Below are 67,282 nucleotides of genomic sequence, written 5' to 3'. Positions count from 1 at the left end.
CAGTGAGAAATACAGCACACATTCCTCAGCAGTAAATATCTTGGTGACTATTTTTCTTTTCTGCTATTTTCAGTTCTTTTGTCTTCTGGCAATACTTAATAAAATATGGTTTCTTTAAATATAACTTCTGCAAATGTGACAACCAGTTGGGAGCTGTATGGCAAGAGGATAATTACCAAGCTACTCTTACTGCAGGGATGTTTTGCACTTTCATTCATTGGCAAAGCAAAAAATAACAGATTGTCAGTGATGTGGATGGAATGTAAAAAGAGAAAAATCATATTAACTATTCTAAAAAGGTAATTCAATTGCGAGTAAGGATTGAAAAATTTTAACTCTGATATAACAGATTTATACTTCTGATAACTGCATATATGTGTTTTTAAACATTTGGACTATCTTCACTGATATACTATCAAAATAGTTATATATGTGTTTTTTTAATTTCCTATTGTACTGACTGCTGAGATTTTAGGGTCTAGATCCAAAACTCATTGAATGAATGAATGAATGAATGAATGAATGAATGATGAACTTAGAAACCTCACTGAGCTGCAGATGTTCCTGCAGGCAGCCCCCAGTCCAGCCCGCAATATTTGGCCCCATAACATGCCCGACTGCCCCTGGCTTCTTAGGTTCTCCTACAGCCCTGAAGAGTTCAGGAGCTCTCTAGAGGGCTTCTCTCATCCCTGAAACTCATACTGTCAATGCAAATTCTAAATTTTGCAGGATTCTTCTGGCCCTCATTATTTTCAAGGTTTAAATATTTGTATAGATAAAGTGCATGGTGGGGCCATAGCAAAACTATTTTAAAGTGACAACTCCATCCCTCTAAATGCATGCATAACCAGCTGTGTACACATGGCTCTTGCACACACTACTCCGTAGATCCTTACTAATCATACAGTTGAAGCTTATCTGAAGGTCTTCTAAAGTGGACAAAAAAGCAATTCTTTTAAAATGTATATAAATCTGTAATTAGTGTGCATTATTAAAGATTCCAGTGTATGCTATAGTGTAATGCTGCTTGAAGTACAAGAACTTTTTAGGTAATTTCCCTTAACAAGCAACACTTCCTTAAACTATACTTTAAGTGCATAAAGTATCAGTAGAAGCATTCATTGCACAGGACTTGTTTTTCTGTATGAAGAGGAAATATATTCTTTTAACAGGTTTGCTCTTCTGTAGCCTACTTGTTTAAGAGGTGTCCCATGGCATTCATTTAGCTACAATGCTTCATCATAAAAACACATGAAAACTGAGCCTCTTATTTACAACAAGGCCCTGGAGAGAGAAAACAAAACACAAGGGAACTACCATTAAGACCACTTCTTATCACCATGGCACAAATAAACATAAAGAGTTGGCATCCCTTGGCAGACTTTGCAAATTAAGAGATGATTGATGAGAAGCTATGTTTGTTGTCTGCAATTTAATTTCCTCAATATTCACTGTATCTTCCAAGTCACTTGTGCGTCATGTGTTTGTAATGATTAATTAAGATGAGTAGTGGCAGTAAGTGACGAGACACAGAAATCTAATTAATGAAATGGAAAAAATACAGTTCTTTCAAAATTTCAAAAAGTTGACCTTTTCTTGGAAAAACACTGATATACACAGGATCCTTCTTCAAATACAGTGGCCTCCGTCACTATTTCATCTCTTGAATTGATTTAATCTACATAGTAAATACTATGGTAGTCTATGCCAAGCACTCTTTCATTGCTTTACAGTTGGATTATTCTGTAGTATATTTTGTAGTACAACCTGTTTAGGGAAAGACTAATTTGACATAACTGGTTTTGAAGTGATCTTCACTGCTGTGACTATTCCCAAAAGCTAACCTCAGCCTAGAAAGGACAATCTCTCCAGGCTCCCTCTAGTATAAATAGGGAGAGATCACTTGAGAGAGATCTCCCGCTTAGAAGAAATAGTGCAGGAGCTTATATTTTAAATCATTGTCTAGAATAACCTGTCTGTCACCACTGACTGGAGGCTGAGGCTAGGCAGACTAGCAGCGGCACGCTGACTTGCGTCACTACAATCATTTTAGCACTTGTGAACATGACTTCCTTTCGCCTGCCTCCAAAAGGGTAATTAAAAGAATATGAAACCTATCTTTATGTAAACTGGCAAACCTACACACACTTGTAGGCTTTGGAAGATAAGAACTCGGTGCTGACAGAAAGTTTCACTGTTCAAAATCATGTAAAATTTTCCTTGCCTAGGGCATCCATCACTATTAGAGAGGAAATCATGGGCAAGCCACCTGCCTGCTAAACAAATAAGAAAGCCAGCTTGTCCCAACTCAATGCTCTATAACTGAAAGTAGAAAAAATGAAATACTGGCTTTTAAGATCAAGATAAGAAGTGAAAATCAATCTCCTTAAAATTTGCACCTCAGTAGTTGTTACGTTGCTTTTAGCCTCTAGTTTATTTGGGTAGAGGAGACTTGGAATTAGACTTCAGTACTGGATGATCACAATTCTTCAGCATAAAATCATGTTTGGAGCTAACTCTCTAAACTCAGAAGCTTTTAATTGGAAGACTTGTGTTACAAGACACATTTGTATCACTGGTTTCAAATGGTGGGTGGCAAATAAAAGCAAATGCTCTCTGTTTCATGGCTGGCTGTGCAGTGTAGTGTTCAAGTGTCCAGCTCAAGCCCACAGCCAGATAACCTGGTAGTGAAAGCTGGCTTTCACTATTGTCATGGCTCATGCACCACACAACTCCTCTGCTATGCGGTCAAACTACCTGCAGGTTTATTGTGTGTCTTTTAACATTGCAGAATTATTTCCAGAAGGTAGGCTCAAGCCCAGAAGCAACATGGTGGGAAGACATGGTATTAGTAAGAAAAAGAGTACCTCTGGCCTGGTGTTCTGCTTCTGCAGTAGTCCCAATCTTCTATTAATTCTGTACAATTACTTTTACAGAATAAACTCTTTTTCAAAATTCAACAGTAGAATTAGTTCCGTGAACTCGTTCTGAAGTCCTCGCATTACTACATTATCTATGCATATCTGCACATCCACAGTGATGTGCTGAGATCCCACACATACACAAATGAAGAATGCTACTAAGTTAAAGACTGTTCCTTATGAAAATGAGCTTCACAGATCTCAGCATTTCACTATGTTTAGAAAAGAACTTACACAAAAATTACTAAACATGTAAGTTTAGGAAACAAAACTTGAAAAAAGGAATATTTTTAAGGATTTTTCAAATCTTCTTGTTACTGGTTTTAAGCAGTGTTTGGTATATCTTTCCTATTCCATTCATCTCTGTACATCTTTGTCTTTACAGAATTTTGCTGCATTTTAACAATACACTCTGAAATTTTTCCTGCTTTTTTAGCTTTTAGGAGGAATGATATCCAGACACAGGTATTCAGCATGAAGCTGCACCATTTATTTATTTATTTATTTGGGCATTTCCATTACAATTTTTTCCCTCTTCTGAAAAGTAGTTCTTCATAAACTGCTTGCTTTTAAAATTTTCACTGTTTTCAATCAGCTATTAAAATGATTGCACAGAGCACTCACTGCTAGTTCAAAAGCTCACTAAGCCCAGTGCTTTTTCATTTTTCAGTATGTTTTACATTTATGTTACAACACTGCACTGCTCCTACCATCACATTATCTTTTGAGTATCTTTTCCAGTGTATTAATTTTTTTTTATTATTTCTTGACCATTTAAACATTGTGTCAAATAAAAAACTTCCTGCTTCACTTGCAGTCCTCTCCCATTTTCATTAGTCCTGAGATATGATTTTAATATTTTCATGTATCAACTGTTTGTTGCAACTCATACTCTATTTCTCCACCTACTCACTTTGCTGAATCATTTACCTATGAGATTTTATCATAAGAAATTAAAAACTCCAAATAACATACTTTTTAACCCATTTCTTTTGAGAAGTTTTTCTTCATTAGTTTTGCTTGCTTATCTTTGTATTCTAAAATCTTATTTTGTTTATTTTTCCTGGTACTGAAAAAGGTGTTGATCTGTGTTGTCCTGCATGATTTGTCCTTCAGCTTCCTTCAGCTGTTACCCTCTAAACCTCTGGCATAGTGAACAGTTTAAATCAAAGATTGTGTATTTATGTTAGAAGTTCAACTACTCAATCCTAAAATACTTTGGAATTCCTTCATGTACAGTACCTCATTGCAGGTACTTTTCTTCCTTTAATAGATCTGCTTGATCCAATACATTCCAAATTGAAAATTTTAATCCTTGGCAGGCCTTAATTTTTCTTAAATGGAAACATTATTCTTTATATACTTTACCAAAAAAGACAGTTTATAATTTTCAATACTTTGATCCTCCTTAAAGTCATTATTATTCAATGATCACAAACTCACAGTTTTTGCTTTGTTGGTTTTAATGAAGGTATTTTTTAGTAAATATAGAATCCAGAGAGAATATACAAATGAATCTCTAATTTACTTCTATATTCAATTTTTAATTTTGATACAATTGTGTCACTAGTATTAGGGATTTTCTACTTCAAGGGAAGCATTATTTACTTTTAAGTGTTTTGTGTTAAGAAAGTGGAGGAAACAATTAACCTAAATATGAGTCTGGGTTTCCAAAAGAAAATTAGTTTGTGTTTTGCAATCCATAACATTCTGTATATTTTTAATTTTACAACTGCAATGAATTATCCATTCACCTAACAAAGCAAAATGTCATTCTAGCAGGTTGATATTATTTTATGTGTCCTTGGACATAAAATGGACCCACAGGTTTGTGTGGACACATCAGGGTTTTCTTTACTCCAAAGGAGTTGCAGCAGCTCAGCTTGTAGTTGTGTTTTACGGCAAAAGGAAGAACAACCAGTGTGAAAATAGTGAGTTATATTCAAAACCATTGCTCACAGCAGGGAAAAAAACAATTGCTGGTTTTCCAGTTCCTGGTGACTGGCCACATGTGCAGATCACAGATCATAGTACTACGGTGTAAACCCAAAATTACTCATTCAACATGGCTTCCTTAAGTTCTTGCTGGTTTCCAAAAACCAAGTCAAATGAAAGAAATTGCCACATACCAGAGTCCTGAAAACTACAGCACGACATTGAAACACTGCCTGTAATACATGGCACACTAAAATTTTCACCCAGTTGATATTGTCCATGCAATAGTCTAGATTTAGTTTGCAGCATCAAAAAGATTCAGGAGTTCAGAAGAATCACCAAGAAAATCTTAGTTTTTAAGGAGACATCATACAGAATAATTCTTTACGGTGTTTTTACTCCACATTTCGGTATTGAGGCCTTGGATACAAAGTGGCAGTTTTGCATTCTTTACTTTTCATCTCCATTGTTTACATCTAGAGCAAATTAGACAAATCACTCATCATTTTCACAGCAGGTGACAAGGGAGACTGAGAGAGGTTTATTAATATTTGTTTGTAGAGAGATGTTATTTGGATTAACTTTTATCTTCCAATTTAAATAGGATTAAAAGGATTAGCTTGAATAATGGAAGCATACAGCACATTATAAATAGTTATGCTTCTTTTAATTAATAGGTTTGGATATGAACATAAGGTACATCAAATTATTCCAGAATAGTCCATAATTACATAATTTTTAAATAACAGCAAAGAAACTCATGAGTCATTAATAAGAAGATGACTTTGGAAAAAGGCAAACTCATTCAGCAAGTTTAATGTTTTACAAGTCATATTTTCTATTTATATGTAGAGTTAATAACATCTATTATGAAGTCTTCAACTTAGAAGCCTGTGTTTGCTGAGAAAAGTACTTTAAAACAGATATTTAATTATATGGTGTGAGATTCCTCTTGGCAATATCAAGAGGGAAGAAGTAATTTTTGTTTTAATCAAATGTTCTGAAGGAAAGAAAAAACTTTAGTTAAATACTCCACAGGTTTCAAGCTGTAGAAAAATCATTTGCATTTCAGTTCGTTCTTCCTGACATACACCAGCATAAAAATGACTAAAAACTATGCTATATGTACCATATTATGCAACATGACTGCACAATTTTTATCTCCTTTATTGTTCAGTTTGGGTTTTTTTCATAATTGAAAGAGTAATGCATCCTGAAAGTGTCCTGGAGGAAGGAAAATGTTCATTTTAAACAATCTCTTACAGAGATTTGGTTGAACAAAGCAAGTGTAAGAAGAATATAGGAACCTGAGATAAGGATGTAAAATGGACATACCCATCTATATGTTACTTTTTATTAAAAAATTGACATAGCTCCCCATAAAGCATGTTGAGAACAGGAGAAATAATAGAAGATCCAGACAAACCATATTGCAGGGTGCTTGTCATTTCTAGCAGTGCTTTGCCAGAGTATCACTTTGAGATGGTAGACAACTATATTAATGAACTTGTGAAAGTAAAACCCACATAAAAAAGTGCATTTGCTTTAGCATAGGAGGACTTTCCTCCACTGACTCACCACACCATCTTTCTTTTAATTTATATCAGCTTTAATTATCCTAAGAGATGTTGGAATAAGAAGCCTACTGTGAATTAAGTGGAAGCAGCAGCAATATTAATTTTTTACACCATCCAAACCATCTGTTTCAATTCTGCTCGGGCAACACCAGGGGATCAAGAGAAGGATTAGTCCATTCTTCATGCCCTCCTGTCTTCTGAAATTTCAAAGTTGTCACTTAGTGTTAGCTGTGGAGGAAGCTCACGGTGTGGTGGACTGTGCAGTAGTAAATGCATTAGCATCATCAGAAGATTTCATGAAACAACCAGAACAGATGGAAAAAATTTTTAGTCACTACAATCTATGCTGGTTTTGAGCACTGAGGTAAAAATAGAAGGAACACAGTTTCCTTAACTAGCCCCCTTTAACATCCTTTCCCCCCCCTTTTTTGTCTGTATTTTTATTATGAAGAATAGCTCAGTTTAAAAAGGTGATGACTACAGCTGCCAATAAAGCAAGGAGCTGTAGGAATTGTTAGGAGCTGGCTTACCTTTTCTTCCTTCTTCCACCACTACTTCTTTCTCCCCTCATGTGCTGTGCAGCTCTTCATAAGGACCTTGACAGAAAAGCATAGAATGGTTTGAGTGGGAAAGGATCTTATGGGTCATCCAGTTTCAACCCCCTTGCCATGGGCAGGGACATCTTTCACTAGGGTAGTTGCTCAGAGCTCCATCCTGCCTGGCCCTTGAGCATTTCCAGGGATGCGGCTGCTCTCAATCTGTCCATTGCCAGCCTGGGTGGATACCAGGGGTTGTCCCAACGCAGGTGCAGCACCCTGCACATGGTCTCGTTAAACCTCATGAGATTCCCATGGGCACGCTTCTTGAGCTTTTCCAAATCAGGAGACCCATATGCTCACATATGGCAGCAACAGCTGCTGAGAGGAACTACAGGCTTCCCCAGCCTGGGCAGAGGGCATCTGCATCCAGCTCTCACTGGCCTCCTGTACAATGCTGACCTTGGCTCTGCCTGTGGTACTCACCTCCCATCCCAGAGTCCACCCTTGAGGCATTGCAGCAGTTCAGCCTCTCCAAAGAGGGGCTGCAGCTCATACAAACCAACCCGAATCTGTCCACAGACCAGCACCTGTGGCGATCAGAAGTTATTGATCTATATCAAATAACAACATCTTGGCTGCCCCAACACATTCCACATTTCACTACTCAGCAGCGCACCTTTTATTGTGTTTTTTAAAAAAATAAACCAAGTCTTAACATAAGAAAGAGGCAAAGCAATTAAACTACGTGCTCAACTTAATCCTTTTCCTTACTTCTGGGTAATTTTGGATTCGTTGCTTTCAGTTGGATCTTGAGAGAATTTTCTTGCAAAGAAGTTTATGTAGCCACCTCAGTTTCTTTTTTGTTGTTGTTCTGTGAGATTTTAAATGGTTTTAAATCAAGACTATCCACTTTAAATTCATAGGAGTGGATTGCTGAATGTAGTCAAATGCAATAGCTATTGAATGTCATGTGTGTATGCAATAGTGTGCAATTAATTTCACTAAGAGTTCATTAGCTGTTGAGTCTTCATTTGAAATACAGCACTCTGTAAAATGTTGTGGAAAAATCCAAGACTGTACGGAAATGCACAGGTGCTCACATGCACACATTCATGCATGCACACATGCAGAGTGTCCATTTTGTATTTCTAGTATTTCGTTGATTCTCAGATGACACTGCCATGCATTTTTGTGTTTAGTAATAAACACTTTTTGAAATTCATTGGATTCAGGTAGAAGAAGTTTATTTTAAAATTATAAGCAAATGGTTTTGGCATTCCCATTTCCTTTAAACATAGACTGAAAAATGGAGAGTGTATGGGGGGAAAATTCTCTGCTGGAAAAAATACCTCCTATGATTTTGCCGAGTTTTAACCCAGAGGGAATTTCTAGCCCTAAGTTATAAATTCCAGAAAATAGGGGCCTATAATAGAAACACTGACAGAACCTTAACTATAGCATTGCTAAAGGCAACACTGCAATAAAATGGAATGACCTGTGAGATAAAATGTTTAATCTTTTGAGTGAGATGTGGCCTAATAACTCAGAAGCAGAGATGGGGGAGGATTCAGGCTCTTCCTTGCAGCCTCTTATATGCCCTTTATGAAATTCACTGTCACTCTCAGCTGCTTTTCCCTTTCAGGCTGAATTTTTTTCACTCCATAACCAAATGGACTAGAAGGGTCATAAAGAACCAATTTATGGTCCCTAACTTTTCAGCAAAAACTATCTTTCAGAATTTAAATTAATGGCAACAGAAGCAGAAGGATCAGGAAAAACACCTTTGCACATTACACAAATAATAGAGAGAGAGAAATGGAAGGTACAGATGTTGGTTTGTGTTTCTCTACTATTTTCCAGTAGTGCCTTCCCAAGAGAGAAAATCTGCATTTGCAGCTTTCTTTATTTCAACATAAACAGTTCTGTGAAACTTTCTTCTCAAGATCCAACTCTTGTTTTGGTGCTATTTTTATATCACAGGGAGGGCAAATAAAACCCCTTCATATTAACAGATTTTTTAATTACATGATTGACTTTAATTTTATATTACATATTTGCCTGTGCTAGCAAGTGGAACTGGGCATAATGACTTAGGAGATCTTTTCAAATGCTATGTCTCATCAGATAAAGAAAGATGTAATCACTAGGCGTGTACTGATCTCTGTCTGGTCAAAAATCTCAAATTAGTTAGAATTTTGCTTATTCAAACAGTGCCCTAGGCCAGGATAATGGAATGCTGCCAACATTACAGTGGCAGATTTAGATTTAATTTTTTTTGCTGTTCTAGAAGTAGGTAAAAAAGACCTACTCTGTCTTGATTGCTTCTAATTCATAGAATGCTTCTACCTGAAGAAGCAAGGTCATATGAAAGTAAATTCTTTGAAAGTTTGTGGGCAATTTTTCAGCCATGTACATAAGGAATCATTATTATTATAATCATGATTCCATCCCATTAAGAACAGCTGGAATTATATATGTAATTCCTTGCATGCCACCCAGAAAATTTACCCATAGCCTCTAGTCACTTCTGTTCCCCAAACTTCCCTCAGGCTAAAATCACTGTGAAGAACATCTGGGCTCTGTTCTTTGGGGATTTCTATTTTATTCTGTCAATATTTTCCCTTGTTTTAACAAATGAAAATTGTAATTAGATATGCCCATATTAGGTATATAGGAACATCCACGGCAGATGATGCTCCCAGGAAAAACTGGTTTGTGAATCTCCTGTACTGGCCATTGTTATAGCTGTCATTTCTGATTCAGTAGCATTTTGCACCTGTCAGTCAGAGCTAAATGAGGCACTACATATTGAGGATGCATTTGGTGGCTCTCCCAATTCTTACATGTTGCTGGATTGCACTGGACCCCACAGGGGGGACTTACAAACTCCCAAAATATTTAACTGTCCAAATGCTCCCAAATATTTAAAGCAAAAAAAAAAAAAAACAACCAAACAAAACAACCAAACAAATACAACAACAACAAAAAAAATCACACAGCTGTATCTGTAAATGGGGAATAGAGTGAGGCTATAGAGGTTAAAAATTAAGATTACACTCATGATTTTGTATTACTACAAGAATAAATTTATTTTTAAAAATAACAAAGAGAATTGGAAAAATGGAGGATTCATAAGAAGTCAATAAGAGTTCCTAAATATTCATATACATGGAAGTATATTTTTAATATGTATTTGCAGGCATATATATATATATATATATATACACATATACATATGCATGTATATGTTATATATTTTCTTTATCTGAGCCCCTTTACTATAACTGACCTGCAATTAACTCTGGAGATTGCTTTACTACTCTTATACTAATTTCTTCTGCTACTTGGTTAGAAGGCTCTACTAGACAGAATGTCAGTGGAAGGAGCCCAGTCTTTACCCTTTGCTCACTCAGAAAAACAGAATTGGGCCTTATTATACATAAGAAAAGGTAAAATTTTAGCTGTCTGAAAGGGAAATTTTTCCTAAAAGGAACAGATACATTGCAGCTGAATGTATGCTAACATTTGCCATTCAGTCAAATTTAAGTAAGATAGTTTCCAGTGTTGGAATTATGATTTAAAAAGATGTAGAAGGACCTATTTTGGTCAGTACTCTGTGTTTTCTTGCTTTGTATACTTAAAAATAAAATAATGCCAAAAGCCAGTTCTAATTAATGTCAATGTTTTTATTTCTCAGTTATGTAGACCAGTGTGCTATTCATCTGTGAAGATCTGATTGGAAGTGATTTCTGATTTTACCTGATGCAAAGGAAAAAATACATAATTTATTTGCTTTCAGATTACAGCTTTCAGATCAGTTGTTGTTTTGCCTCTGGTTCTCAAATTTTGAAAAATATACATTTTGAAAATATGATTTTGAAGATTCAAAAATTATATTTAGAATTTTATCATAGTTGACCTTGGAAAAAAATTTAATAATACTAAAACTAAACAGTTTATATGGATAGACATCTAATGAAAATATTTATTGTTGTCTGGAATAAGATTGCTTGTTTTCAGCCAATCAATGTTGACTTATCGTACTTGAACCTCAAAGTTCAGCTCCAATCTGATATGCTATCCAAATTCTCTCAAAGTGTTGCACAAGTATAACATGCATACATATTGGTATTATGTGGAAAGAGATTATTAATATTGACTTCTACATCTAGACATTTTATTTGATATGCATGACTCTAAAATGAATTTGGATAAATACCGAACTATGGAAATAGATCATAACCATGGCAGTCACAGCAGAAAATCTTGTAACTATATTTCGTAAAATTCCTCTGTTGAGCAAAGAGCTTGTCCAAGTGCAGCTCCATATATTATCTACTTCAGAAAGCAGTTTTTTATTAAGATTACATGGACTTTTCTGAAGTGAACAGCGTTTGTGTGTTTGTATGCACACATTCGTGAGCAGCACGGGTTTTTGTATGAGCTTGGCATATTGCTTGTGGCAAGCTGCTGAAACATGAATAAAGACAGTAGGAAAAAGGCAATGCACATTCTGCTGGTAATCTAGGGAAGAGATTGCTGCATACTTACCTTGTGCCAAGTCTCATGGTTCACCCAGAAACTCCCAAGATAATTTCTCAGCTCCTAGATTTTCATGTTGAATTATCTGTCTTGTTTGCTAAATGAACCTGCTTCTTATTTTATTTAAACCACATGAGGTAGGTGTATTTGACTTCCTAGTAGGGAATGCAATATTTAAGTAATTTTAGTATGCACAGCTGTGAAAAGGTGAAGTATATTTTGTGAACATAATTCAGGGGTAATTTTAAATGGCATACCTTTTCCTCCAACTCCTTTCCACAGCCTGAAGCTGGAAACATAAAGTGTAGCTCATGTGCTCTTTACAATTTACTCCTGAGAAACACTGACCACAAAAGTCAGTAAACATTCATCATGAGCTTTAGGCTACTTTCCTTGGATTTGGCCTCAGGCTAAGCTGAGGGCTAAAAACATTTCATGAGAGGGCTACAGTTTTAAGAAAAATAAATATAGTGCTAGTACAGCATGGTTACTCAGCTTGGTCTCACACTGTAAAAATTCCTTCTCCCAATAAATACACAAGATTTTATGTTATCCATCCACCACTTTATAACTGATACTGTAGTTTTAAATCACCAATATGCTAATCAACAGAGCTGTTGTGACCTACTTACCACATATTTCTGCCAGAGCTTCCCATAACATGTCACATTGAATCCTCTCCTAGAAGTACAAACCAAATCTACTTCAACCCATTTAGTACAAAGATTCTGGGGAAGGGAAAAAAAAAAAAAAAAAAAAGGTGGGGAGGGGGGAGGTGTGGAAAGAGGAGCACAGCAAAGCAAAAAAAAGCTAGGTCAAGTTCTCTTGTTTATCCTGGGCCTCTGTGACATGAAGCCACGTTTGCCACCATCTACTGTCATAAGTAATGACGTGATTTCTCATAAAAAGGGCTACAAATCGAGAGGACAGAGCCCCCATCTAATGCCATTTCCTGTATTGCAGAGCAAACTTGGAAGATTCCTCACTAAATGGTTGGCTGTTTTAGTGTAGTTGCTGATCTCTTTCAGCTAAACAAAGCTTGTAACCAAAGGACTGATGTTTTAAAAACATCATCTTGCAATTTTTGTTTAGTAAAAAAAAAACCTATCTAAGGAAGGTCTCTTTTACTTGAATGAAAAAAAAATCAGAAAGAATTATGTGAAAATATATCCTTTTAGCTTTTCTAGAGATTTTAATAATGTGTCCATAAAGTATTTTATTTGTTCTGGGGGGAGTTTAGCCTTGCTTTTTTATTTTTAAGTCTAATATATTTTGCTTTCAGAATATATTATTAATATAGGAAAATTATATGTCATGGAACCCATTGATCAATAATTATTTTACTGTTAATATTCATTTAGAGAGTAACATCAGTACACTGACCTTACATCAGGAGGAAAATTAGCTAAAACAAATTATAAAACCAAGAGTTACCTCAGATCACCCAGCTGATGTTGCTGAGGACCCTCACATTGTTCTGTCTTAAATCACTAACTAGGATATTATAGATGTTTAGGATGGAATGTTATTATTCTAGATGAAGTGAAAGAAGAACTTGAAAGTTTCTATCTGTAAGGAAGATCTCCTAGACCACTTTTACAGGACATGTCCTTAAACCTGCTCCTCTAGACAAATTCTAGCCTAGAGAGCTATAGCCTCCTTTCCTGAGTTCTGAGTTTCCACTGCACTCATATAAGTGCAGAGTAGACTGTATTTAGACACAATTTCATAGACTTGGAAATGCTGTTATTGGATGAACACTGCAAAAGAATATCTGAAAATACTAATTACAGCTTAAAGCTCACTGTGCCTTGAAAAAGAGAACTAACTGATGCACAATTCCTCTCCAAGTAATTTCTTGTTCTGGACCTGATGGTCAGCCCCAAAGTTGTGGGGTCAAATACTATTTTCCACTGCAGATACATGCAGATTTCTAGTGAAAAGAGAGTTTTACTTAGGCAGCCGAAAGCAGAACTTGTCTCTCTGTCTCAAATTTAGTGGTTTAAACTACACTGCAATAATCACAGATGCTCTGCTCTTGGCACAATGAGAAAAGCTTGATACAGATTCACAAAATAGCTCCATTAAGTAAAGACGCCATCAGTCTTTATTACCACTATTATCATAAAGCAAATTTCACCTAACACAATATCGAATTAAACTTACAAAAAAGAATGAGGAGGAAGCTAGGAATTAATATAAAATGACTAAGAACAGAGGCCCAGGGAGCTTAAACCCTTATCAACACCGAAGCAAAGACAGGAATCAAAGACGTAGAACGCCATGGTAATTTGTTCCTGTGTTGACTAGAGCAGCAAAAGTAACAGTCTATCATGTCAGCATCTGCTAGTGAGTTTAAATGCCTGTAAGCATTGTTTCTAGCTGACATTTGTTCAAAGTAGCTTTTTTCAAGGAGATAGTTTAATACTTTAACTCTGCCATCCTAGCTCTATTTAATTTCACAGGTTATGTCCAACTTCATCAGACTTCTTTCCCCTCTGCTTTAAAGATAAAACAGTATGGTACACTACTTTCAAAAACTCTAGTTATTTTTACAGTTAAATAAAATTGCTGGTTTTTAGAAAGTCCAGTTTTTTCACTCCAATGGTCATTATCATGCCATAATGTCCCATGTGGCCTAAAAGTATGTTCTAGGATTCTCGGAACTATGGGATATGGCTTGTCTGTCTTGCCCTATTTTCTGATAAGAAAGTAGCATGCCTTATATATGTTTTGATGAGGAATGGGAGATACTTTGCAAGTGGAGGCAACACAAAATAATTTGTGAAACACTGCCTTAAAATTGTGTCATTTTCAGTTGCAATTAAAGAACCTCAGTTGATGAAAGTAAGTCATTGTAAGAATACGTCTTTCCTCAAGACTTAGAATACTAAATAACACTTGTAATTTTTTTTTTTTTTAAATCACTTCTTTAAAACAGAGAAAAGTAATTAACTTTTTTCCCTGGAAACAAAAAAAATCTCACTTACAAACCCCAGTACCTTGCCAAGGAGGAAACATCAGAAGAAAAAGAAGACATATTCTACTCAAGGCCTTCCCAATCCTACTTTTTCTTTTTCTTAATCTCTGAAAGCTGCTATAACAGTAGCATAACCAAAAGAAAGCAATCTTGAATATTTTAAATTCTGTTTTCTACTTGTAGCCCAAATGATGCGCTAACATCTTGGAAGTGTTAGCCCTCCATCACAGGAAACTTTCACTAAGAGGAAAAAATATAATTTGGCCTAAACATCTCAGAATACAGTCCACTGTTCTACATCAGCTCCCATTTCCAGTTACGTCCTGGCTGTTTGCTAACTAAGTCACAATTATTTAAACAGGTCTTATTGCTGAATTTCCATTCATGAAAAATAATGTGAAGCAAATTTTCAAGTGGTGGTAATTAATGCATGAACTTCCATAAGTGTAAATGGTGCAAAGTTTATTTATGCTAGCTGAGCCTGCAAGGACCTGAGGAATAGTACTTGCTTTGCAGAGTCCAGTCGCTGATTGGAAATTTTCTGACATGAAGTCTTTGGATAAATTCAAACAGGGGGACAGTGAAGAACATACCTGTGGCATCTTATCACACATTTTATATTTTGAATGGTGCACCTAGTCATACCAAAGCTCACACATGGGGTCTTGAGTCTGGGTATGTGATAGGGTACCATTACTCTCATGGGAAAACAGCTCTAATGATACCTAGATTGCTCAGAGTCTTACTAGACATATGGTATAAAATAATGCCTCTGAGCCTTGGGATATGATTTTACTCATTCCTACCTCCATTACTAAGAATGAACTCTGGCAATCTTCCTTTAAAGATGAACAAATATCACAGGGAATATGCTACATGCCAGACAAATAGCCTTAGCATAAAATCCTGCCAGATGAGTATGTTGCCTTTTATGGATCTGAAATGCATTTTAAATCCACAGCAGCATATTGCAATCTCACGAAGGTAAGCATGGATTGGGACCACATAAGTAGTATTACCACTATGTCCTGTGAACACTAAAGCTACCAAGACTGACTGAGACAGACAAGTAAAGGATTGCAGACTCTTAAAATACCATATTGAGAATCTTTATTGTACTGTCCAAAATTCAGATCTTCAGTAAAAAGAACTATGAGATTAAAGAAAAAGATATCAAGATATTTTCCTCAGGTAATAAATTATAAACACGAATGTCTATTTATATAACAAAAAAGCTATAGGGATGCAAACCTTGACCTTCACTTGCTTAACTGAATTTGGATATTCCAGTGGCTTATTTTGATTTGCTCTGTTTTTTGAAAATGAAAAAGGCAAATAGAAAGGCAAAAACAACCATTATCCAAACCTTTCGAAATTATACAGTTTTAGTCATGTCTCTTAGGATAAATTAATCACCTTAAGTGGCAGTTGTGAAAGTCTTGATAAGAGTTAGTATAGCATCCTGAAGTTTATAAAAATAAGACATTTTGTTTACATCTCGTAAAAAAACTCAGTCCTTATATCTGAACTTCATATTTTGCAATCAAAGAATTAACTTATTAAATTCTGATATAAATAAAGAAGCATCATCGAAGTACCATTTTACAAAGCATCAGCTGAGTCATACTTGGTATGGAGAGCAAGAGTGCATTTAAAATGTTGGATTATCATAGCCCTAGGACAACCCAGTTATGTGGAGTGCTTTCACTACAGGCAATCTAGCTCAAGACAGTGAAAACTTCTGTCCTAAATCTGTGGCAGCCCCTTTGGCAAAGTCAATCCAGAGCCGCATATCCTGGAAATCTGCCATCCTGGCTTTGCTAAACCACAACACCTGCAAAACACGACAGGCAAATTCTGTAAAATCTAGATGTGATGGGATACTTTGAGGCTACGATACATTATTAAACCAAACTCTTAACTGTTCTCTGGCTTTTAAATCAAACACCATGGCATGGTGTGTGTTTATGAAACCAAACTCTTTCTCTTCTGCCACAATAATTTCTCATCCACCACAATGCTCAGCACTCTCTCTGTCCCCTGGCCTAATGTGAATCCTGAACCTTGCCCAGATCCTGACTAGGAAACTGCAGTTTTCTTTGGACTAAAACCATGTCAGGGATCTTGTCTACATTTAAACAGTCAAAATGATTGCTAAATAATGCCCAAACATATGTCCCAGCCTTGTTTAATTAATATGTATGTGGAAGAGTGTAGCCACAGAGACATCAGCGTTTCCAAAGCTGTAAGTCTACAAGTGCTGCCTTGAGTCAGAGCTCCACAGGCTTCCATACTTCTTGATATGCAGTACCAGGAAACGTGCCAACGGGGAAGTCAAGAGCATCTGGGTAATCTGAGTGCTAGGTGTACCCCAAGAGCTCAGACTTTTGACTCACAACATCAGGGGATAAAAAGTGACTTATGGATTACAACCTTGCCTGTGCTACTCACTCCAAGGGAGTCTAAGAGCCCTAGCTTGACTGTTCTTACTTCCCACCACTTTTTGGCTCCCAGCAGTAGAAATACAAATTCAGTTCACCTGTTGTCAAACACATTATCTTCTACTCTTTTTTCTTTTTTTAAAAGAAAAAAGAGTAGAAGATAATGTGTTTGACAACAGGTCAGAAAAAAATAAAACCAAACCAAACAGCCCACAAACAAAACAATCAAGCAGCATTTCCTTGTATATTCTGTTGCTAGGTCACTTCTTAGGATGAAATATGTTTGTTTCTCCTGATTGAAATTGAATGTGTGAATTAATGATCATGAAAAACAAAACTTTTTCAAAAGACTGATGCAAGTCTGGGAAGCTAGCAAGAACACAGTTTTAAAGTAGGATGTTAATATTAGCCAGATGGCCACAACAAGAAATTTGGACCTGTGTCTGGATGTGAAAAATAGCTTTATTTAAAGCCAGATCTCTTACAAAGAAAGGATGCACCTCTGTACAGTGATGGATTCAAACTCCACATCCCCCTCAGTGGAATGGGGAGGAGAAGCAAAAGTGAAGCTTCTCGGTTGAGATAACAGTTAAATAATTTAAATGGAAAAAAATATAATAACAGTAAAGAGAGATAACATTCAATAAAAGCAACTTATTAAGCGATGCACAATGTAAATGCTCACCACCTGCTGACTGATGGCAAATGCTGATTGATTGATTTATTACTCATTTCCATGCACAAATGCTTTAAATAAAGAACTTCCATCGAGTATAAAAATTTTCCTAAGATTTTGAAGGAGATCTCAGATTTTGGGAAGAAGGTTGGACAGACTGCAGTTCCATGGTACATGTCAATCAAAGGGGCCAACACCTCTATTTCAGAAACCCTTCAACATTTTCACTGTCCAATTATAACAAGGAACTGAAGCTGTTGTCTGTGAGTGATTTGTGACAAATAACTGAAGTACTGCTGTGTTCCTTGGTTGTGACAATCGTTATTTTTAGGGCTAAAGGAAGGAAGAGAAGGCGTTGCAGTTATTTTAAGACAGATTTAGTTTAAAGAGTGAAACTGTAGTTGTATATGGATAATCCACTTTGCAGGTCTGAAAATAGCAAGGTCACATTAACCAGATATTTTTAATTAATGTACTTTAGTATAAAGAGCAGAAATTTATGGACAATCCCATTCTTTGAGGAAGGAAGGGGTCATTCAAAGAATGTGTGCATACATGTGCACACACTTTTTTTTATGGTGTTCCCAGAATGGTCCAGGATTACAGCACAGCCTTGAGAAATTTGAAAAACGTGTGTTTTGTTAGCCAAGATTAATAGACTGTTTTGAGATATTTACACCAAGGTATCGTGACACTTGATGTTGAATTTTCCTCCTTTAGGGATGCTAAAAACCAGGAGGAAGAGAGGTGTGTTTGGTTTAGTTTTTTTAATAAAGGAGCTCTTTCATGTATCAGCCCAGCTGATATAATCTGTTACCTGCTGTACTTCTGCCTTTCAAGGAAGAAGATTTTGCAGGAAGAAATGTCAGGTGTTCTAAGAATGATACCTTTTTTGATTCCTTTATTCAGGCAAAATAAATTAGAACCATTACCAGCTTTTGAAATAAACAAAGATGGGAAAACCAAGCGGTCTCTCTGAAAGCAAATAATTACTATTTTTCCTCACTATACATCATTTGCTCATCTTTGAAAGCAAATCATTCATGGGAACATTATACAGCTTGATGACAAAATTAATTGGAGGGGTGGGTCAAGAAACTCCTATGGAATTTCAACACACCTGACTACGAGAGTGTATTGCATGCATGTGTTTGTAGCTTAAGGCAGGGAAAAATCAGCTCCTTTGAGTAAGAGCTGAATTTAATAGGAATTCCTATTTTGCTTTGGGATAACATCTTTCATTGATTTAATCCCTTCCTGTATGTACTTGTATCATATGAGGTAGTTGTGGTTTTCACTTTACATTCAAGTCTATAGTATGATGAATAGCTATTGTCAGCTTTACTTCACTCTGACCAGTGGTTGCACCAGTGGAGGTAGGCTAGGGTCAAGGAGATGGCCTCAAATAATCTACAATTTTCCTAACCCTGTCCCTAGCCCCCCTTCCTTAGAGCCTTCCTTTATTTATCTTTTTATTTATTTTTTTTTTTTCTCTTTTAGTGCCCCATCTATCTTGCAGCTTACTGAGACTGGAACTCTGACTAGAAATGACAGATCACTTCATATGTCACACTTTATTGTTTGTTGCGCTTTTATCACATTTCCAGCATCTTCTTTCAAAATCAGCCCAACTGTGAGGTATATGTTTCTAATTTGTATTACAGAAAAATTCTGCCTCTTTTTTTTCACTTGGGTATTTCCCTTTGGTTCAATGGATTATTTACAGTGTAGTGGAATCTAGCACTTCAAGCATTGACTTCATATTATTTATTACACAGAAGTGTTATTACTGTATTAATAAACTTGTAAAGCCTGGCCTTGATAGTATTTGATTGTAGCTGATTTTTTCTGGAAGTTCTTGACCCAGAAAGTTACAGCTCTTCTCAGAATAAAAGTAGGGATAAATTCACTGCATATAGCTATTGACGATTTTTAATGAGAAACCAGGAATAAAAGCAGAAATATAACATTAAACATAGACAGGTAGGAGTGGGAATGGGAGAGAATATTAATTAAGGAACATGACTTGTTAGAGGAGGTATATACTGGGCATTTGAGACTGGAAATTCAGATGGGTAAGGCTTGGACTTGTTTGGTGAGAAGGCTGGAAGGAAATGAACAAGCTGTTTAGAGTGGGCTGGACAGGTATGACAACAGTGCAAAGGGCTGCAGTGGAGGAAAGTCAGAGCACACTTTTTTTTATGAAGCTTAGGGTAAAATTTGCTTTCTAGGCTGCATACACACATCACTGGCTCCTATCTAATTTTTGATCCAGCGGTATACCTAGGTCCTTCTCTGCAGGGCTGCTCTCAATCCATTCACCACCAAGCCTGCATTGAAAATGATGACTGCTACAATCCAGGTGCATGACCTTTCACTTGGCCTTGCTGAACTTCAGGAGGTTCGTACTGGCTCACTTCTCAAGCCTGTAAAGGCATCTCTTCCCTCAAGTGTGTGTCAGTTAGATCAGCAGTGATGCCTTGTGAGATAAAAAAGGGGTTCTTCAACTTCAGACCATTAGAACTCATTAGAAATAGACTTAAAACAGACTTAAAGAACTTACTTGCCATTGTCAGAACTGGGATTTAAAGATGTACCACAAACATAATAAGCAATAACTTGCATATAGACTGAAAAGATAATATTTTTCTATACATATGTAAACCGTGCCTATGTCCTAACCAGTAAGCATCCTTGCCAGGCTCAAACAGCCTATGTAAAAATGCTGACTATTAGATGAGAAGCAAAAGGATTACTGGGAAATAAAAGAAAGATAATTGGCTAAACATACCCCTGAGGCCTGCATCATAAGCATCACTATTTTATTGGATAAGTAAAATACCAGACCTTGTTCATTTTGAGTTACCTGACAAACTAGCTGCAGTTCTAGCTGATAATCACTGCCTTTAAAACTAATGGTTTGATACAGATTCTCTCCTGCAGCCAATTGTTACAGAGATTGAAACTGTTAAGCAGCTAGTCACATTTTCTGATTCTGAGGAACTTATTTGCAGCTTTGGCCCAGACATGAGCAAAAACAGGCAAGGAGCTGCTTTAATTTATGCCACTGTCAGACTCTCACGGTCTCTCTACCACTGGAGTTCCTCTCTGCCACAACCTTTCCTGCTCTGACTAGGGATTTCCCATGCAAAAATATACATATGTGCAATGCACAGATGGTTTGCATATGCGCAGTAGGCTTAACATAGCTGATTTACTGTGTATGCACGGACCATCTGTGCAGCACATGTGCAGCAGGTCTGATGTGTACTGGACACATTGGACTTACTGTGCATGTGCTACACAGTTAATCTGCACACACACAGTAGCCACAGCTCTGACTGAGTTGCCAGACATCCAGATGGCCAGAGTCCTTAAATCCCTTCCAGAGAAAAAATGAAGATGGAATAAGGATGTTTGGTTTTGTTTGGGTTTTTTCCTGGTGTATAACACAGCTTATCCTTTATTCTCAAATGTAGGAACATATTAAAGTGGATACACCACCTCATCACATTTTAGTCTAAAAAAGAATTTCGCCCAGACAGAGAGCAATTCCCTCTGGTCATGCATGTCCAAAAACAACTATAGAAAACAAAACAGAGCTGTGATAAAGAGTCTTCTCTGTAAACTTTTACAGAACAAGCAAATCCGAAACAAGCAAACTATACAGGCTTCTCTTAAAGAGGACTGGCAGCCACTTCAGATTTTCTGACTATAAAAAGCTTTTCAATCTGGAAATATTTAAATTATTCAGGTTAATGCTCAGAAAACTCAGCAACCCAGATCAGTCAAAAGTCACAGTCTCAGGAAGAGAGTTAGTTGTCTTGAGCCTTGCCTTTTGGGTGGTTGAGATTCAGTGTCTTAGAGTGCACATGCTGTTTGCTTTTCCATCATTAAGACTGTGAGCTAATAACATTGCCACTAATGTTTTTGACAAATTCCCCATCAATAACTGTTCCCTAAAACAAAGATGCAAACTTAAACATGAAAAGAACTTATTAGACCCACTAGTATTTCGATAATTGCTAAGCACGCTGACAGTTCCAATATATGGAGAATTTATCTATATTTACTTACTGGAGAAAGGTCTGAAAACACTCTGCATCTGTGGCCAGAATCTAGCTTTTTTTTGCATGACCTGACCATGCACACAGGAGTCTGCTCCATTTCTTCTGCACTCCGGAGAAAGGCAGCTATTGCCTTCATTTGCACACTCAGGCTGTCAGACTCCCAAAACTGGCAGCACAGAAGTGTTCTTCCTAAACATTATCTTCAGCAGAAAATTCTGCTTACAAACACCAGGCCTAAATCACCCTCTCCAGGAAAAAAAAAAACTTAAATTAAGGGACCCCTGAATAATAAGACATGAAACAGCAGTCTGAGGTGTTCAAACATGCTTTCATATTATGTGACCCAAAACTACAAGAACATACAGCTTTTAAATAAACAAGAAAAACTGCATTGTTTTTTTCTCTCATTGCATGTTTCTGCCTTGCAGACATCATCAAGGTCTGCTTGTTGTGTTTTCAAGAGGCAAATATATTAGGTGCCTTACCCATAGGCACCAGGTTATGAGGCACACCAAGGCCTTCTCTACTCCATTCTGAACCAGTCCCATCCACACAGACTTTCCCAGCCTAACCCTGAGCCTCTTAAGTTTGCCAGCCTGTCTCCAAGATCCCAAAGAGGACAGAATGCCTGAATGAGGTCTGACGAGTGCTGAGCAAAGGGCATCACTCTTGAACCTTCTGGCAATAAGAGAAAATAGGAGAAGACCTGTCAGAGCAAGCTTTCGCATGGCACTGGGCCTGGCAGCGCTGTGGTCCCAGGCTCCTATTCTTGCCAGAGGCTTTGTAGTCACCAACATGGATGGAGCCTGGGTGGGTGCCTGGAGGTTTCATCACACATGTGGCCACATCATGGCAGAGTTCAGCACCCTGGGATTCACTTACACAATCCCTGAGATGACAGGTAAACCAGGAATCATGAAGGATGGGGCAGGAGCAGAGGGGCAAGCGAACAGCTGGGGGATCAGAGCACATCTGCTGCTTCCACTTAAGAAACTGTAAGTTTTAACACGTTGCAAGGAGCCAAACATTCCATCACAGACAGCTGCTCTGCAGGTACTCAGCACTACATTCACTCCTGTATCACCGTGATTGGGAAGGACTCAGCTCCAACACTGCACATCTGTGGATGTCCCAATATGAAGGCCGAGGTCACCCTGAGTACCATTTCTCCAGCCTTTCTTCCAGGCGAGACAAGCACACCTTACTCATGGGGGCACAAAACCTGTCCAGAACAAAATCTGTTCACTGCTGCCTCAGCACTGTTCCCATAGAGCACAGCATCACTGACCTCATCTGTGAATACAGGTAGGACGAAATTTCTTTTGTAGATTAAAAAACAAAGTAGTAAAATTTTCTTGCACCACAAAGGACTGAATATCCAGTCTATTAACCAAAGGTTCATTTGCCTTTGTCCCTCCCCTGCAACAGCAACTTTTAACAAATCTTTTCCTATTCTAGCTTTGTGTTCTCCTGTAATCTTTCTAACTCACTTCGATATTCATGTAAGTTTAGTTAAAATACTTCCCATTAACGACAGGCATTTCAAAAGGAAGAGAAGAGCACCTGAAGCCCTGTCAAGGAAGATGCCTGCTCGGGGTTCGACTCAGAGGAGCCTCAGGCAATCAAGGTCCCCGCGGCCCCTCCTCAGCAGGAAAACGGAAAACAAGGTGTAAAACCTCGCGAATTGAGATAACGACGCGTGAAACAGATTCGGCTGGAGGAAATTAGTGTAATTTACTGCTATTTATTCAGATAGTGAGAAAATTAAGCCCCACTACCACCCACCCACCCACCCCTTCGCAGTCGGAGCTGCCTCCCACGGCTGCCGGCTCTAGCCCGAAGCCGCGCTCAAGAGCGCCGGGGCCCGCTCTGCCCAAATTCCCGTCGCTGCAACTCCTCGACACACCATTTTCTAGCCTGGGCCCGCTCTGCCCAAGCTCCCGACGCTGCAGCTCCTCGACACACCGTGTTCCAGCTCGGCACCGCCGCACAAGGCCTACCGGGGAACGCCTATCCGCAGAGGACGCGGCGGTACTGTGTGTCGCCTTCTACCCACCCGAAGTCTGGCACACGCAGCCTTTCCCTCGGGTTAACCAGCAAACGGACGCTGCCGGCGGGAGGCTGGGGCCAGCCGCCGGTCGGTCCGTGCTGCAGCGCTGCCGTGTTCCCTGCAGGGCTCCGCTGGGGCTGGGCATGGGGCTGCCACAGAACGGGCTCAGTCCGCCCCAGAGGGGCAGCCCCAGTTTGTCCTCACAAAGACCTACTTCTTCCCCATGCACGGACACACAGCACAGCCCTTTCCAGTCCACTGGTCAGATGGTGCCTGGGCACAGGGCTTTTGTCTAATGGGCTGAGTCTGACTGAAGTGCTGGCCACAGAGCTGGGAGAGGCTCCTGCCTTGGAGTGCCTATGAGAGCTGCCCGCTCCAATTCCCACCCTGTTCCCTAGCAATCAGGGTTTGGCATCACCACTTAGCCAGAGAGGAGAAGCCTCCCCAGGAGCACAGTAGAGCCCCATCACTGGCCTGCCTCTCCCACACGAGGGCTGGATGAGGTCACCTTCCAAGGTCCCTTCCCACCTGGGCAGTTGCAAGATCCTATGATGATTCCGTTTTCAGACTGGGAGTAATGGTTCTTTCTCCTCAGCACTCAATGGTCTGGGGACTTGAGCCTGTGGAAATGAGCCCCTGCCTGTGGCAAGAGAGGATGCAGGGCAGATGTGTTTCTGGGCACAGCTTGGGCAGATGCTACCTCTGTGCACTGAAAAGGGGGACACTGAGATGAGCTTTGTCCGTGAGGCCAGCATGGGCCATGGGGTGAGAGTGTGCAAGGCAGGGCTAGAAAGCTTTCACAGTGTTTTGCTCTGATTAGGTGAAATGGTGCTGTTGGAGATGTCAGCCTGGCTCATGCTGTTTCTCCCCTCACCCTCTTCCTGCCATGTTTTGACTGAGGCATAGACATGAGACAGTGAAGCCAATGGTCCACACCCACACACCCAGCTGCAAAGGAAGAACAGAAAAAGATCTCTTCAGGTATCTGTCTTTAATCAAGATGTGTTTCAGGTATTAAAGAAGCTTTGTAGAGAGAATGTCGGACTCCAAAACTGAAGGCAGGATCCCGGGCCTTGGTCACTGACAACTGGAAGGCAAAATTGGAATGAAAACAAGTGAAGACGGTGCCTTGTACTCCAGAGTTGTCCTCAAGTGAAGGCTTTACAGCATAACACTTTGGTGGACTGACTGACTTACCTTTCCCAGGCTGTATTCTGCTGGACCTGGACCTGTTCCCTTCCCAGCAAGTTTGGTTTTTAGTCCCATTGAGAACTTGGGAGCCCTGGTTTTGTAGACATCCAGATCCACCTTGGCAAATGCCGCAGGACCTGGCGTCTGCAAGAGAAGCAATGAGATTGGTGGGCACAAGAAGCAGTGTGGATTCTTGCTGGGTGTCCATGAGTACTGTGCTGCTTCTGGTGGCTGGCCAGAGGAGCAGTGTGGGAGGTCTGGAGCCTTGGGAATGAGGGCTCCTTGGGAAGAGAGGTAGATTTCTCAGAGGACGAGGGAGATCATTGCCATTAGTGCCAGTGAGCTGTACCATGCCAAAGCTGCTGGTGTGGAAAAATTAGGCGCTGCAGGTGTTGGTGTTGCCGGTAATAGTAGCGCCAGAGGCCCTGTGGCTTCTTGTGCTTTGCTGCAGGTGTGGGGTAATGTGTGTTATGTGGGAATACAGCAGGCATTGACGCCCTTCTGCCCTGAGCAGAGCAGCTGGGCTTTTGCTGCTGCTGTGAGATAACAGAGAAGCACAGCTCACCTTTGCTGCATCTTGAAAACAGCTCTGGTAGTTACTCTTCCCTTTCATGGAGTAGCATGGTTCGGCATGTGTGTATGATCACGAGAGAAAGTGAAGGAAAGTGAAGAGCAACAAGAAGTAGCAGATGGAGGACAAGGTGGAATGGAGGGGAAACAGCAAGTTAAAAGCAAAGATGCAGCAAAAACTCCTGGTGTGCCCTCAGGCAGTAATTGTTGGTGTAGAAGCGCAGCTCTGGCCTGACTTTGAGGTAGCCTCCTTCGCATCTACACATGAATTTACTCAGCTGGAGTGTGGCGCTGACTGGGTGAGGTGCAGGGAGGGACACCAGCCTCTCGCTGACGTCATAATCCATTGCTAGGTGGATCCATCATCACTGACATCCATCACCAGCTGACATCCCAAAGGGCCATTCTCACCCAGTGATGAGCAAAGCCCACTATGATTTTGAGACCCTTAAGTTGTTTGTGCTGCAGCACTGCCGTATTGCCTGCAGGGCTCCTCTGGGGCTGGGTATGGGGCTGCCAGGGAACTGGCTCAGTCCGGTGTGGGCCAGTTTGTCCTCACACAGACCTGTTTTTGTTCCCATGTGCCCAGAGACCCTGCACAGCCCTTTCTAGTCCAATGGTGCCTGAGCACAGGACTTTTTTCACCAGAGTGAAATAAACTTATCCAAAACCAATTTGTTCTGAATAAGGAGACACTTTTGTATTTCAGTGGCAGGAACAAGGGGGATTACGCTTCCAAATTTCTTCTGATTAGCAAATAAACTGCATACCTTTTATATGCTTTTTGTGCCATGTCGTTTTTACATAAGTTCTTTTACATAGTGTGCATCATATGCCCATTCTTAAGTTTAACCTTTACAATCATTGGTTTCACTAGTTATATAACTACAGTAATATTCCTACCCTAAGACTATCATTAGTCATATCTACTGAGATCTACTGATTGGAATCCTTGATATTCAAATTAGGCTGGAAAGTGTAGGGGGTTTCCAACCACACTAACAGGTCTTCATGACAATTTCTATAGCTTCTTGAACAAGGCATAGGGATCCTGGTAACTTCTTGGTTAAAGTTTCTCTGGCTGAATACTTTAAAAACCACACTCCTAACATTGCTATATCACATGCTTCATGGTTTTCTACTTGCAATCATAACTAACACTTTTCTCTTTTTTTTTTATTAAATAAATTATTTTATCAGTGTATTTGTAAGAGGCTGAGTAGACTGAAGTGCTGGCTGCAGAGCTGGGAGAGGCTCCTGCCTTGGAGTGCCTATGAGAGCTGCCCGCTCCAATTCCCACCCTGTTCCCTAGCAATCAGGGTTTGGCATCACCACTTAGCCAGAGAGGAGAAACAGCCTCCCCAGGAGCACAGTAGAGCCCCATCACTGGCCACAATCAAGTTTGCAGTTGGCTAGGTGCTGGCTAGTTTCTTCCAGGCTGCATTTCCCACACGAGGGCTGGATGAGGTCACCTTCCAAGGTCCCTTCCCACCTGGGCAGTTGCAAGATCCTATGATGATTCCGTTTTCAGACTGGGAGTAATGGTTCTTTCTCCTCAGCACTCAATGGTCTGGGGACTTGAGCCTGTGGAAATGAGCCCCTGCCTGTGGCAAGAGAGGATGCAGGGCAGATGTGTTTCTGGGCACAGCTTGGGCAGATGCTACCTCTGTGCACTGAAAAGGGGGACACTGAGATGGGCTTTGTCCGTGAGGCCAGCATGGGCCATGGGGTGAGAGTGTGCAAGGCAGGGCTAGAAAGCTTTCACAGTGTTTTGCTCTGATTAGGTGAAATGGTGCTGTTGGAGATGTCAGCCTGGCTCATGCTGTTTCTCCCCTCACCCTCTTCCTGCCATGTTTTGACTGAGGCATAGACATGAGACAGTGAAGCCAATGGTCCACACCCACACACCCAGCTGCAAAGGAAGAACAGAAAAAGATCTCTTCAGGTATCTGTCTTTAATCAAGATGTGTTTCAGGTATTAAAGAAGCTTTGTAGAGAGAATGTCGGACTCCAAAACTGAAGGCAGGATCCCGGGCCTTGGTCACTGACAACTGGAAGGCAAAATTGGAATGAAAACAAGTGAAGACGGTGCCTTGTACTCCAGAGTTGTCCTCAAGTGAAGGCTTTACAGCATAACACTTTGGTGGACTGACTGACTTACCTTTCCCAGGCTGTATTCTGCTGGACCTGGACCTGTTCCCTTCCCAGCAAGTTTGGTTTTTAGTCCCATTGAGAACTTGGGAGCCCTGGTTTTGTAGACATCCAGATCCACCTTGGCAAATGCCGCAGGACCTGGCGTCTGCAAGAGAAGCAATGAGATTGGTGGGCACAAGAAGCAGTGTGGATTCTTGCTGGGTGTCCATGAGTACTGTGCTGCTTCTGGTGGCTGGCCAGAGGAGCAGTGTGGGAGGTCTGGAGCCTTGGGAATGAGGGCTCCTTGGGAAGAGAGGTAGATTTCTCAGAGGACGAGGGAGATCATTGCCATTAGTGCCAGTGAGCTGTACCATGCCAAAGCTGCTGGTGTGGAAAAATTAGGCGCTGCAGGTGTTGGTGTTGCCGGTAATAGTAGCGCCAGAGGCCCTGTGGCTTCTTGGGCTTCTGCCCTGAGCAGAGCAGCTGGTCTTTTGCTGCTGCTGTGAGACAACAGAGAGGCACAGCTCACCTTTGCCGCATCTTGAAAACAGCTCTGGTATTTACTCTTCCCCATCATGATGCAGCACGGTTCGGCATGAGTATACACTGTGTGTGGTCCCAGAACCCTGGGCAGGGTGTAGGTGCCAGGACCTGGAAATGGAATAGGAAGATGGCATAGGTCAGTCCTGTGGGATAGGGTGCAATGCCTGGGTGGAAGAGAGTCAGCCTGCCAAGCAGGTTGTGAGGAGCAAGAAGGGTGTCCTGCCCCTCATCCCAATGCCTCTGGCTGTTGTTGCATGGGGTGTGCCTTGGCTGTTTGAAACCAGAGCTGCCAGTTCTTCTGTGGAATGGGAGAAGTTGGTGCTGTGGAACAGCAAAGAGCTTGTTGAGCACACACTGTGTCTTGCTGCCTAGGCTTTTTGCTAGGCCTGTTGAAGAAGCTGCAGATGCTCCCTGGAGGACACACATGCTGTAAGTGTCTGTTTCTTCAAGTTCCATACCTGGTGTTCGGAAGCCTTTTAGGTCCTTGGGCCGAGATGCCAGGCTATTAGCCGGTGCCTTATAGTAGATGTGTTTGTTGGCAGGATCTGTGGTGTAGTCACCTGGGACAGAGAAGGAGACAAGAAAAGAAGTGAAGCTGGGAACCTAACTGCAAGCCAAAGAGGAGAAGTCAGGAGGTGGTGCTCAGTTATGCTTGTTTTCTGTCTGGAACTCTCTGAAGCCCATTCAGGGCATGAGCAGAGGGCTTTGTGCCCCAGTGGCACAGGACAACAGTAAGGCATGCTTGTCTGGCCTGGAAGAAGGGCTGCTGAAATGCTACTCACTGGGTCCAGGGGTGACTTCAGTCTTGCTCTTGCCACGTCCCATGATATGTGCTGATGGTGAGACATACTTCCCAGTCTTGGTTATGGATGGATGGATGAAGTATCGAGGACCTGGTGAGCAGTTGTCTGTGGAGGGAGCTTTGGTCCCTCGAAATGAGTATGCAGGGGCTCTGTATCTGGTAGGATCATGAGCCATATGACCTGGGAAGAAAAGCCTGTGAAAGGATCTGTGCCTGCAACTGTCTAGTGAAAGGAAGTTTCTAAGAGGAAGCAAACGCTGTGCTGTGCCTCCTGCTGCCACTACCTCCCCGTGATAGTTGGTTTACCTGTTGACCCAGGGAGCCAGTACTTGGGACCTGGGGTGCTGAATTCTGCAAGTATTGGGCCCCGTCGGGGATGAGGTTTCCAGGTGCCTACCCAGGGTCCCTCCATGCTGATGGCCAGAGAAACTACAGGAAAAACAGGAGAGCTACCAAAGGGCTTCTCTGACACAGCACTGGTACAGAGCTTTCCTGTAGCCCAGAGCAGGAAGAAAGCAAACTGGCATCACGAGAGAAAGTGAAGGAAAGTGAAGAGCAACAAGAAGTTGCAGATGGAGGAGAAGGCAGAATGGAGGGGAAACAGCAAGTTAAAAGCAAAGATGCAGCAAGAGCTCCCTGCTGTGCCCTCAGGCAATGATTGTGTGCCAGGCCAGGAGCAGTGGAGAAGCGCAGCGCTGGCCTGGCTGGGAGGTAGCCTCCTGCGCGTCTACACGCGAACTTGTTCAGGTGGAGTGTGGCGCTGACTGGGTGAGGTGCAGGGAGGGACACCAGCCTCTCGCTGACGTCATAATCCATTGCTAGGTGGATCCATCATCACTGACATCCATCACCAGCTGACATCCCAAAGGGCCATTCTCACCCAGTGATGAGCAAAGCCCACTGTGATTTTGGGACCCTTAAGCTGTTCGTGCTGCAGCACTGCGTAGTGCCTGCAGGGCTCCTCTGGGGCTGGGTATGGGGCTGCCAGGGAACTGGCTCAGTCCACTGTCGGGCAGCCCCACTTTGTCCTCACGCAGACCTGTTTTTGTCCCCATGTGCCCAGAGACTCAGCACAGCCCTTTCTAGTCCAGTGGTGCTGAGCACAGAGCATTTGTCTAATGAGTTGTGTCTGACTGAACTGCTTGCTGCAGAGTTGAGAGAGCTGACAGAGGCTTTTGCCTAAAAGTGTCTTTGAGAGCTGCCCACTCCAATTCTCACCCCATGCCCTAGTAACTAGGGTAGAATCCTTTTGACATCACCACTTACCCAGAGGGGAAAAAACAACCTCCCCAAGAACTAGAAGAATTAAACAAGCTTTGTCTCAAAGTTCACCCTTGTCTTGCTTTGGCCCTTCCATTAACTCCTGGTCTGGGGGGAAAGGATTGAGTAAGCAGCTGACGTGGCTTAGCTTCTGTCCAGGCTCAACAACTGAGCTTCTAATATTATTTAGCAACAATGTAAGAATGCCCTTCTTTGGGGATGAATAAATGTTGTGAGTTAGCTGTAACTGCCACTTACTCCACCTGTAGTCATTTGCAATGGGAGATCCCCTGAAATGAGCCAGGAAGTTGATAGTGTCCAATGCCCAGCTTGTGCTTTGTATCTTTTGATGCTTTTCCAAGGTCTCTGTGCTCTGAGCTTACTATTAGAGGGGAGGGAGAGAGCAAAGCTGTCAGAAGTATCAGTTGTTCTGGCCTCTCCATTTGAAGGCCCCCAGTTTCTGCATCACTCCTCAGATGCTACTGATGTCTTCAAGCAGTTTTTGACCTTTAATGCCCACTTCCCCAGGTTATTTTGGGAGTTCATGGTCAACAGGATTTTCAGTGTTATGCTTCAGGAACATATGAACACTTCCAAGGTTTCCCTGGGAGGGTTGGACAGAGTTAAGTTTCCTTATTCTGATTTTGCCAGCAGTGTGTGTATCTCTGTGCCTGCACTATGAGTTCTCCCATTAGGTTTTTCCTTCCCCAGATTTCATGACTCTTTGTCAGTAATACCATTCATTACCCATACTTTGTTTAGTGACCCTTAAAGCTTTTCAGTCTCCAAGTTTTTATGGTTTGAGACCCTTATGGCTTTCCTTCCATTGCTGTGCTACATGGGCTGTGGTTAATATAGCATCAGTTAGGAAATACACTGTGAAGCATATGAATTGTGATTTGAATGGAGATGCTGTGGGTGAGGTAAAACAATGGAGTGGCAAACCAGTTTAGAAGACATAAGAGTCCTTTAACACAAGCTGATTTGTGTAGTGAAGGGCACTTAAACTTCAAAGGCACACACAGATGGAATTTTCTCCCACTGGTCAAGTACTCATGCAGTTTTCATAACACTTGCAGTCTTTCATACACTAACAAAATTGTATATGAGCTTGCTGTCTTACCACAGGTGGAGCAGATATTGAGAAGACTGGCAGGAGTTAAAACATTACCAGTGCAGCTGGCTAATCACATTTCTTGTTGGATTATTTAGAAATGCCAGCATTGGTTGATGAGTTCCAGTACTTCTGTTCTTGGTGGCATTCACCCGAATCTTTTGCATCCATTGGTTTTTTTTCCTCCTGCTTTCCTCTGTGTTCTATATCAGTGCAAAGCTATCAAATAAGTTTTGTTTAGATGATGCTTTGGAGCCTACTGATGGCAGCTCCTCCAGACTTGCGGCATAGTTTTCACTCTGGAGACTTAAAAAAAAAAGCCATTCCGGTAAACAGCCTTCTTGGGTGATGGTATTTTAACTGTGAAGCCTGATAACAGCTACAGATAAAAGCTTTGCAGTGGGTTGGAGGTGTTAAAGCTGGAGCCGGGTGATAACAGCCCCCCAGAAGCATCCGACAGAAGGAGGCATTTACCCTGGAGCATACTGATAGCAACCCCATGAACCATCCCTTGTGGAGAACATTCAAAAAATGAAGAGGACAGCCCTCAGCCCAAAGGCTGTTTCCCAGAGCTGCCATCAGTAGGCTCCAGAGCCTAGAATGAATGAAAGCTAGACATTCATTCACATAGTCTGTGAATACCAATAGGCAATAACTTGCAAAACAGGATAATTTACTGGTATTGAAACTGGCAGTGGGTGTAACATACCATTTTTAATATACTTAGCATATTTTATTTCAAACTTCTTAAAACGATATACTGTAACTGATCTGTGTTTAGAGAGAGTATGGAAGAATGTTGCTGGAAGTTGTAGCCTGTATCAACACAAAAGGATGGCAGAATTAAAAGAGGCCTATTAAACACTTCAGTACTAATTACTGTGTATGATATATTATTCACAAATAACTGGACACCTATACATTTTCACTGCATGTTACAAGGTCTTTGTACAGTGCTCTTTAGGAAGTGACACAGTTGGCTTAATTAAAACAAAAATTAGCAAAACAGATCTTTTACCTGTATGTTTCAGAGATAATTTCAGTGATGTGGAGAATCCCTGCTGTACCCACAGCTCCCAGCACAATATATGCTGATGCAGTCAAATATCCAATTGTATGAGCTCTAATGTATGCCACACAGGATGCTTTCTTTTGACGAATAAAAGGAAATAATGCTAAAAATGTTGGCAATTAAGTTTGATCTGGTTTCAACTTTTGATTTTAAAAGAGATGGAGGCTTAAATATCTATAAATTTGGGGGCTTTCATGTCTGTGCATTTTCCATTCTGATTCAGTTAAGAACAAAATTTGAGTCTTTACCTCTCATCAGCAAGATCATCTTAACAATTAATGAAATTGCTTAGATAAATAGTTTTCTTTTTTTTTTTTTTTTTTTTGTTCCACTCCACTGTGGACCTTTAAAAGTAGTGCTCCAATGCAAAGTAATACTACTCAAAAGTTTAATTACATGGAAGTGGCAAGAAGTACCCACCGTGAGTGTTCTTTTGGTTCAGAGAACACAGACTAGAGTTATCAGACCCTTCTGTACCTCTGTTTTTAAGAAGAATGTTAAGCATTTTCATTGATATCGATTCCACTAATGTGTTTGGTGTCAACTGTGTAAATGCACTTAGAGGACCTGAGGCTGTCTTTAAAAGCCCTTCAAAACTGTAGAACTGTTGCTTCAATCTAGGGACTCATACGTGGAATGCTTGCTGGACCAAACAGTATGACAGATGTTTTTTGACTTCAAAATGAAAAACAAAGGAGAAACATAAACCCCAAATCATTAATTACATTTTTTTCCTTAGAATATTAGATGATAACTATATGTTCATATGAGAAATTAATTTGATTTACAGCTCTAGTAATTAAACAAATGCCATGTATTTAATAAATCCAAAACAAACCTTTAAAACAAAAATTTGAGATTACACAGGCATCAAAATCTATGATATCACATAACTTATGGTTTATACAATCAGGAACTGGCTTGTACAGCTCTAATCTTCCAGGAGAGATCATGGTATATGTGGGATAACTATGAAAACCAGCATGGGATGGGAGAATGTGTTCTATAGCAAGGCTGTGTTTCTGTGTTTCCAGCCAGCCTGCACAGGTGCCTAGCCCAGAGAAAGATGTAACTCTGGCCCCTTCTTCTCAACCCTTTATTGAGCTGAACGGAGTTGCTTACTCAGGAAAGAAATGCATGCCAAGTACAGCTTGGCTCCAGTTTACCCCAGAGCAGGGGGATAATCCAAGGACAGATCAGGAGTCTCACTGTGCAGCATCCTCATCTGGGCCTCTAGCTAGTTTATACAAAAGAAACCATTACATTAATTTTACATAAGTTAACATTTTAACTTTAATTCTTCAGTTACTTTAGTGGAATTTTTTTTTTTATTTTAATGTAAAATAGCATAGACTTGAAATTAAGTCTGTGATAGGTAATTTGGGGTTTTTTAATAATCATAGATTTCTTGATGAATGTTTCAAATAAAAAGCAGAAAAAGAATAATATCTTATAAAGTAAAGAATATTATCTAAGGAAAAAAAATTAGTTTGCAAGGAGAGTATTACCTCCTATTTTTGGAATTTCTGTAAGATTCCTGTCTCGGCTGTATTTCAAGAATCTGTCTATAGGTTGCATTCCTGAGCCTATCAGCCTTACAGATCGGTTAATAAAAGTCAATCAGTGATTGTTTAACTTGTCTGCTACTGCCTGAAGCAGAATTACAAAAGCTAAATGTGTTCAAAACTCCACCAGGGGTTTCTGTCATCTTAAAACTCCAAGTGTATGACCTCATGGCAACTAAAAAATAAATATTCCACAACAGCTTGAAGAAACTTGCAGTTACTATGCATTCATGTCAACAAAATAAGAAATCACGCTTGAGGAATAGCAATGTTTTCAATTTCTGCTCTTAGAATGATTCATTTAGAAATGGAAACTAATGGCAAAAGGATGATGAATATGAAACAACTGACAAGTAGAAACCAACAAATGCAATTAATTAGAAAATAGTAATTTGATTGCTAAGTGAGAAGGTTTATAAGCAACATAGAATTGCCATGTGCATTAATCAGGTTTGCTGCAGTTGCAATTAACTCTTCAATACTAAGCCTCCTCACATATTCTGAATATCCTGACTGATTTACCATGAATTTCTACGTAGTCTTGACTTTGAACTTTCATTAGTGTTCATTCTTCTGCATACTCAGCCAGGGTATATTTTGTTTCATGAAGATGACTTTCAAATGCACTAAAGTAATTTGTTAATGCAAATTGTTTTTCTTTCATGAAGTCACACACAATTTTTGTTAAATGTGAGGAGAAACACTCTAAGTAATTGCTATAGAAACAAATCTGCAATCAGCTTTCATTAATTTTTAAGTGAATTGGGGATGTGATTCTTATAATGAAACGGCATTATATGTTCTTAATCCATTGCTCTAATTTGTAACTTTGACCTGAGAATTAGTGAGAATATTTTACTCATGTAATGGGAATTGGAGTTAGCAAATAAAATTCATTTTTTTAGTTCAATCAGGAATTTTAGTTCAACTATTTTAGCAATAGTATTTTCATATGCATTTTCTTTCAAAAATAATAGCACTTCTCACCAACACATTCTAGAATCTTTAAGATTATATAAATATAGCTTTAAGATGTAAAAATTTGGAAGACATTTTGTGTGATTGCACAACCAGAAACCTATGTGCCGTTTTTCCTCAAAGTCTAACAAAATTAGATGCTGACCTTAAAACCACATCACATGCTGTTCCTATTTTTCAAGCTCATGATGGATCATGGTCTTGAGTTTAAAGGACATACATGTGAGAACAACTCAGGTTTTAGAAGAGGCATGGATCTGAACTTACATTAGAGAAATACTGAAGAAGTCTGTGTTGCTTTTAATGAGCATGTGTTATTTAAATCTATTTAAATTTAAAAAGTTAGAGTTTAATATTAGAAAAGCGTGACTTAAATACCCACACTGCTGTGAAATTCTGCAAAATGAGGAGTCAGATTTGGGCTCTTGTCATCAGTTTCTCATTGATAAGCATAGTGATTTCCAGTCAACGTGGATTTATTTATACACATAGTTTAATTTCAGAATGCATAGTTCAATGCAAAAGGAGATTGGAATATCAATTGGTGTCACTGCAGGTTTTTTTGTTATGTTGGTTTTGTTTGGTTTTGGTTTTTTTATATTTGGCTTGTTATGAGTAAGCATCTCAGTAAGCAAAGGTCATGAAGGCTGTCAAGAAATAGCCTTATAGTTTGGTAGAAATATTTCCATTTGGTATGGCAATCAGCTTAACTCCTCTGAAGGTCTCAGAATCAGTTCTGCTAGTTTTTCTCTCTCTCTGGTTCATTTCTCAGGAACTTCAAGGGAGTATAACCCAAACTGGTGCTACTGGTTCATTTTCCTCTCAAGCTTTCAAAGGAAAGTGTTGAAATAGATCAGGCCACATGCAGTCTTGTTTTATACAGTTACCAGACTTGTACCATTAGAAAATGTGGTGCATTTATTTTAAAGCATCCTTTCCACTGCAGTTGTGTGGAACAATGATCTGCTGAATTTAATTCACAGATCAAAGAGGGAGGAAATTAACCAACACAGTAAATTGATTATTTCATGGGTGACATAACCAAGGCAATGATTTATCTTAATAAAGAGCAACATCCCTCTAGTCCTTAACTGAATTCCAGCCAATGCAATAATACTCAGTTGTTAATGACTTTGATGTTGATGTGGAAAAGTGAATGACTGTATAATCACTGAAATGAGACCTCATCACAGTTGGAAATGTTTAAGCCAAATCATTTTGGACTGTGAAAAGAGCCCTGAGTGGTATAGATTGGCTGGGTCCCAGATTTTCAGCCTTAACTAAACAGGCCCTGAAAACTTTATCATACTGCCATGCCTCAGGCTGGTCTGCAATTCTGACAGCCCCAGAGAATTGCAGTTTAATGTATATGTGTGGACTCACTGCGGAAAAAGAATTCAGGATGTGCAGAATGCCACGGGGGTACACGAAACCCACCTCACACAGGTAACGAACTCAAACTTTGACTCCCAAACAAGTCCAATGGCCAAATCTGGCAAAGAGGGGCAACCGCGACATGCTGGTGAGACTGAACAGGCTCCAGGCTCGGGGTGGGGCAGTCCAGGCGCTGGAGCCCGGGGGTCGGTGGTGGCTCCCGGCGGAGGCACGGCCCGGCACAGGGGCTGCCCGCGGGGCCGCGCCGCGCACGGGAGCGCTCCGGACAGCGCACGATGCTGGGCCCGCCCTGCGGGGCTGGGTGCGCCTGCCGCACGGCACCCGCAATCAATACCTGTCCATCAGCAGCTATCTTCAGGAGAGGAAAAATTGTACTGAAAGCTTATGTTTATATCCCACATCACTAAATATGGCTTGAGAGGCTGAAATGCAGCATTAGTCATTTGTAGCAGCCTTCACCTCCCCCTTTACCCTTCCCTACGAACTCTTACAATAACAAACCAGGCTAAAATTAGAGCTGCCTTATAGTACATTAATTTGATCATCATTGTCTCGGCACTGATTGAAGACCTCACATCAGTAGGGGGGATACCCCTTACATTAGGCTTCCCTGATGCTGATGCTTAGCTCTTGGATCCAAGGGGGAAGTCAGGTCATTTTTTTTTCTGCTCAGGTTTCCTTTACAACCACTCAATTCCCAGAAAAGGATTCCTAGCATTGACATTACCCCGTCCATGCCTTGTTAACTTTTCTTAAAAAAAAAAAAAAAAAAAAAAAAAAAGAAAGACAGGAAGAACACTTTGCATCCTCCTAGCCTGGTAGCCTGGCTTTGCCCCATGCACAGTGTGAGAAATCAAGAGGAGATGAGGGAGGAAGATTATGGCAATTTACAAAGTGTGCAAGTCCAGCTTTTCTAACCTCAGCAGAGAGGCAGAGGCAGCTGCAGGTAGGTTTGGAGGAATTTCAGGAACTCACCCTATTTGAATACCACACAGCCTCCAGGCTCCAGAAACATGATACTCTGATGCTGATCATTTAAAGGAAAAAAGGACTAAGGATTATTAAACTGCTCATCCAGGCCTGCAGCTGGGGGTGACTCAGAGTGCAGAGTTGGAAAGATGCCCATGTGGCAAGATTAGAAACTCATTTGTGTAGTTTATATGGCCTTGCCAGGAGCCTCCGTTTTTTCCAAACCTTCAGTTTATTAACTTTAAAAGCACTCCTTTCCTGTTGGGGATCTGGCATGGCTGCAGCCCGGCAGCTCTTTCTCCTTTTGCATTAACAACACTTAAAGGCTTTCTTTCCTTTTCAAAATCGACTGTGTGAGATCATCTGGAATTTTCAAATGTGCTCACTCTTTCTTTTCATTTCTTTCTTTGTCCCAGGGTTCAATTTAAATCCAAGTGCTTTTAAACTAACTGTATTCATCCAGCCAGCACTTTCAGGAGTATATGTTATGAAAGCAGGAAAAGAAAAGGCCTTCTTGTCATCAAAACCATAATAATTATGTGTCAAATGTAATTACTGCTCTGTGGGTAATACATCTAATACTCAGTGACAGAGTAAGCAGCCTGCAGAAGTAGAAAGTAACTGGTGGCAGAATCAAATTTGATATAAAATTAACCATCATGCTTAAATACTCTGTCTCATAAAGTTCTACCAAAATGCAAAGGCAAGGAAAAAAGGGTTTTTTTTTAATCTAAAATTGTTAATGTGCAAAAGCTCAGTTATCTCCACCTCCATACAATGAATCACAGCTCTTTTAAAATAAGAAACACTGCTATAAATATGTATATTACAAATATCACACTCTTGTGAAGGAGCTCATCTAACAGGAAGGAATTAAGTGTGGGAGTTCTCTGCTCTTAACCCATTATGTTTCCTCATTATTACCTTCACACTGCACGCTTGATTCACTTGCTAAGAAACAAGCTTTGCACATTTCCCTACCTTCTTTAAAATACACCAACTAATGAGCAGCTGGTGAAACTGACATGTGCATGTGTATTTGAAGACTACTGAAATGTGTAGTCATATTCTGAAAGAGCAAAAAAGTGCTATGTCAGGAAACAGCATTCTAAAAATGACAGCATGTGTGAGAAACTTGTCCAGTTTAAAAAATACATGTCCTCTCCTCCCTGACACTCTTCTAAGTAGACTTAACAAAACCTAACATATTCAAAAAACACTTCAAAACGTAATGATTTGCTAATGTGAGTCTAGATCCTGAAAATAATCTTCAAAAACTGTGTTTAACAGTTATATTATGAGTAAAATTAATTCATCTAATTGTTACCTAAAGGCATAAGTTTTTTGTAGGATTGGTGTTTTTTACTAGAGCTAACATTATGTATGCATGTGTCTTTACTAATTCGTGTAGGACTATATAAAAGTAAAGTTAGGAATAATAAGAATACACAAAGTGGCTCCACATCCTATCTTCAGTTTTACATGCACCTGCATGATAATCAGAAAAACAGGAATTCTGTACATTTTCATTTCAGCTTTATTAACACGCTTTGATTTTCTTTACATTTGCTTTATCTTTTTATTTCAGAAATACAATGTTTCCTAGTAGACGTATTTATGAAATATTAATAACATTAGAGATCTTTGAAAAGTTTGAAATATTTTCAACATGTCTTTACATCAGAATTAATTTTTTCAATCTAAAGTTTCCTTGAAATTTTGTAACTTGAAATACTCATCAAGTAACTATTAATGGTTCATTATATAAGGAAAATTCATACATATAATTTATTACATTGGAAGCCTGATTATAAAGATCACAGTCATACAATTAACAGTGTTCAGTCACGATTAAAATCAGGTTTTTAAAAATCCAGCACTTAAAAAGATACTCCCAAATAAGGAACTGACCAATATTTGGTGATTTTTAAATTGCAGACTTGGAGGAAAAGAAACTCTGGAAAATGCTGGACAAACCATCAGCTTTTAAAGACTTAGTATGAGATATTTATTCTTGTCTCTCTGGGCCTATTTGCCCTTTTCCACATATCAAAAACAAAGCCCAAAGGGTTTTTTTTTTCTGATTTTTGAACACTCTGAGTGTTCTAGTAAAAATTATATGTTAAGTTAAACCCAACATTTTTCTCCAATGTTAGGTGTGAGAAAATGAAGGCATCTCATGAACTTGTTTTTGCCTACTCATTAGTCATGTTCAAATACTATTCTGATTTGTAACAAGACTTTGGAACACATTTCATTGACTACCAGACTGTATGCATACAGACATATTTAGCATCATTTCCTATTGGTCTCAGAGCAAGAGTGTTTGTAAAAGTTATTGGTATTATCTAGAACAACTGGAATATAGAAAGTATAAAGTATTTCCACAAATTAATCTCAGTGTTCTCATGTGGTTATTTCTTGAAAAGATATCAAAAGTCTGTCTCCTATAAATGGCTAATTGGCACCAATTTTAATTTATGGGAAGTAGGCACTAGAAGAGCTCCACATTCAAGTTAACAAGAGAAACTGATTGTGCCATAATGAAAGAGCAGTGGTGATTAACAAGGGTTATTTCTTTAAAAAAAAAATCATCCTAATGAATGAAATATTTGGTGTTTGCCTGGTGCACATACCTTAGGTCTTCTCCAGGGTGCTTCCTTTAAATTTCAGTAGTATTCCCAGTTCCACTGGATTGACTATGTAATGCAAGCAGTGCTGTCTATACACATAATTATCAGCACTTGAGGAACACAGGCCCAAAAGCATTCTCTGGCTTTCTTTTGATAAATAAGATTGATGAAAAGAATGGCTCAGAACTGCCAGATTTGGTTATGGTTTCTGAAGAATTAAGTCAACATGAAAGAAGTCATGTTTTCAAACAGTATTGTTCTCTTTAGAATGATCCCCCAATTTATTGAACTGTACTCATTGGGTCCCAGGTTCAAATGCTGCTTCTGCTCATCAGTCACCACTTGTTGCTTGAACTAAACAACACATCTGTAATTTTCAACTTGAGTAGAATTAGCTCCCAAAAGAAAAAAAAAAAAAAAGTTTCACATAATTCTGACTGGCTTCTAAATTGGAAACACCTGTAAGAGTTGTATCTTTTCCTGACATAAATTAGTGACCAGGAGCTCATATAAGAGCTGCAGACAGAAAAATAAAATAGTACCATAAGTATTTCAAGTACCAGAAAAAAGATTGCTGCAACTGGGTAGGTATAAGAGAAAAGAATATGTGACCCCAGCCTGCTGACTTCCTATAATACCAAAATAGATGCTTGATACTTCTGTTGTGTTAACCAGAAAATGACTGCCTGAGCAAGATCAAATGTCTCATTAGCACTTATAATCGCTTCCATAAGATGAAAACAGATGAAAGAAGAAAGGATGAAATTCAAACAGTAGATGAAAAAAATGGATCCCTTTTGTTCTGTGGTGTTCCTTCTCTCTCAGATGGGCCTCCCTCATAATTAACCTGAGTTCAGCAAAGTCATTATAAATCGAGTTCCAGAAAACCTGATCCCACTTTTCACAGTGTTCATAAATACACTGTGGTTCTTTGTATAACCACCAGTAATTACAATAAAGTATAAAATTTCTTCCTGAACCAAATTTTAATATTACTGCCCTCCAAACTGATGACAGCATGTTCTCTCACCTCCATATCTCTATGTTTTCAATGTGATAAAAAATCTGCCTTAAAAATTAGAAAAGTAATGTTCTTCCAGAATTCTAGAAACCCACCTTGATTCCATCTCATCAGGGAAGTTATCCTTAATTTATTGTAGCCTATGGGCTGTGCTAGCCTGTGAGATTGCAGTTGATGATGCATGAAGAATAATATTGATTCATATTACAGTTGCATACATTTGATACGTGGCTAGACCTACCCACACACTGAATACATGAAGTAAGGGATAGCTACATGCAGTTGCTTGGCTACATTTAATGACTTCTGACATGTGTTCAGGAGCAGAATGCTAATAAGAATTTGTTTTTAAGAAGTGCTGCTAAAGAGATGGAGGCTACTGCAGTTACTCTGCATAGTGCAACGTGGGGTAAGGACCACCAGATTTCATCTTCCAGAAAAGATGACTGACAGACCAAAGCATATGCCAAGTGATGCTGGGTGATGTTATTTTTCCATGCTTGTGTTTCTCTTAACTATAACATCCAATGTTTAGCGAGGAAGCCAATTCTGTGACATTACTTACCAGAAAGTATAGGACTCAGAACAGTGTGCTGTTATGAGAGAAAGTAGTTGTAAGAATCCATAATTTCTTCCAGTTTAATTTGTTATGGTTTACTAAAACACAATATGTTTAGATGAATGTAGGTACTGTTTTTCTTTGTTGGTGCTTAGATTGCTGGTATTAGTTTCTATCCACAAACATAATAACTCAAATCTACTGACTTGACAATGTGAAAGTACTGTGTATTTGGACCCAAGTGCATTAAGACCAAGAAAGATCAGAAACAGTTTGAATATTAGCATTTCCTTATAATTTTCCCGTCTTCCACTTAAAAAAAAAAAAAAAAAAAAAAAAAAGTCCTCAAATATCTCTGATAGGAGGATCACAAGGAAGAAGGTTTAGCAAAATCAAAATAAGTAATTTGCATTTAAGGATAAGGCTAACACGCATGAAAAAGATGGATACCTTTCTTCACATGATTTCCTTGGGGTGGTGCTTACTTCCAGGCTCTCTAAGTCAGTGTTGTTATGAATGATTTATGTACAAAATGAACTTTCAAAGGGACTGCATAGCACCCTACTGAAAAATTCTTTATGGTCCAGTGGGTAGATAGGAACTCCTTGTTTCATACTATGAACTGACCATAAGTGGGTATCATCACAGGAAAGGTTGGTTTGGTCAGAGTTTTAAGAAGTGACTTGTAAATTATAAAAGTCTGAGAGTGTTCTCTGTGAAGAAGATGTTTCTGTCATATTTATATGGCCACATTTATTTTGGTGACACCAGGCAAGCACTGTCTTCTAAAGTGGACCAAAATTAAAAGTTAATGATATGTAGGATAACTTGTGGTAGAGTGAAAGTGTATGAAAGTGACAGCATTTACTTCACTGAATACTCACAATGTAAATCCAAAAATTACACATAATCTTAGCTGGTCAGTATCATTTATCAGCAGCTGTGAAAAATCCCACACACTAATGAAAATGCTGCAGAAAATGTACAACTGGTTCTGTGGAAGGTTGATGTTTTGCTGTTTCCCACTTGGATTTATTGCTTCTGATTGAAGGATGAATGTAATGCGTGCTCTCCACAATGGGAATTTGTATTTTTGGTATACTATGTTTTTCATACTGACAGAAATTTCTTCCATACAAGCGACGTGCTTATAGCAACTGCAAGGTCAGGCTGTAACTGCAGTGACCAGGGCTAAATTTAAGTGACAAAACTGTTGCCTCTGTTTTCCACAAAGAAGGAAATGTTGATTTTAAAAGTAATCTTCAGTTTATATCTCTCCCTCTCTCACCACTATTTGCAATTCTTCAGAATTTCTTATATCCACTTTCCTCCCATATATATAATAAATATGTCTTTAATGTTGAATTTTCTGTACTTATAAAACAAAGTGGAATTAAAAAATACATGCTGATTATCAAACTTTTCTTTTGCAATTGTCTTAAAGTTTTTCCTGCCTCCATTTCCTGCCTTTAAAATCTTCTTCTTGATGAGAAATTGTATATGTGTAATAACTAAATCAAGACAGAGATGACTATAAGGCATTAAGCATGTATCAGTTTTGCCCCTTAGTTCCACCATCTGCTGTGATACGCACAGTGCACTATCAAAAGAAAAATATTTTCTGCTTAGGCTCATTATAGAACTGACAAACTTAGATAAGAAAATAATAATTCTCTACATTGTCGCTTTTGCTATTTCAACATTTACTATCAACTGCTACTTAAATTCAGCGCATTACAAGGCGCATTGCTCAATCTACTGCACAAAAATACACATCAGCATTCAACCACCTTAGTTTGAAGTAAGGAACACAAAGGACTACCAAGATATACCTTGGGCTGTAAAACCAGGATTATCAGGTTCATAGGAGACCTGAAGTCAATTACACTTAGAATTTTCTCCATCTTTCTTCAAATGCAGAAAATTAATGCAATTTCTTAAATCATGAAAATGTGTTAAATCTACAAAAGTAATAGAGATTCACACCTTGTATATGAGGAAAAAACTACATTTTCCCACAAAGAACCTATGAACTCATTTTTATGGAGACAAAACCTTAACAGAACTAGAAACAAAAAAAAAAAAAATAAAGACACTGATAAGTATGATAAAATATTACTACCATACTCTATTTTGGTACAACAGCAATTTATTACATACACATAAAGTTAACTTAACCAGGAAGGCACATTTTTCAGAAGTTCAGGAAAACAAATTCAGTTTTATAAATAGTGCGATCATGTCATTCAAAACAATGGACCTTTCTCTCAACTACAAAAAGCTTTTAGATATGTTTTCTGATGTATCTTTATAAAATCAGGTTAAAAATGGAAAAGGAAAAACCATTTTTATTCAACATATGCTATTCATACTGCTTCTTTTACCTTTACAGATATACTGTATGCATATGAAGATAAATTATAGTACATAGAGATGCACAGTGACCAAAAATTAATTATTATTAACATTTATTATATACTTTGGTAAAAGCATTGGTATGACTTTTTGCACTGTGACATTCTGTGCTCTGTTTGGAATTCACCCTCACAAACTTTAGGAAATGCTGAAAAACATGTGGTTACTTGTCATTGAGTTTATATAACCTTGCCCTGTATGAGAACTGCAACTGCCCCCTCCAAAATATAAACAAAATAAGGAAGGGATACAGGGGTTCCCCTCCCCCTTTGCCAAATGAATATGCTTCTGTGTCCTGTCCTGGCTCCAAGAGAAGGAAGTTGGGTTCAGTTGTCAGAGTGCCAATGCTGTGGCTCAGGAGAATAGAGCTCCATTGCCTGTTCTTGCGCTGATGTCCTGTGTGAACCTGGGTAGCTCACAGTTCCCTCCCTGCCCCTGGAAAATGAGAATAGCACTGTCCTAAAGCCAGCTGTGGCACTGATAGATAAATAAATACGAGTCTGCAAAATATCCAGATTATGTGAGGGGTGGGAGCACAGGCACAGCAATACAATTATTTCTGTTCTTCAGCTGGCTCACAGAAGTATTGCTGCACAATGTACTTGGAATATACAAATACACTTTCTCTTTTAAATTATCCAACACAGATAAAGATGTCTGATTCTAACCATTTCAACGTTTTTCTTTTCAGAAAACTGAGAACAACAAAGTCTGGGAGTTTGGGATTGTGACATCACCACCTAACATGACCCATCCATTTAACCATTGCTATTAGGCAATAAAGGTTGCATCTCTTATTATTGGAATAGCCACAGATGTGATTATGTTAGAGTATCCTAAACCAAAATATTTTTTGATCTAGGGATTTTAGATATTTTTTAAATGTATAAGGGAATAGTACTGGGAGGGTAGTGGTACTGTTTGTACATAACATACACTTGATGATATGTGTTATACTGTTCCAGGCAGAACTGCTCTACTGAACTCAGTGATCCACCTTCCATTTTGTGATTTTGTCTTTACTTCCACATATTTTCATTTCAATTTATTTAAAAAAATAATACCTGATTTATTTAACTGAAACATATTCCTTTAATTAAAATTGGAAATACTGTTGAGAGTGGAAATACTCTTGAGAAGAGTAGTATTTCCTCAATTAGCTTATTACTTTGTATGGGAACTTGCAAAAAAGGACAAAAAAAGCTACCTAACAACCATTTGAAATGAAATCATTTAGTCTTCATGGAAAAGTATTTTCCTGTAAATATTTGATTCTCCATTTACCCACCACATGTCCAGTAACAACAAGGGATGGAAAGTGGCCATTTCAGTGACCTTGTGTCCCTCCCTTAGAGGAAGACAGCTGACAGGTAGATATATGAACAGTTTGTTATTGCAGGTTACAGATCTTGTGATTATCTCTGACTCAACTTCTGGGGTTTTATCTGGAATTCCTGTGGCAGGTCAACTTGTGTACAACTCCTTGTCTTTACCTTGTAGCGACCTTAGGTTAAAAATACACCTCACAATAATACATAACAGTTTCCAAAATTACTGTTTGAGTTTAAATAATGATGGCAAGCTCCAGACTTAGAATGATCCAAAAGATAAGTCTGAAAATGTAGACTCCAGTTTATCTGCAAAGATGTTATCATTATGAGTTGATCTATACTTTTTTGGTTTAGTTGATGCAGTAGATACAGTAGATAATTGCCATTCATTTTTTTAATGAATAAACCGTATCAATTTTATCATCTTTCGGCATATTATGTGATACTGCCAGATGGCATATTTTTTAAATATCTTGTTAGAATTGCTTGGGACTTATTTGATGAGAAAAGATAAGTATTTACATCTAAATCTCTTTTATATGTTTAGAATATATGTCTATATTTATTCATTGTAAAATAAGCAAAATATAACTTATGAATGAGTGTCGCTAATGTTTATAAAGTAATCTAAGTTCCTCTGGTAAATAGTTTGGAGATAGAGTGGCACACATTGGCAGATTTTGTCTAAATCTTTATGCTCTTTCATCCAATGTCAGGGTATATTTCCTTGCCTCCCCCAAATAAATTTCAAATTCTACTGATGTCATGTCCTTTGCTAATACTTTTTGCTACATTAGGACTCTTCAAAAGCTTTATTATTTTCTTCATCAATAGAAAAAAAAAGAAGTGAACTTTTAATCTTTAAGAGCTATGGATGTCTCATTTTTGAACACATCCTAGTAACCTAGGATAAGGTCATCTCTGGCCTTTCTTACAGCAAAAATTAAATGTTTTTTATCCCTCTTCCCCATTATTCACTTCCTCCTGTAGATAGCATAGATATTCTGGCAGAGATTTGCTGACATTTTGCTTCCTTCTCATTAATCTCTATCTTCTGAGTCTTCACTATAGCACACCTATCATTCTCAGGGTAGTGCTGCAGGACTTCTCCAATTTCCTGTGGGAATACATTTCTAGCAAGATGCAGAAGCCAGGAGAGGATTGTGACAATGCACTATAAAGTGAACAATGCACATGTTGTTGGAGGACTGAAGGAAGAACAGGGGTTCTGAGCAGGACAAGGGTTCTGCTATTTTTGATTATGTCTCAACACAAGATTAGCCTCCCCTGCATGTAAACACAGGAAAACAGGACATCTTCTCCTTCAAACTTGGACTTCAAACTGAAAGTTAGAGCAAAAACCTAAATTTGGGGGGTTTGCCATGGCTCACTCCTGTCCCTGTGCTATGATTTTTTGTTTCTCAGTAGTACTGGCTCATTGGGATTTCCTGAAAGGTGCACAAGTACCAAGAAATACAGCAAAATAAATGGATCTGAAAAACAATATATAGCACTTCATTACAGATTGAATTTATAATGCAGAAATATAAATTTTTTAATTTTTTCCAGTTACAGTGGTACGATCACTAGAAAGGCACAATCTTTCTAACCAGGCTTGGATAAAAGAAGCAAGAAGGAAATACATAAAGGGGTCAACTGCCTCGACAAAGGCATGTGGATGTAGCTGTTGAGTAGATCTCAGCCATTTAAGACGCTCTATGGTATCAACCTTGCTTCCAGCCACCACTCCAGAAGCAGTCAATATTCCCATATGTCTTGTAGCACATGTTCTGTCCCCACATGAATATCCCAGGTCGCTCAGAACATCTCAGATGACACCAGATGTTTGACTTAGACACTGGTGACCGCCCTTCACACCTGCATGCTGCGAGCCTAATAAATAAATACAAGACAAGTCCCTCTTACTGAGCAGGCAATGTACACCCAACTTCAGACTCTGCTTCTATGCTTCTCTGTTGGCATTTGATGAGGCCACTGTCAGAGAACAAAAGAATAATTCCCTCACTGCAAAGCTTTAGACCCTTTATCTTCTCAGGTTAGGAGCATAATGAAGATGAAACACACGTTAAAGCAGCAATGCTTTGGAAATGGATACTTAGAAGGTGAGATCCATGCTCCTTAAACCAGCACTTCCCTTCATTGCTTCCTGTTTTCTCAGCTGCCAAAGAGGACTCATTTTTTACCTCCTCCCCATTTTTTCCATATGCCTGTGCATTACACTATCTATAGGGTGACAAATCTGAAGTGCATACAAGGAAGCTCTTTCCCAGAAAAAGTAACAATAGATTATAATCCAAACTGTTTAGATAAAACACATTGCTAGATGACCTGGGAAGTTCACTGTTGTGAATGTGGCTCTGGATTTTTTTTTTTTTTTTACACCATACTTCACTAGACAAGTTAAAGTGCTGTAATGTCATGGATGTTGACATCAGTGGAAAAAAGAAAAATTAGCCTATTAAACAAGTTATCTGGTATTTAATGGTGAGTGATAGAAGGTTAAAGATGTTAAGATCATAGCTGATAATGGAAATCTGAAAAACAAAATAAGGGGCCTATGAGCTATGTCTTTTAGGCACATAGGAAAATAAATCTCTGACTTGAAAGGTAACCCCTTTACATTTTGCAAGGGAAGGTGCTTATAGTTGGACATTTTGTATCTCCACTCAACAGGCCAACATGCTGGCATACAGCCTGAATCAGAAATAGGGATTCACTGTCTAACCAAAATGTACTGCTCAACATAAGGATCCTTGGTTCTGCGCATGTTACAAATTTCTTTTAAGCTTATTTGTTACATCTGTGGAAACACTAACTTATTGTGTCAGTAATATTAGTCTAATGATGGAAGGCAAAAATAGAACAATTGTCAGGAAAATAAACATTTACAAAACAACTGGCTACAGGGAAGGAAATAAAACATGTAAATAATGATTACATAGTATCTTCCATTTGACAGTCTGAGTTGCTGCTCTTCCTTCACTCATAAAATGTTCTCTCCAGTTTTGTTCCTTCATTCAAAATATCCTAACAGTCTGTTTATGGAAGAAATAATTCAGCTTACATAGTAACTGCCAGCTTCTTCTAAAAGTGTCTATAATGCACATATTTGCATAACTCTACATGTTTTCAGGTGCAACATATTATGGCTTCTGAATCAAAACACCACCTAACAAATGCTTAAGACCATCCTTACCCAAGAAATATCTTCACTGAGATTGAAATAAAAGCAAAATGGGATGAGTTTATAAATTGAAGCATGACATATACACACTTTTAAAAATAATCTGTAACAAATAAAAGTGCAAGTAAAAAATTAGGACATTTTCTTATTGACATAACTTGTACTGTCATAATTTCAAAATGCCTCATTGAACTGAGGACCCTGTTGCTGCAAATAATATGCAGATGAAGTAGGAAGCAGACATATCTCATGTCTGCTTAAGCAAAGCAGGCTGTAGAAAAATATACATAAATAGCTGCATGGAGGCATTAAGTACCTTACCAGCATGACAGTGAAAGAGTAAGCTTAAACTGGTGAGTTCCTTGGTGAGAATACTGAAGTTTGAAGTCCTCAGACCTAGCTAGATATCTGCTTTTGCTGTCCATTCAATAATTTTCTCTGCTTTTATCTGTTCTGCTCATACAGCACACACCAACACGGAAAACAATGGCTCCATTCTGGTCAACAGTAAAATGAAATATTTTTCTGTAAAAAGAAAAAAGAAATTTTAAAATTGCTGTACAAGTAAAATAAATGTTTCTCCGAAGGATGTGGTTTTTTATGGTTGTATCTGTTCATTCAGAGTCACCATTAAGGTTGTAAAATTGTCAACTCACTTTTGTCAAGATTTGCAAATGAAAGATTAACAGTGTGAGTGCCCAGACCCTTTCACGGAGAGTTTTCTCAGTATTATTGACGCAACTGGGTAAAAGATTAATGATTGGAAGGTACTAAACACCTGCTTCTGGAAAACCTTATTCAAGACAAGGCAAGATCTGACACCTTTCCAATAATTTCTTAAATCTTATTGAAGCTACATCTCTAAATTTAACACAAATCACAAACAGAAGTTAAAAATTCTGACTGTATAAGAGTAAGAGATGCTTAACAAAGTCACATGAAAACTACTTTTCACACACTAAATTTAACTAAGTGCAGAAAATCTGGAATGGTTCCTCTCCAGTGATACAATGTGTGTTATGTTAATTTATTAATCACTCTTCTTTTGCTAACATCATCCCTAGGACATTATACTCCCCCTATTCTTAAACAGGTGAGGGAGACTAATTGCACAATGTACGTGGTAGCTAACAAAATAATTCATTAATTGCCTAAGAAAAAGCAGACTTAAATAGATAGTATGCAACAGAGAAAGACAGTTGACAAAATATGGATTTTGCAAGCATCCATTAATCAAATAAATGCAAATATTTGGTTAGAAAATTGTCTTTCACGGATCAAAAAGAGTAAGAAATATTGTCAAACAGCACAAGTGGAGCATTTGGCTTGACATCAAAACAATTACTGAGAAATAGTCAGCACAGTCTTTATTCAGGGCATCTTCTTTTTTCAGGAGTCCCATTCCTGTTTCTAGGACCATCCAGAGAGGGAGGTGCAGTGCAAAGGAAATAGGAATAGTTCAGTCTACTTCTTGCGATCTTAGCTGGTATTTGGTGTGCCATTACCTTATGCTAGGAAAAACAAATCAAAACAGGACATTTTGCCAGCAGATGATTTTATAGTTAAAGGAATAGCTAACAGTTGTGAGATGTATGTCAGCTCTGCTTGATCGTACTGCAGATGTATCCATACTTTCAGTCATATTGTGTTCTCTTTTTTTTTTCTTTTTTTTTTTTTTTTTGGTACTGTAATTGGTATAGATGTCCCAATGGTCAGGATTCCCTGTGCCAGCAAATTCTAGAAGATATTCTTAAAATAAATACACGATGAATGACAAGTGGCAATAGAAATCCATATGCTACCCAGAGGATAATGTAGCCGTGTTTGCTGAACAGCCTCCATGCTCCATTATGGCAGAGATTAGATGGAACAAGAATTTAATCTGCCTGGCAGCAATCACAAATGAGGGATTCAGCAAAAATTTGGCTGTTCAAAATAGAGAATTATGCTTACACATGTGTGTATACTCAGTGGAAAAAAAGAATTTACAGTATGTAATATATATGCTTTAAAAATTAGTAATTCATTAAAATGTATTGCAGTCTTTTCCCCCCTCCCGCAATTTCTTCTTTTTAGCTGGCATTTCTTCTGTATAAAACTATTAGAAAACTTGTAAACAAACTCTATTTTTTATATTTTGTCTTTCTGAGAATGTCTTTACCTCAAAATGCCTCCAATGAGAGTTCCACTAGTTACATAATCCACATACATAAAGCTTGATTTTAACAGACCTGAAATATATGTAAGGTATTTTAAGTGTTTCTGCTTTTTTGATTCATTATGCTAGAAAAGTTAAGTATTTTTAAGTAGAAACTTAATAAAAGTTTCTACACTTAAAAAAAGGTTGTTAATACAAATTTAGATTGATAAAACAAAATACAAGGTCCAAAACATTAAAAAAATTTTGAAAGCAAATCCTTACCATTTCTTTAAAATTTGGGCCTTGTTATACAATACATAAAATATAAGGTTGATACAACTATTGAAGGTTGCTTTAAAAAAGGTGGGTTTTAATTTAGGTCCTTATTTCACTCTGTTTTGTTATGTATTGTTATGTCTCAATTGAGCAAATAAAATTTAAATCACATATTCATATATTCTTTGCTCTCACTGGCAGTAGGGAAAACAGGACTATGTTTTGTAGGGTCTTATTTTTTCTTATACTTCACTGAACTAAAGTGCTGTTGAATAGAATAGAATAGAATAGAATAGAATAGAATAGAATAGAATAGAATAAGTCTTCCTTCAGTTGGAAGGGACTTACAACAATTATCTAATCCAGCTAACTGACCACTTCAGGGCTGACCAAGTTGGACCATGTTAAGGGCATTGTCTCCGAAATACTGACTGGCCTGGGGGACCAACTGCCTTTCCAGGAAGCCTGTTCTAGTGTTTGACTGCTCTCTTGGTAAAAAATGCTTCCTAATGTCCAGTCTGAACGTCTCCTGGTGTAGCTTTGAACCATTCCCACATATCCTCTCATTGGATACCAGGAAGAAATGATCAGCATTGCCTTCTCCACATTCCCTGTCTTCAGGGCTGTCCTCCAGACACTCCTCTCCCCATTTATACTTGTGCCAAGAATTACTCTGTGTTAGGTGCAAAATCCAGCACTCGGACTTGTTTAATTTCATACCATTAATAATTTCCCAGTGATTTAATCTGTCTAGTTCCCTCTGCAGGGCTTCCTGTCCCTTAAGAGAGTCAACCTCACCTCTCAGTTTGGTATCATCAGCAAAATTCCTAACAGTTCATTCAACTTCTGCATCCAGACCATTGATAAATATATTGACCAGGATTGGCCCTATAATTAAACCCTGGGGAACACCTGTGGTGACCAGTCACCACTTATATGCAGCCCCACTCACTAGAACCTTTTCAGCCCTACTGTTCAGCCAGCATACCACGAACTCACTCATCCCACAGCTGAACAATTTATCCAGAAGGGACAGTTGTGTAAGAGGCTGTATCAGGCTCTGTCAAAAGCCTTACTGAAGTCCAGAAAAACTACATTCACCACCTTCCCTTCATCAGCTGGGCAGGTGACCTTATTATAAAAGAATATCTGTTTAGTTAAACAGGAGTTACCTTTTGTGAACCCATGATGTCTCTGCCTGATAACTGCATAGTTCTTTAAATGCCTTTCCATACTACCCAGTATAACCTTCATAATTTTCACAGTGACTGAGTTTAGACTAATATGGCTGCATTTCCTCAGGTCTTCCCTCACATCCTTTTTGTAAATTGGAATAACACTGGCTAGCTTCCAGTCAGCAGGGACATTCCCAGACTCCCAAGATATTCGCCAGATGATGAAGATGGGTGCTGCTGTAACATCTGCTAACTCCTTCACTACTCTGTGATGTATGTCATATGAACATGTGAACATTCAGCTGATGGAATCAAAGAATCATAGAATCATAGAATGGTTTGAGCTGGAAGGGATCTTAAGGATCATTTAATTCCAATCCCGCTGCCATGGGCAGGGACACCTTCCCCCTAGCACAGGTTGCTCAGACCTCTGTCCAACATGGCCCCGAACAATTCAGGAATGGGCCATCCACAACTTCTCTGGGCAACCTGTTCCAGTGTCTCACCTCTTTCACAGTAAAGAACATCTCCCTACTTTCTAACATAAACCCAGCATTTTTCAGTTTAAGGCCGTTACCCCTCATCCTATCACTAAATGGCCTTGTTAAATGTGCCTCTCCAATTTTATTATAAATCCCCTATAGAAAGTGCTGTAAGGTCTCCCCAGAGCCTTCTCTTCTCCAGGCTCAATAGCCCAAACTCTCTCAGCCTGTCTTCATAGGAGAGGTGCTCCAGCCCTGTGATCATCACTCTATGAACTATCGGAATTTAACAGCAAAAGATAATATTTTTTCATTCACGAAAAACAAAAAATACTTGACTCTCTGAAAACTATATCTAGATTTTTTTAAACCTATTTCTTCACTACTGTCTTCATCTACAACCTTAAGAACTCTAAGTTTCTGTTGTTTCTGGAGTTTTGCTACCATGAGCATTCATAAAGATGTGTGATATATTATTTTGGCCTTGTATCAGTTCTTGTCAAACACTCAACTGGAGCATCTCTACATTCCATTTGGTAAAAAAAAAAAAAAAAAAAAAAAAGGTTTTTATTATTAACATAAAGAACCAACACTAGGTAATTAAAGGAACTAGTTAAAACCATACACAGACCATTACTCTAAGCTCAGTTCCTATAAAAACATTCAGGACAAAAAAAATTGGAGGAGAGGCCTGCCTTAAACTCTTAATGTCTGGAAGAGTAAAATAATTTTTAGATTATCCCACAGATTAAAGGAAATTTCATATTAACTCTATCTACAAATTACAGTTTATCAAAATAGAGAACTGGAACTACATCTGCAGAGAGTAGAAGAGCCTTTTCTTTTTCTTTTTCATGTACTTGCAGGAATTGGAGCTCCAGGTGGATGCTCCAATAGGGGTGGGTGCACAGCCCACAGTAGGTGTTTTCATGTGGCTTCTTCTCACTCTGACCACTATTTCTGTAAAACTACAGAAGCAAGCCAATGACAACATCCAGCACAAGAAAGCAGAAATGGCCAAAGCAGGTAATTTTTCTTTGGCTAAAAATATGGTTAGATGTTTGGTTCGAACTTGTCCTTCCATCATACTGGTTTCATCTCAGCTGTTCTTGACACTGATATCAGTCACCCTTTTCTCCATTTCTGCACCTGAGTAGTCCCCCAAACAGAGCTGCAGGAGCAATTTGGAGGTGGGGAAGGAAGTGTGCAGCCATGAGGCTGCTTTCCAGTGTCACCATCAAAGGTATTCACAATGCTGCAAAGTGCGAAGATCAACATCGCCATGTGAGACGTAGCCCACCAGTAAACATAGTGACCCCTCCCTCCTTGCTTCCAGAAAGAAATTATGGAACTAATGCAATGTTTGCTGCCATCACATTGTTCATGCTACTGTTTTATGTTATGTCTCATCATCCACCCTGTTGATGCAGATTATAAACTCTCCAGAGGTGGGACCATCTGGTATTCTCTGTTTGTAAAGAGCCTAGAAAATAAGGTCTTGTTCTGGGCTGGCACACACAATCTTAAAAAAAACCCCAATAATAAATAGTTTTACCTCACCAGTTGATTTCTTTTTTAATTGCCAGTGGACACTTTGCTGTAATATGGATTCAAAACAAAAGGGAAAATGAAAATACAAGATGAGGAACAAATTCAGATTATCCTAGTCACCTTTTATCCAGTGAAGTCTCCTGTTTTTGATTTATACAATAAATAACAGTTTTAATACACTGGTTGGATTAAATCAGATATGAGATTATTTCCTCCATCTTTTACATACAGAGGTGAAGATATAACTAAAACACATAGAATCCACACTAAAAAGTACAGTTGTGAGTAATCAATTACATCATCAGGTTAGACAATAATATAATTTTTCTAATTACAGCTTGGGGCTGATTTTTCAGTGCAGCGGACAACAGCATGTGTTTATTCCCCATAATAACAATAATGGGATACATCATTAACCCTACTTTACTCTTTCTTAATTTTTATAATACCAATAACAAAGATCATTAACCTCTGTTCTGTTTAACATCTAATCAGCCATTTTAGTTAAATAAATATGAAACATTAAACATCACTTTGTTTAGCTAGATTTCCTCTCAGGAGGGGAAATTCTCCTAATGTTATATTAATACCAGTTGACTCAACAAGTGTTAAAACACCAGGGGCAACATTTTAAAAGATCCATTGCAACACTCAGTGTTTAAATGAAATCTGTTTATTCATAATTATTTGATAAACATTTTTGTAACAAAAAAGCAACTTTTCCATTAAAACATATATTGAATATATTTAAGAAATTTTCCTTTCGGTCAATCTGTTATGTTCTGGAATTCTAATATCACTTAGATTCACGTATTTATAGATATAATATTTTTGTTCAATCCTATAAATATCCTTTCATTACAAAGGTAAGTGTAAAATCTACCTCTGATAGTACAGGTAAGCTAAATTAAGAAGAAGAAAAAGAATATATTTTTGCTGAGGAGAATCCATTTTACATAAATGTCCCAAGGTGCAACATAGTACCACAAGTAAAACCATATAACCAACATTTTGAATCACCATGTCTAATGACTTTAAAAAGATAAAGGAGGAAAATGGTGATATATTGGTAAGCAAGAGGTATGGTTTTGAATTTCAAGCTTGGATATTGAAATATATTTGTTTACACAGGTATAAGGGTAACATTAAATAAGGCCTGAGTTTTTTAGGTGAGTAACCATAGCAAGGTAGTAGGGGGATGTAAGCCAAAACAGGGATGAAATGATATAATTTTGAAAATGACAAAAAAATTTTTGGAAATTACTAAAAAAGGTAAAAGCAGTTCTGAATATTGCTGTTGAAACTGGTGGACCCCAAGTCTTTTCTTGTATTTATTTATGTATGAGCATTGCAAGCCAAGATCATCTTTTAGAGTGATGTCATGTACAGATCGATAATCAGTTGATTTGAAGAGAGCATCTGTGAAGCCTACACATTTAATATAAGGGTTATGGGATATTACTTATTTAGAAGTGATCCAACAGGAATACATAACCATTCATCATTTTAAGGCCATAGAGAGTTCCCAAATGCTCAGATCTATGGGAACATGTTGACGTTAAAATCTTATTTGATTTTTGATGAATATCTGTTGGGTCTGTATGCGGTACCTCTCTGCCTTAAATTAGATATATTGATTTTTTTCACACTCCTGCAGAACTTCTGTAGTATTTATTCCATATTAGGCACCAACAGTCCTCTTCACCACAAATTAAGCATTCAGAAAATAAAAAATTGTTATAAGATGTCACAAATACAGCAGAATAAAAAAGAGCATAATGAAGTACAAACCTCTATTTTGAGCTTCTTTCTGCTATATTTAAGAATGCTAAAGGCAGGACCTAAGTTTAAGCTATGAATCACAAAAGGATTTGCCTATTTGTCTACATTTCTTGAATTTAATGAGACTCAAAACTAATTTCAGTCTAACTTTTAAATGCTTGCACTGCAAGTCATGTATATTCTGAACAGTTTCAAGTAAGACTTTAGATTAGGAAGGACAACATTTTCAATTATATCACCATAAGAAGACACTGCTTTAATTCTGTCACAAATGTTTACACTGCTGCCTTATGAGAAAGGAAATAGAAGAAAGACATTCTCTCTAACTCAAAGACAGTATTTAGTTCAAGATGCCATTTAAGAATACCATTCAGCTGCCAGTGAGGTAGAGTTCTTTCCAAGGTGGTACTGATTTATCCTTAGATTAGGTTAAAAATATTCTCTCCCTTTACTGCAATTCTTTGGTCCAAGATGTTTTTCTAAGCAAGCATGAAAACTGAGTTCTTGCTTTCACCAGACAATTGAAAATACACATAACATTCCTCAAAATGCCATGAAAAGTACACTTAAGTGATGCATTTAGAAAGAACAAGGAATTAGAACTTTCTGTATATTTCTAAAACTAGAGAGACATGGTTAATGCATATTTTTCCTGTGACTGAGATTCCCTTAACTGTAGATTGTCTTTTTTTGCAAGGAAAAGGGACATAACAGTTTATCTCCAGCCCTACCATTTGATTCCTAATTATTCTAAACACTGTTATAAGGAAGAATAATTGATCTTCTGCTACTCTATTTACAACACAATTTTACCCACAACTTATAACTTATGTAAGCAGACAACCGACTTAGAAGTCATCACATGTCTAGAAGATCATCATGCACAATAACTGTAGCAAGCCAAACACAAGCTGATTTCCAAGATTCTAATGGTTCTTAGTTTTCTTAATTTTAATGGAATTTCATACAAATCCTAGGAGATAACGTTATGCAGAGCCATGACTCTATGCTAATCATTTTCCATTCTCCCACTAATCCACACAGCTACTACACTGGAAAAAGCATCAAGCTACAGTTAAGCTAAAGGACAATTGTGTATCTGTCTCCTCCCCCTCTTTTTTATTTCTTAAAAGAATAAGGGTTGCAATCCCCACCTTCAACTGGACAGTCTTTCTTGTTGGTTTGAACTTTGTGAATAGCTTGTGAGAAAAATACTGAACAGCATTTTATTACAGGTTAAACTACAGGTAAATAAATTTATAGCAATAGGAGGAATGCAGGAACAAGACTTTCTACTCTATAAAATGAATAGGTAAAGTAAACTTCAATTTTTTTTTTAATAAGAAACTAAATATTAACCAAGCATTCTGGGTTTAGTTGTTGCGTTGAATTTTTTTCTGGCTTTTTGTTTGTTGATGCTCAGCATTCTTCTGTAACACCATACTCCCTCACCATGGCATTACACGAGAAGATTATGAACAGCTGTCTGATAGAAGAGTAGTTTAGAATGTGTTTCAATGTTTATAACCTATTTCAAAGAAAGAAGAAAGGATTAAGACCTGTCTGTGATTTAATACAACCCCAAGCTCTATCAGTGGTTACTCACTATTAATGTGAAAAACCAAAAGGCAATAATGTCTTTACAATTGGTATCATTTAATTAATCTCTGTCTCTTGTAAAAATACCTGTTGCAATAAGTATTCTGAAAAGTGGAACTTATGAATAAAAGGAAATTCTAAGGTTCTTTGGACTTTATTGTTTTCATAACCTGAGAATTCAATGTAGACATTACATATGCATAAAATAAACGATCTTGTCAATCAAAAAAACCCCCAGAAAATTAAAAGCATTATGTAATCCACATTTTATAAATACAAATGAAAACCACCAAATTTTATAACAAAATAATTTTTATAACATTTTGATTGATTCTCTTTGCTGAAAAATCACACTTAAAAATTAAGTTGTACATTAAATTATACAATATACCCCCCAAAAAGGGGTAATTAAGCAGGAAGACAATCTGCCTAAATGGCTCTCAGAATGAATCAGTACTCATTGGTAAAAATGTGGATACATATCTCTGCACTTGCAAGCAGTTTACATTTTTGCTTTTATCCTGGGAAGTATCACTATTTAGATCAGTTCTCTCTAGGAAAAAAGACAGTAAAGTGGATATGCCTACACATCAACTGCAATTTGCTTTGTTTACACATAGCCATCTGTCCTGTAGTGGAGACATACACACAGCATTTAGACTATTTTTTAACAAGAACTTTAGGATGACATAAATGGCCAGTTTCTCAAGGGCCAGTCTCAACATCAAGGTCAAACCCAAAGCTTACATTATTCTTTCTGTAGAAGATAGTGCAAAAACTTGCACGTACATTCATTTCTTCTCAGCCCTGTTTGCCCAATTATTTTAAAAAGATGCGTAGCAACCACAAAATATAATTTATCCTATCTAAGAAGTCCAGTTAGGCATGAAGTGTACTTCTTTATGTATACTGCTCCACTCAGCCGTGCTCTTTGTAAAGAATACCTATTTCTGCTTCTGCATTTTCATTCATTAACCTGGATGTGCCCTTTTCAAAACTGTAGTCTTGGTTCCCAAAATAAGGGCAGATGAAAAGCAAGCAGCATGATTTTTCTATTGTAGACTAAAATACAAAATACTGAGAAGAAAACCATCTATATCAATTATCATAGAAGATTCATAGAAGAACTATTATGCAGCATCAGTATTTTGTGTTTATTTTAATGGGTGTATGTTTCATATTTAGCAGCAATTTTAAAAAATTAAGAATTCATACTGATAAAGACAGAGTCTGTAAAAAAGAAGGTAATGGTAGCAAAAAATGGCTCCTTTGTTAAGTGATTGCATACTTGGTGAGGAGAGGAAAGAAATGAAGGTGGACACAAATGGGAAGTGACAGAAGGTGCACTAAACACCACTACCAGCAACTGCTGAAATAACTTTGTACCAATGGCAGGAGTAGAGTTTTAGGGTTTATTGCAAGCACTATTACTATTATCATTCAATGGAAGAATATGAACAAAAGAAATCATGCATTCTAAACCCATGAGAATACAATAAACCTAGCTGCCTATTTACACAGAAGAAATAAAATACTTCTTGAACCCTTTTTGTTCAGTTTGTGTAAGAGCATAGGTATGTAATCAAGTGTTTTTAATGTGATACATTGTTTTATTTTCTTACTCTCTTCTTATAGCTTTAGCTTACTGACTTGTGCATTTCCCCTGAACAAGCCACAGTGGCTGAGGCTTAGTATCTTCTTTGTGGGTGATAAATTCCTTTCCATCTATTTCACTAAGGACAACTCTCATGCATACCTTAGAAAGGATTGTTTTTCAGAGCTCAGTACGGAATTATTCACTACTTCCAAAAATCTATGTAGATTTACAAATCCTCTTGCATATAATTCAACCTCTGTCTACTGTTTATTTTTTAAATCTCCACATACAAAACTGTATTTTTTGACATTGACTTTTTATGGTAAGTTATAAGTTTCATGCATAATACTAATCCTTCAGCTAAACTTGTCTCACATCTCTGCCCTTTAAGAAAGAAAACAGTCCATAATTTGCAGTGTCTTCTCAATTTATTTTTAATTTTAGTAATGCATATGGAGTAAAGTAGGAAGTTCATTGTCTATTTTGCCTATGGAAGCTTACTGTATTTGTTGCAGCCTTAATTTTGTCTCTATGGGAGTTAATACACAATAATTTTCTTTACATTTCCTATTTACTTCATTACAGTTGTATTCCTATCTTGAACAGATTGCAGATGGTTATGATGCATTTTATAGTACTGAAATTTTTCTTCAAATTCATAAACTTGGAAAATTACAGTTAGATTGACCTATAAATTGAAAACTCTTAGTACATTCCTCTGGGCAAATTTACTAAGGTGTCTCCAGAAGTTATTTTACTTGCTGGGAGGGGTTTTTAAGCAGTGTAGGAAACCTACATAGGGATTACTGTATTGAACTCCCCTAAAGAGAAAATTGAATATTTTATAAATTATTTTCTTATTATTTTTAATTTATTTTTATTTTCAATTTTATGAATAATATTCTATATCATGAAATAAGATAAATTTCCCAGAAATTGTGTGGCTTTGCTTAAAGTTCTCCATCAGTGACCTGCATTAATTCTGTACTGCTGAACTATGCGGACAGAGATTGCAATCTACCTTATCATTGTATCCAGAAGTAAAGTGTTCACAAATAAAAATGTTTCTAAATAAATAAGACATTATAGATGTTAAAAATGAAGATGTGACAAATAAAAATATTTCTCTGCTCTTGGTAGGAAAGCAAACACAAATAACTCACAGTCACACAGATAGTAAATATTGTTTATGAAAGGCAAATTGAGATGAAAGTATATAAATCCAAGGGCTTGAAGTTATGAAAGAATGTTCTTAAAAATATCACTGCAGATCAAATTTTCCTCTAATTCTTAAAGTTAGTTGATTGTTCCATATCACAGAAGAAGATATTTCATTACTTAGCATTTCCCTCCTTACTATTTTTATTATCATTCTGGTCCTGAAATAACAGATAAGCAATAGTCAATAGTTCACAAAGAGTTCTTTCAAATCTTGGGCAAAGTCTATAAATAGACACAAATACCAGAAAAAGCTCCTTCTTTTTCTTTGAAATGCTGTACATAATGACCTAAATAGCACATGTGGAAGTAATTTCAGCATTTTATACTTGTAGCTCTTTATAGATGCGCCCTTTGGGCGCGATCCAGCAAAGCTTTGCACATATGCTTAAGTTTATGCATTTTGAGTAGTCCCAAGGCTTTTGTTTGTACTGTTTGTACAAATGCCACATGATTGTTCTCTTTCATGTAATACCTTTAAGAAAAAAAAAAGAGAAGGAAAGAAAGGAAAAATGCTCCCTTAATCTTGGTCCGTTCTAGTTTGAAACCTCTGACACTCATAGTCACCCAAGTTATTATAAAATTTTAAGGGTGTTAAGAGAATGGGTGGAGCTGCTTTATGTCTAATTATGGGAAAAATCAGACTTGATTTTGATGAATTTTCTGGGTCTTATTCAAACTAATTTAATTAACTGCAGTATTTGTCTAGCAATTTTAGCAGAACAGACATCATGTGAGATTTCTTATGCTCTTTGGGCCAGTGTACGTACAAGAATGCAAGACCAGCACTTTTAATTTTACCTTGGCCCTTGACTCAGAGAACCAAATACAACTAGGAAGTGCAGAGGAACAAGAAAATAGGAAATATTTTTTGAAGCCTTTGACAAGTTCACTTCTGCTTTAGTTTGAATTCTGGGCACTAATTCAGGTTATCTCTTATTTTAGCCAAATCTGGAGGCCAAACCTTTGCTGGTTTTGCTCAACCTCTGCCCTTTCTTCCTGTCCCACAGTCCCCAGTTCACACGCTACCTGTGAATCTATTTTGACAGCTGTATTTTTCCAGCAGGAAAATACTTTACACATCTGTGGTAATTTCAGACTCACAACATGCAGCTCCCTCTCTTTCCTCAATATGCCTCCCCTTTTATTCAGTTATGCTTGTGCAGGCTCAGCCTAGCAAGCAGCAGATAATCTCATCAGCATTAAAACACACTGAAGACAAACAGTGTATCTAATTATTTTTGTATATTGCCTAAACTTGTAATATATTGCCTTGGGTGCATCTTGGAGTCAGGGAAAGGAAGTTAAAAAAACAGGCTTTTCCTCTTGGAAATATCTTCCAAAGGTTTTAGACAGCTTTGGTGTAAAGTAAAAAGATGTTATTGCAAAAGTGGTGGGAAATGAGCAGTGATTTTAATTTACTTTCATGTTGTTTCCCCACTAAGTTCAATCTAAGGTGAAACATCGTGTTGATGTCAAATTTTGCTTCAAGCAAAACAATAGAAGAGCTCTAAAATTAATGTAGGTGTCCAGTCAGAGGCCTTATACAGCCATTAACAGCAGTACCAGCTTGAGATAATGCATTATAAGCATGAAAAATTCAACAGTCATTGCTGTGTTCTGATCTCTCTCCCTTTTTCTTACTTTGTTTCCTACAGAATCTGTGGCACATTCCCAAACTGGTCTTTCTGCTAGTTTACCCCAAAGAAATGCACTGGATCTGGATCATTATGACTAATGAAATTGCTGAGAAGTGATTTTTTTTTGTCAAAATATAATGCCACTCTAGAACTTTCACCATATATTAGGACTCTGTAACAAGGGCTTATGGTTGCCTGAGGCATAACTTTGATTCAGCTTCACTCCATCTTTAGCCACCCAGTTCAATGCACTACTGTAAGATGAGCTGAATACTGCAATTCATTGCAACTGGGAGATGAATGATATTTTATAGCTATATACTGTAAAATTGTTGGGTCTTTTGTTATCATCTATTGACTTTCAAAAAAAGTGAAAAAGCTCTCTGAGCCCATTTAGAGCATAAAACCAAATTATAACAGCATTAAGGCACAGAGTGCTGTGTTAAAAAGCTGTTGTGCACACTGTTCTCCAAATTCCACTGTAAATTTGCAGCCCACAGGCTGTGGCTTAAGATTCCAACCTGTGGATGCAATTACTGTTGGCCAGTATGCTTTTTATGTGACAAATCACTTGGCTGACTTAAAAATCAGATCTTATAGTCTCCAGAGGACAAGATGCTCTTATCTGTGAGCTTTAGGCTCTTGGATATTTCACATACAGCTTTTAAAAAAGAAAACACCTGAGGTGTATTGATGCTTCATGTAATGAAATCTTTCATAAGAGCAAAAAAGAATGTGACTCTTTTGTTCTGGACACAGGTGTACATAAAAACATTTAATTTCAAGTCAATAGATTTGCCTTAGATTAGCATTTACCATAGTAAAGACAGGAATAATTTGGTTTCCCTGAATGTGTTGTTATCATTATCAATTCCTGCAGTCTGACAATAAGTTTTCCATAAATTTAAGATTAACTATTATTTTCTCACCTATAAATAAAATATAATCATCTTAAAAATCAATGAAGGGAAAACCATCAAATCCATTAACCTGACTAAGAATTCCTTCAGGCCAATAATATGAACTGCACTGCACTGGATCTTTCATTTTATTGAGCTATATCTCTTTGTATGGCAACCAGTAGGGAAAAAAAAATCAAATCTAAAATCAAAGACTAAGGCGTTTTGTCCTGGAAACCTGTGAGGTAAGGATTGAATATTTTTTTTATGCCTGGAGTTAATTTTTTTCACCTTAATTTGCAAGCAGACATCATAAAAAAAAGATATTGCCCCTGGAAGGAAGCAACTTTATTACCATTCCAACTATTTTCTGTACTTTTTATCACTTCTAAATCCTTTGTTTTTGATTTCACCTCCGTAACCTTGCAACAGTAAACACGTTTACTTGTCTTTGCTGACTGCCAACCAATACCATCTGCTCTTTGGAGCCTTAAAAATAGTAACACATATATGGGTCACAACTGTATTCTCTAGATAACCATGTAGTAGATCCAGGTGATTAATTTTTCCACAACCTTTATCTTACCCAGGGGCAGACTTTTGCTGTGTCTTTCCCAAGTGAATGTCTCTCATAAAATGTGAAATTAACAAAAAATGCAATCTTACCAAAATCCAGTATTTCATAGAGGACCCATGTCAACTAACAGAAGGGGCTGTTAGTCAGCTGCCTTGTTTGAACTTGATCCAAAGGCATTTCTACTCTCTTTCATAAACAGAAGTGGTTCAAGCCATAAAACTGTGAAACTGGGAGAAATCAACAGGGGTCTTTTTTCTGTAAAAGAAACGAAAAATAGTGGCATTAGCTGCTGCTTTCAGGATGTCTTGGCAGTGTTGCTTCTCTTAAATACCACTTTTTCAGTTTGTGAGTTGGTGTTCTGCTTATACTGTTTATCATGATGCACACATTCAAGCTTTTAAATCCCTGAACATTCAGGACAATTTGATGAGCTAATTGACAAGATGATATGATACGATATGATATATGATATGCCACAGTGATCTATTTCAAACTCAGATTAGATGGAAAACACCAATGTTAAAAAGTCTAGTAAAATTATCCAAGCAAGCACTGATTTCGTCTTTGACTTTCTATGCATAATTTACATGTACATATGCACAACCATAATCCCTTAAATATTCTTTTAAAGACAGAAGAAAATATTTGCTTAATAATAAAAGAAATCCTAATTTTCTTCTGTTCCTATCATTTCATGTGTCACAGAGGTCTTGCTTATAGAACACTGTCCAAGTTCTACTTTAAAGATAGAATTACTTATTTTGCTATTAAGTTATTCCCATAATCTCAAATTATTTTCTTATAAGAGAAAATAATTTATTTCTATATCAATATATCTGGTCTGGCATCCTTAATTCTGCAGGACAAAGTTGTATAAAGGTTCAATTGCACCTATTAAATCCTTTAAACATGAGCAGTTGACAAAGTCTGGGGTGAAGATTGGATCCAGCCACACTCAGATGTTTCTCTGAGAAGGACTTCAGAAAGCAAGGGGCTCCTTTCTGCACCTCCTGACTCGATGGGAGGGATTCACTAAGAATCTTGTCTGAAGATCCCATTCTGCCCACAGCAAAGTGAAAATAGCCTTTTTAGGAAATAGATTTTAATATGATTTTAATATTGATTCTTTCAAATGCTTATACTTTTTTTTTTCAAATTAAAGTTCTACTGTCTAAAAAGGATTAAATCATAGCAAGGGAAAGGTAAACTGGGAATTTGAACTGCCATACTCATTAACTCATACTCACTTAGTTAGGTACTAATATGTTGAAAGGTTCTTTCCTATTGAAATTATAAGCATTAGGAAAAAACTGCTTTATTTTGGCATGTCCTGCTCAATAAACTGTTTTTACTGACAAAAATATTCAGAGATTTAAGAAAATATTTTTAGTTTGATTGTGCTGGGAGCTACATACAAAGAAGGCCTTAAAATATCCTATTTTATGAAAGCGTTATACATATAATTCTGTCACTTGTCAACAGTAAAGAACTGAAATAAAGGATTGCCATTATTAATTATACTGCAATAGATGATTTCTACAAAATTACTTTTCTTCCCCTACAACTTCAGAGACAAAATACAGGGAAAGATGTCATCAAAAGCTATAATATAAATATTTCCTCTTCCTTGGCCTGCCCATGAACATGTATTAATGTCCATGGCACACTGTGCTGTACCTGTAAAAAAATAGCTAATGACAGGGTTCATCTAAAATTCTTTTGAATGACAATATCACAATCAGGAACATGTACCCACACAATAAATTGAATTCAAAATTTTATTTGGTTGCTGTTGTGGTAGATATGAGGGATGAAATTTTAATTGGACAGACAGAAAACTTAAATTCTCTCATGTCTTCAGAAAATGGGTAAAATAAGAATCCCACTGACTTAATCTGGAATCTTCCTTCCAAACACGTGTATGTAACTATGTAAGACTATATGTGTTTGAATAGGAGAGTTGTGTGTATGCTGTGTTATGTGTATGTGTGTATGCTGTGGGAACTGCACTCTGAGGCCAACCAGAAAAATGGAAACTGCTCAGATGACCAAATCAAAATGTGACATTTCAATGTACAACAATATCTGCTTCCAAAAAACAAAAAAACCAAAAACAAACAATAGAACAGAAATGGGACTTATACACCAACTAAATAATCCCTATAAATAATAGTAATCCCTATAAATAGAAAATATTTTTAACAAGTCATTTTGTAAATATTCCTTTTCCATTAAAAATTTAAAACTTTTACAGCAGGTATATGTTGTAATGGACTATAAATATTTTTGTGGTCAGAAAAGTTCCATGAAAATATTGACTATTCTCAGTCCTTGGGGAATTAGAGCATCACCAAGAATGAGACTTATACCTCCATGGTAGTAAGGGAAGAGTAACTGGATTTTGAGCTTGATAGAAGCTCAGACAAGACTAAGGGAGCAAATGTCACAAAGTGGGAGCTTCAAACAAGTTTATTAGTGAATGCCTCCCACTGAGTCAGGAGGTGCAGAAAAGACCTCATTGCTTTCTGAAGTCCTTCTCAGAGAGTCTGGGTGAGGCTGGATCTGATCTTAGCCCCAGATTTTGTCAATCATTTATGATTGTGTTTGTTTTGGCTGGGGTAGAATTAATTGTCTTCACAGTGGCTGGTACAGGGCGAAGCTTTAGATTTCTGCTGAACACAGGGTTAATAACACAGAGATGTTTTTGTTATTGCTGAGCGGGGCTTGAAAAGAGCCAAGGCCTTTTCTACTTTTTGTACAGCCACTCTGGAAGGGAAGCAGGGGGTGATGGGAGACTGGGAGGTGACACTGCAGAGACAGGTGACCTCAGCTGACCAAAGGGACATTCCAGACCATGTGACATCATGCTGATCATACAGAGTGGGAAGAAGAATGACGATGGGGGGACATTTGGAGCCATCGTGTTTTTCTTACTAAATAACCATTAGGCATGATGGGTCACTGGTCTCCTGGAGATGACTGAACACCTGCCTGACCACAGGAAGCACTGAATTCATTCCTTGTTTTACTTTGCCTGTGTGCATGGCTTTTGCATTCCCTATTAAACTGTTTTCATCTCAACCCATGAGTTTTCCAGCTTTTACCCTTCCAATTCCGTCCCCAACGCCTCTGGTGGAGGAGTGAGCATGTGGCTGCATGGAGCTTGATTGCCAGCTGGGGTGAAACCTTGACAATGTCTAAAGGGTTATACAAGTGTAATTGAACCCTTAAACAGCTTTGGCCTGCAGAATTAGGGATATTAAACCAAATATCTGTTTTTAAAAATAAATTATTTATTTTGAAAAGGGTTGGACTGAAAGATCTTTGTCAGAATTATTTAGTACACAGCATAGGTACCTATAACTACTAGGAGAGTATAGTGCACTATTTTTAACCTATATTGAAGCAATTGTATTGAAGCAAGCAAAAACAATTATTGAGTAGAAATTGACATTACCCACCCATACCAACAACTGTGGGCAAATCTCTTTCACTCAGCTTCAAGGAGTAACCTTAAGGGGCATCCCCAGGCAAAGGGTGGAATCTCCACACACACTCCAAGAAGGGCTATGCTACAAGAACCTGCCCTTAAAAAGTTGGACTGGACTTTTAACATATGACTGTCAGTCGTACGTTTCAGGCTAGCTGTCTCATCTCAGTATCTTTAGATATCAGTAGCATCACTTGTTTATCCTTTTATCAGATGTTTAGGAGGTCAGCCACAGCTTCACCTCGCTATTAGGATGGTTAATGTTGGAATTGATGAGTCAGGCTGATTTCACACCAAAACACCAAAAGCAGCATGATGCCTCATCTCCATTCATTACTGATTACTATGAAAATAGGGCAATCTGAGATA

General features: G+C 38.0%; 1 protein-coding gene across 1 annotated transcript; it reads right to left on the bottom strand.

The window, feature by feature from the left end:
- Window positions 1–27,447: 27,447 nt before the first annotated feature.
- LOC121333854 (outer dense fiber protein 3-like) lies at window positions 27,448–29,388 on the bottom strand. The gene is made up of 6 exons (XM_041400618.1): window positions 29,277–29,388; window positions 28,951–29,151; window positions 28,627–28,728; window positions 28,155–28,276; window positions 27,654–27,791; window positions 27,448–27,543 (listed from the first exon to the last, which is right to left on the bottom strand). The coding sequence occupies exons 1-6, from the start codon at window positions 29,380–29,382 to the stop codon at window positions 27,448–27,450; spliced, it is 765 nt and encodes a 254-aa protein (XP_041256552.1). The 5' UTR covers window positions 29,383–29,388.
- Window positions 29,389–67,282: the final 37,894 nt, after the last annotated feature.

This window comes from Onychostruthus taczanowskii, unplaced genomic scaffold, assembly GCF_017590055.1.
Source record: "Onychostruthus taczanowskii isolate IOZ18803 unplaced genomic scaffold, ASM1759005v1 scaffold1, whole genome shotgun sequence".
Lineage (NCBI taxonomy): Eukaryota > Metazoa > Chordata > Aves > Passeriformes > Passeridae > Onychostruthus > Onychostruthus taczanowskii.
Note: the sequence above shows the minus strand (reverse complement) of the source record. Positions and strands in the feature narration are given on the sequence as shown.

Bases quoted from the DNA above. Each gene is read 5' to 3' on its own strand.
- LOC121333854 (XM_041400618.1), bottom strand. From the start codon at position 29,382: ATGGAGGGACCCTGGGTAGGCACCTGGAAACCTCATCCCCGACGGGGC. The intron at 28,729-28,950 runs GTGAGTAGCATT...TCTCTGTCCCAG, and splicing joins TGAAGTCACCCCTGGACCCA to GTGACTACACCACAGATCCT. The intron at 27,544-27,653 runs GTAAGTCAGTCA...TTTGCCTTCCAG, and splicing joins CAGAATACAGCCTGGGAAAG to TTGTCAGTGACCAAGGCCCG.